Source organism: Prosopis cineraria, unplaced genomic scaffold, assembly GCF_029017545.1.
Source record: "Prosopis cineraria cultivar Desert tree isolate PC_DT_omini unplaced genomic scaffold, ASM2901754v1 PC3, whole genome shotgun sequence".
Lineage (NCBI taxonomy): Eukaryota > Viridiplantae > Streptophyta > Magnoliopsida > Fabales > Fabaceae > Prosopis > Prosopis cineraria.
Genome location: NW_026555334.1, coordinates 4,177,030 through 4,249,118, shown reverse-complemented (window position 1 = coordinate 4,249,118; position 72,089 = coordinate 4,177,030). Strand labels below are relative to the sequence as shown.

Below are 72,089 nucleotides of genomic sequence, written 5' to 3'. Positions count from 1 at the left end.
CATCTCTCCCTCAACCACAACAAATGCAAGGGGTATAACATTTTTGTCACCATCTTGTGATATAGCCATAAGAAGTGTACCCTTATATTTTTCATATAGAAAGGTACCATCAACTTGAATAATGGGCTTTACGTGTTCAAATGCATCACTACATGGCTTGAATGCCCAAAAAACATGCACAAACATTTTCATAGGCTAACCTTCATAATTAACTTCTAAGCATAGCTTACTTTTAAATCTCATGCAGATCTAGGCATGAAATGTTAGACTGCTGCTAATCACCTTAGTAATAACAAGTATGAGCTCTCCCAATTACTAAAAGCCATAGTAATTGCTAACTGTTTAGCCTTCCATACTTTCTTATATGACGCTATATACCTAAACATGGATTGCATGCACTCAATTATTTGGGATACTTTCACATCTAGTCAATTAGTTACCATTGCCACAATAGAGGATGAGATGACATCAGCATCTAGCTTAGGGTGGTCTTGACTTAATAAGGTTGCCAAATAAGTATGAGGCCTTGCATATTTTGTAATGTTCCATGATGTTTTATTTCCTTTTTTACAAGCCTTTAATCTCCAATTATAACTACTTTTATAATTTATACATCAATATTCTTCGTACTTATCACTTGAATGAAACACCTTGAACGTGTGATGAACTCGAATAGAGTATAATTTGGTTGCACGTCTTAGCATGTGAGTATTATTAAAGATTTTACTAATGAAAAGCTCTTGCCTATCATTGGGAGGTAAAAGATCTCCCATTCCACTAAACTTAGAAGTTTTTGTTGACTCTACATTAATTCATGAGAAGAAAGTTAAGGCAGCCTCTTCATTGTTCTCTTCAAAGGCCTCGTCATTATCATGGTTACCACCACCATTTATATTAAAATCATACTCATCTTCATCTTCAAAATCATCCATAATATCTTCAGATAGAGCTTGTGAAGAAGATGGTACACTATTATTACTAACATCAAGGCAAGGAGGATCAAATGGATGAAAATTTTCTAAGTGCAAGCTAAGCCTTCTTCCTTCTTCCATTAGATTTATGTGATTGCTATTTGATGGAAATGAAGATCTAACAAAGTCTTCTAGTGGTTGCGATTTAGGGATGTCATCAACTTCTACATTTGAAATGTGTGCATATAGCTCTAGTCCTGTCATTTGATTTGAATATCACAAATTTATATGCCACATTTATTCTATGTTAGAATCATTCTACAACATACATGCCCAGTATCTTGGCTGATTTATAGCTATTGGATATCTATATACTAGATTAGACACAATTTGATTGAAAGGAAGCTCTAGTATTTGTCTAACATCTTGTTTTAGTCAGGCCAGAGTAATATTTACATCAATCCTCATCATTCTCATATTATCATATTCAAATGTCACACTATCTGAACTATTAAAAATTTGACCATTTGTATATATGCACACTAGCTCTTTTTTATTGTTCATTTTCCCTATATGTTAAGCAAATTTTTTATTAATCAAATTGATATCAAGGTACTAAAAAATAATCTAATCCCTACACAATAAATCAAGCATCAAAGCATTTTTTAGTAACATCCAAGCATTCACGTTTTAACACATGACTAATTTATTTATAACATTATAACAATAATTTATTTCATTCCCCTCTAAAATTATGTTTATATTTTTTTACCTTAATAATGATTAAAGGCTAAATCATCATTAAACAATTAAAATGCTTTTGAAAAATAATTTTTTAAAATATTATTTCATAATTAATTAGATAAGTTTCTTATATATTTAAACTAATAATCATCTCAAATTTTTTAAAAGAAATCACTTTTAAAAACGTAGCTACTTGTTGAAGATGTTTATAATTTTTTACCAAAAAATTATGTGTATATAAAATGCCAGGTGATTTTTTCCCCATATTTACTAAACATACATAAAATTATGTGTATATATATTTTTATTGGTAAATATAATTATTAATTGTTTTAAAAAGTATCATTTATATCTCATAATTAATTGTAAATGTTTTATTGTTGATGAAGTTTAATTAGCTTCATTAACCATAGATATGATCCACTTATGAGAAGAGAACATGTACGTCACTAATTATATCTAATATATTTATTTATTTTAAATAAAATTAAATGTGGGTTAGCAGCATATAATAATTAATTAACACACTAACATTCATCTTCCTAAGCTTTAAATCTTTCATTGAGTGTTTAATCAGAGAGAAGCAAAATGGTCAAGAGTGAGAGGAAAAAGAAAAAAAATGTGACTTTAGTTTTATAATTTTATTTTTTAAATGTAAGGGCATATATTTTAAATGATTAAATTGAAATTAATTGTATCAAACCAAAATTTAAAGATTAATTTTCTATCAAGTAAAAATTATAATCATTGAGACACAACAAATGAAAATTTAAAAACTAAATTTGTAATCAAATCAAAACTACAGTCATAACATCATCAGATAACAATGTAAGGTTATAATAGGATAAATATTTACATGCATAAACAAATTCTAAACATACATAAAAAAAAATAAAACACTTTTTATCATAATCAAAATATTAAATCATATGATAGATGTACTTACCTTCTTCAATCTGGTATCAAAATGAGTAAGATCGTTGAGAGCTAAGGAAAAATAAATGCAACACTTGCCAAAAGAAAAAAGGAGCAAAGGAGAAAGAAGATGCAAATGCTCGAAGATGAAGAAAAGGAGAAGGAGAATTCATGTAACAATTGCACAACTTATATTTATTTTCAAAACTTTTCAACTATGAACGTGCATGATCTGAAATAAGGGAAGAAAAAGATGCACATGCTGATAAACAATACAACACAAAAATTATTTTCACGAATCTGTTTAATTTAAAACTTGACACTGCATATATTTTCATACATGTCTTGCAACGTAATGTCATATCTCAATAGTAATATTAAAAAAAAAGTAAAATTGGCAGAGCGTGCAAAAAGAGCAACTTTTTTCTACTTACAACTCGGTATTGTAGATGCTGAGTAACGTAATTGCTTGAACATGCATTTTCTTCTATATTTTCTGTTATTGTATTATTTTATTTTTCTGACACAAAATTGACAAAAGAAGTACTACCACGTGAAGCCCTTATCTTTCCTTACCTTGTCTTCAATCCATCCTTCATTATATGTACTTTTATGAGTTATAATAATAGGATCACATGAAGGAGAGAGGGGAGAAAAAGTAAAAAAGAATTTAACATATAAATTCAATGAGATAGAAACTAACTTTTTTAAATAAAGAATGAAAGAAAACATTTGAAACTCATGTGTCTATCAAACTAAGTTTTTAACTTATAATATCTTGATAAATAATTTTTAAATTATAATATTTTAAAAATAATTTTTTTTTTGCAATATGATGGTCAATTTACCGTCAATTCTATAATTGAAAAACAAAACACTTAAAATAATAATACGAATAGCAAGGATTGAGAAAATAAAATAAAATAAGGGAAAGAAATGCGGTGTCCACAGTAGCTTTAAAAGCCACATTTTCTGTGCAGTCCTACTATCTAAAACAGCACACACTTGCGGACTTGCCCTCTAGCCCTCTACCCTCTACCCCTCTACCCCGTTCGTATCTTGGCCACCTCTCTCTCCGCAGCCTTATCCTCACAGGCAAAGTTAAGGTACGGGTTCTAGCCCTTGAAAAAAAAAAGAGGTTATTGATTATCATTAACATACCACTTCTGGGTTGTTTTCTTCGGGATGAGGGTGTCTCCGTTTCTCTTTTCTCCATTTTTTTATTTTTCTTTTATTATCTTTAAATTAAACCTTTTCAATAATTTAGTTTTTTAAAAAATTATTATTTTAATTTTGTATAAAATATTATAGTTTTAAATAATTTAGATTAAACTTTAATAATTTAAATTTATTTATATACCTTTTTAAAAAATAAAATAATAATTTTATTAAAACCTCAATTTGAATCATTAGGCCTCGTTTGATATGATAAAAAAGTTTTTGATGAAATCGAAATTAGAATTGAAATTAAAATTAGAATTAGAATTAAAATAAAATTTAATTTTAAAAGTGTGTTTGGTATGTAAAAAAAAATAGATGGAATCCTTACACTATTTTTATTTGGCATATAAGATATGGAAATAGAATTATACATAAAAGATAAAAATACCCCTAAAAATTAAAATTAAAATAAATATATATTAAAAGCTTGATTGTGTTTTAATTTCCTCATATATTTAGTATATAAATAAAATATTATATATAATAGTAAATATATATAATTCATATATATATTATAAATATACAATATATATACACTAGAATAAAGAACACAAAAAAAAAAATAGCTACAAAAGAAAAAAGCTAACGAAACGAACTCAGCTGTTATCATTTTTTTTTTTTTTTTGCCAAAGTCAGCCACCACATTTTGAAACCAGAAGCTTCTGATGCACACAAGCTTCATGCTCATGATTTATAAGGCCAAATTGTGAATTTAATTTTTTATGAGGATAAAATTGTCATGAAAATAAAATTTTATAAAATTGGTCCAGATTTATAGTTTTAAGTAAGGAATTTAATTCAAGCTTTTTTATGAAATTAGGATTTATGGGATTTTAATTTATATATATTAAATATTTATTTATTAAGATTCCTACCTTAATTTTATTTTCATTTTTAAAATTTAAGTCTACTAAACAGGGTTTAAATTTTTAATTCAAAATTGATGGGAGAAAAATAAAAAAAAAAGAAGAGAGAGAAAATAGAGACACCTCTTCCCGTTTTCTTCCTTCCTCTCCCCCCTTTTTTCTTCCTTACATTTTCCCCCAATTTCGCTCCTTTCTCATCGTTATTATCATCTCTGAAAGTGAAAAACAGTTCAACCATGGCGGAAATCCAAGCAATCTCCACAACTTTGGTGCAAGCCAGAAGCCACAATAACAGCGACGTCGTTCCAAGAATGGACTTAACTCCATGGGATCTCCAACTTCTTGAAGTCGAAACCATCCAAAAAGGACTTCTCTTCCACAACCCTGAGTCTCAAGACACTTACATCCAACACCTTAAAGACTCTCTTTCTTCAACACTAGATTTTTTCGTTCCACTTGCTGGACGTCTCGCCATTTCTGAACATGACGATGGTACGATATCTGTTTCCATTTCTTGTAACAATGCTGGTGCTCTGTTTGTCCATGCCTTAGCTAGAAGCATTGCACTTTCAGATATTCTCGACTCCATCTACGTTCCTCGTGTTGTCCATTCCTTGTTTCCGCTGAACGGAGTGAAAAATATCGAAGGCACTTCTAAGCCATTGTTAGCTGTGCAAGTTACAGAGCTAGAAGACGGAATCTTCATCGGTTGTTCGATTAATCATTCTGTTGTTGACGGTAGGTCGTTTTGGCATTTCTTCAATTCTTGGGCTGAAATTTCTCGAGGTTTGGGCAGAATATCCAAGCTTCCTGCTCTTGAACGCTGGTTTCTTGAGGGGATCGAGCAACCTATTCGGTTTCTTTTCACAAAGGAAAATCAAAACTCCGATGGATTAATTCAGCCGCTGGCGCCACCGCCAGAGAGAGTGTTTCACTTTACAAAGGGAAAGATTTCTCAACTGAAATCAAAAGCCAACGCAGAGGTTAATTACACCAACAAAATATCATCTCTGCAAGCACTTTTAACTCATGTTTGGCGGTCTGCGATACGTAACCAACGTCTTGATCCAAAGGAAGATGTCAGTTTTTTCGTAATAATAGGTGCTAGACCCAGAATATTGAACCCACCATTACCGGAGAGTTATTTTGGAAATGCTGTGCATATCGGTAAAATGACCAAGAAGGTAGGGGAATTCCTTGAGGAAGGGCTTGGCAATACTGCTCTGGAAATGAACAAGATGATTTCTTTACACACAGAAGAGAAGATTAAGGATTTCTTGAAGTCTTGGATAAAAAAACCAGAGTTTTTAAGAGTTAGTGGGGTTAGAAGTGACAATAGATTGGTCACGAGCAGTTCTCCGAGGTTTGATATTTACGGAAATGACTTTGGTTGGGGCAAGCCTGTGGCGGTTCGAAGTGGTTCTGCAAATAAAGCTCGCGGAAAGCTGACTGTTTATCCTGGGGTAGAAGAAGGTAGTATTGACATTGAACTTTGCTTACGTTTCGAGGTTTTAGAGGCCTTGGCAAATGATCCTGATTTCATGAATTTTGCTTCTATCTAGTGGATGTCTTCAAGGCTAAGATTAAGTTCAGTTTAAAATATATATTTGTGAGTCGGAACACAATAATCCTGTATGATAAAGGCTTTAATAAGGTTGTTTGTGTAGTGTGAGTGCAATTGATCCTTTGTTGTTGATTAATGTTTGCTCTATTTTCAATTAGAGTTACGAGAAAAGCATTGAACTCGATGACTCGTGATTCGCCTAAGCTGGGATTTTCTACATTTTTGGCCTCGCTAAATACCCGCGTAGCTGGAGCTAAAATATTTTTGTTTCACATAAATTATTCATTCAGCCCTCAATTCATCAAATCCGAAACCATTCCATGCATTAGAGTCTATATAATTCTAGTTCGACCAAGTATGACGGATCAGTCCAGATAAGCTCAAAAATTTATACAACCAAGCTTTGGAAATTGATTTTTTGTTTTTTTTTCTTTCAATCAAGCTTTTAAACAAAGCCAGCTATGCAGGGACGTACCCACGTTCATCATAATAGGGGCAATTGCCCCCACATACAGAAGGACAAAGTTACCTTAAATAATTATTTCCTCCTTCACTTTAATAAATTTCACTTGTCCCGTTATAAAATTTTACTTATCCCATTACTTATCCCACTTTAATAACCTTAAATAATAATAGTTTTAGAATGAAAAAGTAATAATTTTTATGAAAATTAAAAAAATGTGGTTTTAATAGATATGAAAAATTGTTTATGTAAAGATAGTCTTTTATGTTATTATAAATTATAACTCTAACGGTATGTTATATTAGTTGTTTTTTGTATTTAATTTTATTAACTTATACCCTTTATATAATTTAATAGAAATTTTAATTTTTTTAATAAAAATATTAATATTTAGATCATGTACAAATTATGCCCTCATTGATTTATTGTTCTAGGTCCATCGCTGCAGCTATGCATGAAGAAATTTAATGAAGCCCAAATATCCTCAATCGTTGTATGGTATGGTGTAAAGCCTGCAATGGCACGTTTGAATTTTAGTTGAATATAATTAATTATAAAACAATTGATTGATATGATTAATTTTAATAATAATTAATTATGTTATAACGTGATCATGTTTAGATATTGTTTCTATGAATTTGATTTTAAAAAAATTAAAGATATTTAAATAATTTAATCAAAATCAATTTTAAATATACAAATTACTATAAAGGACATGAGTTTTATGATGTAAATATTAAAAAAGTTACATATAATATTATTAAATTCTTTTTGATATATTTAACAAATAAATATAAAATAATGATTCATTTAATATTTAATCTGCATTATATTATAATGTTGATAATTAATCACCAATGGTTGGTTGGCATTAAAATAGTAGTAAACAAAAAATATAATATACTAGGAAAAACTTTAAGAGGGGAAACATATAAAAACGAATCACAAGCCACACGCGGGGGTATATTTGGATTGATCAAATTTCTTGTGTACAATTATTCCAGCAAAAGTTACAATTGATACCCAGAAGCTAGGTGCAGCCAGCTTAAAACGGAATTCAGAGCCCAAAATCGATTAATGAAAAAAAAAAGAGTGTTTGGGTATGTTATATAAAACCATGGTTTGGTTGGTTTAGAATCGATTATTTAATCAATCCAAACTGGCACTAATTCTGGCAAGTTGGACGATGGAAATATCTCAATAAATAATATAAAATGATCAAAGTTGGGCGTACTTGATCCAAGAAAAAAAAATATGTCAATAATAAAATTAGACTTGACCTATTAAGCTTCTATAGTTTACAAAGAGTACAAAGATAGCGAAAAAAATATAAAAAGTCATGTGTGGTGGGTTATTAACTGATCATATTATATGGATCATATTATCTCAATAACAACCTCAACAACTAATTAATTAATAGAGAATTACATATATGTCCTATACAAAAGAATTAATTATTATAATGTCCATTAACAATTGAATTAAGGTCATTGATAACATAATGTGTTGTTATTGTTCTTAGTTTAGTTGTTAATAAACTTTGTAGCAATTAATTTTCTTGTATGGGACTTCAATGTTCTTTCATTAATAAATCATTATCTTTGACTCAGTCAATTAAGACAATGCAGAGAGAAGAAAGAAAAGGGCTACTAGGGTATGGATTTTTAAGGTCAAGGAAGAAGTTTTCAATTGGTAACTTATCGAGTAAGTTTTGTACCAACTTGAGCTTTGATTGTACTATAATTTCTCTTAGAACAAGTTATAAAAGAATTAAATCGAGAAATTTTTTAAGGGGTTTGTTTCTTACTCTTTTGGTTTGAGGTTGAACGATAAAGCTTTGAAGGTTTAAGTTGAAATTTACCCTGAACCTAGGAAATTAAGAGTAAAGTGGTGAAAGAAGTGGAATAGGATTAATAGAAGTAATAAAGAGTGGTGAATGAGTGGTGATGGGCCTAAATTGATTAAGTAGAAGTAAATGAACAGTTAGATATAGCTTAGGGTAATAATTAGTATTTTTAGTCAACATAGTTAATTGACTAATGGTGTCAATTATGTGTAGATTGTTGTGATACGTGAGTATCTTGAGGAAGAGAGCTAGTGTGGTGACCATAGACATATAAGAAATTCATGGGTAACATTTATAGTGACAGAAAGGTTGAGATAATAAAATAACTTACTTTATGTGACTGTTTATTGTACCTGTGTATAAGTATTATAACTAATGCATGAAATCATTTTTAAATTAAGCATGGTTTAAGACAATGCATATTCGCTGCATGAAATGGATTTCTAGTTATTTCAAACAATGGAAATGTTCTATAATATAATCTGTATATATATGTGTGTGTGTGTGTGGTTTTAAAAGTAAACCCATTTAGTATGAAAGCATGATCATATGAGTGGGAATTCACCTATTGGGAGATATAGTGAAAGTCCATATGACATATTCTCTTTAGTACCCGACGAGGTACGATATTGGAGAATTTCCATTTCTTTAATGCCTATTAAGGTACAATATTGGAGATTATCTCCTTAATGCCCATAAGGGATGCAGTGTTAGAGATTTGAGCTCCTTAACATCAATATGATGCAGTATAGGCGTAAGGACACCCTAATCAGTGTGTGATGGGGGAAACTATAGTCTGGAGATGGGATAGAACACCTTTAGCTAGGTAATTCTACTATTGAAGGTATGCTCAAAGACATGAGTGTGTGTATTGGCCTAATGCGAGCCTATAGTTTCAATCAGAGTGATTTAGAGGTTCAAATGGTAGTGATCATACTAATGAAAGTAGTGATATGTGATGAAATATGATTTTATGAAGTGAATCTTATGTTATATGTTACGTTCATTTATATATTATGTGATACTTGCTTCTAGTTATTTATAATAGTTAATAGTAGTGAGTTATTTTATTACTGAGATTATTATCTCATCTATGGTTACATTTTTACAGGTCAAAGTAGTGAGTTAGGTAAAAGGAAAGACTCAGCGTGGGCTCAATGTTGATAAAGCCGTGCAACCCTGAGTGTTATGTAATGAACTCAAATTATTGTTAATATTGTAAATAAAAGTTTTCATAAGACTTGCACGTATGTTTTGAGTTATGATTTATAGTGATTTTAGAAATCTTAGCCCATTATGTGTTGATTGTGATGAATTATGTGGCAAAAGGCTAAGATTTGGTTGTGAATATGTAATGACTATAGTAATAGTGAATATTTTATACCATATAAAGATGTGATTTTGTGTAAATTTCATTATTGTGTGTTTTGACAATTGAATGGCCAAAGTTTGATTTATATATATATATATATATATATATGTTGTGATGGTTGGTCAATTAAGTGTGAATGGTCCTTTTGGACTTAGTTTTAAGCTTAAAACGGCTTAATGAGATTAAATGTGTGATTTGAACACTTTAGTGCATAAAATTTTGATAAAAGTGACTTTTAACACCTGAATATCTAAATTTAGATTGGACTGTTAGATCATATCTAAATTGGTCTTATAGGCTAGTTCATGAACTAAGCTTCATGTAGGTGTTTGAATTATTCTAATCAGACGTCATATGTTTAAACAGTACATGCCAAAAGTTAACTTTTGTGAATTGATTTTTGACAGAAAAATTTTATCATGTGTGCTACAGTGAATAGCACAAAAAAGGCTAAGCTCGTGGCTCTATACCACAAGCCACTGTACATGAGGTACATGAGGTGCATGTTTCTTTGGTTCCTAGTAATGACTTGAGAGTATGAATGCACGATTTTTTTTCCTTTCGTTGTGCATGTTTAATGTATATTTGTTTTGAGATGATTTCTATAAAATAAAGTCTTAGGTTCAAGCTTTTCAAAATTATTTTCTCTGACTACAGTTGGGTATGATGATTAAGTTAACCACTTCTTATTCCATATTAGTGTAAGAGACACAGTTTGGTATAGGGAGATGTTACAGAGCCTATGCCTATTAGGTTCATTTGTGTGGTCCACCTATCATGATTCACACAAGATCATAAAGACTAATCTGTTCTAAGTTTAATATCTAATTAATGCAAATCCCCTAATATATATAAATATTTTACCAATATTCCAACAATCTCCCACTTGGATTATATTAATTAAAGAACAATGACCCATTAAAAAATTCAAAAAATTAAACTTTACATATCACTAGATCCTATAGGAATCAAGTGATAATTAGATACAAAAGTAGTGTTTCATAATCTAAGTAGAACAAAATACAAAATTTTTATTCCAAATACAATTCATTAAGATAACAACAAAAAATCATTGATTTCTATAAAGAAACGACATGTATAATATACTACAATAGAATCATTAAATCTTATACGGATACAAATAATATGAACACATCTAATTAAACTAAATATAGAGTAGGTCTTTTGACCACAACTTAGTAAAGAGACAATACAAAGTCACTAAATCTTATAGGGAAACAAGTGACATAAGGTGCACTAACACAAAATCATTTACTCTTATGTGAAAACAAATAATATAAAGCATTGTAATATCTTTGAACAAAACTAAAACTCAGCAGAGAAACAAATATCATTGAATCCTAAAAGAAAACAAGTGATGCAAGATGCATGAGTGCAAATCATTGAATCTTAGGGAAACAAATGATATAAAGCATCTCAATGTTTCTTAAACAAAACTAAGCATAACAGCAAAATGTTCTCAAACCATCAAATGTCCTTAAAAAGGACACAACTCAAAATCCCACTAAACTAGGACTATCTCAAAAGATAAATAAAACCCTTAAAGGTAAGTCTTTGATCATACACATGCCCAAGCATGTATTTACTATAAATGTGAACTAAATAAGTCTAAGTTTACAAGATCACTAAATCCCAGAAGGAAACTAATAATGCAAGGTGCATAAACACAATTATTGAATCCCGTGGTGAAACAAATGATATAGAGCACCACAATTTTTTTTAACTGAAAAAAAAACTAAGTGAAATAGAAAAATGGTCTTAAGCCATCAAATATTCTTAAGAGAACACAACTCAGACTCCCACTAAACTAAGGCTATCACAAAATACAAATAAAACTTATATACGTAAGTCTTTAGTCATACAAATGCATAAGCATGAATTCATCACAAATGTGAATCAAATAAGTTTGAGTGTCTATAATCTTTTTTATCAAAATATTTGAGAAAAGCTCAAGATGAATAAAATATCACATTACTATTTAGAGAAATAAAAAATACATGTTGAATAATAATTTCCTAACCTATATAACCTAATGAAAGGCATTATAACGAGCGATATATATTTCACCTCCTAAATTGATGTGGTTATGAATGTCTATAATACACTCCTTTTATAAGGTAGCTCCTCTAATTACCATGAAACACATGGGATACTTCTTCTAAATCCTCATAACCACAATGTTAAAAGAGGATTAAATTTTCCACAACTAGTATTAAAGTGTCACGTACCTTTCAATATACGACAATTTTCAAAATGATTATTTGGCAATTTCTTGTGAGGATTTCACAAGTATTTAACAATGGGTACTTGAAGCAAAATTTAAAGTGCATATTTTAACATCCTCAAAGTGATTTATGGCATAAGTATATAAAATTCTTTATATGCAAAATAGTCCTTTCCAACATTTATTTGAGGATGTTGAAACTTAAGCAACCTTACACCCCTTAACACATGTATGAAACTAGAAGTATGAACTAAATTTTTAAACACTCTGATTAAAATCAAGTTGCCTAAGACAAATCAAGGATGTTAATAGACATATTAAAATGGATGTTAATTCTCAAACAAAATACGTCTAACATAATATTTTATATCAAGGTAACATAATCATGAGTACTTTATCTCATTTTCTTAGTCACTAGCTAGTAACTAGCTATTAACATGAAGCATAAGAGGAAAAAGACTACTAGTCTCAGACATTTACTTTTATACATAGATATGAAGTATTTCAAGTAAAATTAAAGAGAGCTAATAACCTCATCAAATTTAAATACCACCCTAGAGCTTTGTATGTGCCCAAAGATGATTTTAGATAGTTACACATTAAATATTCTTAACTAAAATCTACAAAACTATCTTATTAAGGTATATCAATTTCCTTCCCTCAAGTCTCTATTCATGCGAGATAATTTAATGACAAATATTATGATATCATGAGTAGTAAGATATATAATGTCCTCCTCATATACAACAAGAAAGGTCTATACCTTGCAACTTTTACTATTATTCACTTAGTTAATCATAAATGATCACTTCCAACTAGGTATTGCAAGTATAACAAGTTCGTGAGAATGTTTTAATAAAATAACTCATTGGTATATTTCATAGATTGCTTTATTTAACATGTGGATTCCCAATAACCTTATCCTTGTTAAATGAAGTTGATGAACAAACATGCTTAAGTAAAGGTAATGCTCTTAACAAGTAGGTTAATGGTCTAGGCCTATAACTCTCACTATTTATTTAAAAGTAAGATTCAAATTTGATTAACTTGATAGTGAGCAATAAACTTGGCACCTTCTTAATCCTATGCAACAATAAACGATAAATCCCTTAATAAATTTTGAAATTAAGCTTCTTCAATGAAAGATTTCACTTATGATTCCTAGTTCAATACAAATAATTTGTCTTACATTATTTCAAATACTAGATTATTAGGCATCTATTTCAAATATAGATTAAGGACTTTATCAAAAGGGTTACAATAAAATGTATTTAACGTACCTTACTTGTAGGGTCTAAGAAACATTAGGACAAAATGTTACCATTAATATTAATGATCTATCAATCTCTCTCCCTTTCTTATGTGAAGTAAGAACACATTAAGAATTTATGCTTAGGTTGTAGCAATTTTATAGACTAAGAAATACTCTTTGTCAACCCCATACAAATTCAAGATATGCCCCTTAACACCAAATGTTTGATTATAACTAAGTGATATCAAGCATAAAATAATATATCTTACCAAAGTGTTGTCCCTAATTCCTTTCCTTAATGGTGAATTCAATTCAATCATTGTCAAACGAATCTGGTTGGACTTATAAAACTATTTATGTTAGGCCTTGTCAAAACCACGTCGAGAGAGATCCTCTAGTTTGAGTTCTCTTAAAGCTAAATAATTCTCAAAATGGTAAGGTATATAGTCAAGGATTCTCACAAATGATCATAACGAGTCCCATAAAGAGCCTTTACAAAAAATAGTTGCTCAAAAAATCAAAAACTGAAAATAGAATATGGGAAATAATAATTATGTGTGCACAACATAATCGTAATATATAATTTTCAATAAGAAAATTTTAGTTATGCAACTATCATCATGCAACTAGAAGGCTCTTATACAATATAAATTTGGTTCACACAGAAAATTCATACCAAAAATATATTAAATATTTCTATACCTATAGAATAATAAATATCTAACACATCATAAGTGTTGTATGCCTATCCATAAAATCCAAATGCCAAGATTACATTAACAACATCATACTTATAGGGTATGTCTATTATCAATGCGATAAGATCCAAATCATGATAAATTATAAGGCTTTTATGACTATTAGGACAAACTAAAGTAATTTCATAAATCCTTTGGGTTTATTAGAAATTAGGGATCAATTGGGGACATTAATAAAAATTTCACATTAATAAAAAAATTTAGAAGTGTTCAAGTTCAAACAATAATTGGAAGAGAATTAGGATAAAAATGCTATTCTAAAAGTTTAGGGGTGAAATTGTAATTTATAAAACTTTCTCAAGGCTAAAGAGTAATATTTGGAAATTATGGGCTTAACAATGAATAAAACTAGGGCATTCTCTACAATTTACACAAACTAATTTTTTTTTAATTGTTTAACAACTTCTGGGCCCAAAGGTTTTATGGCCCAGAACACTAGGCCTCTTCTTCCTCGATTATCTCGACCTTTGAAACCCGATCTAGGTGAGTAATGCAACTTAGTTTCCTAGGTGAACGGTGTTGTGGACTAGAGGCAACCAGATGCTTGAAGGAGCAAATGACAGCAACTTTCGATGATGCAATAATGACCACTTCTTATGAGACTGATAGTAGTGATCTTAATCATCCAACACCAATGGCCATAATGATGATGCTACAATTATTTTGCAATAGCTTGATAATAAAGAACATGGCTTCTGTATGATTTCTAGCTTATGACTGCTTGATGTTAACTTGACTTTCTTAACGACAAGCACCTTTTTTGCTTCTCGACCTCCAATGACCTTTGTGCTTTTTTTTTGTGCATTTCACATAGACAAAGAATCATGACGGTGGTGAGAAAGAAAGAAAAAAGATATGGTGAACTCCAAGGCAACTCTAACGATAATGGTGATGTAGAAGTTGTTTTTACCCCCGAGTAAAGACTTGTTTCATGGTAGTGTAAATGACAGAATCATTAAAGTTTCAAGTGTCTAACACGTTTTACTGACTTCTTCGACAGCATTTTTAACTCAATCAATTGTGATACGAATAATAACATGTAAAGAATGAGTAAACAGGTCATATGAAATCCATAAAGAATTATCTTCATGTGCTATCATACATGATTAAGCGTATTAGAGGGAAATAGAAACAAAATCATATAGATAATAAATTATAACTCGTTCAAAACTCCAATTCATTTTCCTTGTAATATTGAATACCCAACCAAAAAAATATTGAGACATTACAGACAAAATAATTCAAACATGGCTTTGATACCACATATTGAAAATATCTTAATAAATAGTATAAAATAATTAGAGTAGAATTAAGTGGGTGTGCCTGATCCAAAAAAATAAAAGTTAATAGTAAAACCTCAATTACCTCGAGTTTAGGAAAACTCATAATTTATAAGCAAACTTATAACCTACTAAGATCTTGTAGTTTATAAAGAGTACAAAGATAGTGGAGAGAATAGAAAAGAGTCATATGTAGTAATTATTGATTGATCGCATTATATAGGTCATATTATCTTAGGAACCACCTTAACAACTAATTCATATCATCTTATTGATTATGGTTATAGATTCAGTCTCTGCCCATTGAGCTCACTTGTATGATCCACCTATCATGGTCCATGTAAAATCATAATGACCAATCTTTTGAGCCCAATATCTAATTAATGCAAATCCACAATATACATAAATATCTTATAAATATTCCAACAAGACTTATTTGGATTAGCTATAACAAACCTGAACTTATGGAAAATCTCAAATAGCCAAGCTTGGCTATAACTTCTTTTGGTCTATTCAGATTAGCCCAAATATTCAAATTGCCAAATTTTTTTAAAAATAAAATTAATTTTTTAATTTAAAATTAATTATTTTTATATTATAAAAAATTTAAAATATATTTTTGGGATACTTCAAAAATATAAATGGCTTAATTCTTTCAGAAAAAATATGTGGGTCTTAGAATTTAAAAATCAAGATTACAATATATTTTAAATATTTTTATGAGATATTTATATATTAAAAATAATAAAATTATAACACTGTGAACATTTTTTAAATTTTTTTCGAAAGCATATATAATAATGTACTCAAATATATATTCTCCTCGTATAAAATAAACTAAAATTTCAATGATTAATTAATATTTAATATATATTGTATATAATTTTTTAAAAGGTTATTTTTTATTTTAGTTGGCTAAATATTAAAAATAATTTTACAAAGCCTGATCTTAAATTTTTTTCCAAGCTTATTTGGGTTGACCCATCGGGTTTGACTAAAACTCCCAACTCTAGTATGAGGGAATGCTTTTTAAAGTATAAGAATGAGAGTAAGAATGAAAATGTAACTAAAAACAAGAATAAAAATGGGCTTGAAAAGTATGTTTAGTATGACTAAAAATTTTAGAGAGAATTATTAGGAAGTCCTACCATAGAAGGCTAAATGCACTATAGTCCCATAAAATCTACAAATGATATTGAAGTCCCAAGTCTTTAAATTGTAAATAAATTTATATGAAATTACATAAATACCCTTATGCTTTAAGAGGAAAAAGAGCTAAACCAAAGGTCTTAGCTTCTTCAACCTTCTTCTTTTTCCCTGAGGCCCTATTTGGTACATAGCATTGAAGGGTTGGATTTGGAATTGAGATTAGAAAAGCCCAACTTTTCATGTTTCGTATGGATCATTAAGAAAACCAATACCAATCTCAATCCCATCTTTATAAGATTATCCAATACTACTACCCCCATGCTATTGGCAAATCAATCCTAGAATTAATAATATTCAGATAAAATTGCCCTTTACTCATTTCTCTTTCTACCATTCCTTTTATCGCCTTCTGATGGTGTGTTGTCTTCCACTTTTACTCCCTTCTCCCTCTATAGTTGTCTTTCCTTCCTCTAGCATCTTTCACCATGAGAGTAATGTCATTGGTATTAGTTCAAGTTCAACTTTGCCATCAACAGTGATTTAGTTCTAGTTCAAGCAACCTTGCTAACGTTGTGGAAGACCACTATAACTAAAATCAACCAAAAATTAAAGACCTAAACTTTAGGAGACTGGCGAGTAGATTTGCGTTGTTCTTCTTTCATTAACCTTAATTTGGGTGATTTCTCTATGATTTCCTTATATTGATCTTCCTTTAATCCTAGAAGATAAAATACTTGATGAACAAATGCTTCTAAACTACACTAAAATAACATTAATCCATATTTAATTAACAACAACTTCTTCAAAAAGTAGCAAATGAGTATGAGAAGTTGGGAAGTTTGGTTACTAGGGGTGTTTCAGATTTGTTCATACTCGTTTTTTGCTTTTTTAAGAAGTTGTTGTTAATTAAATATGGATTAATGTTATTTTAGTATAGTTTAGAAGCATTGTTCATTAGGTATCTCATCTATCAGAACTAATTTTGACTTACATCATAATGACACAAATGAGGGCAATTATGTCTTTTATATCATTTTTATTTAATTGAAGTTATTTTTTTAATCCCATAACATACTAAACATAATTTTTAAAGTTATTATCATTCCTTACCCTATGCCCAATCCCATTCCCAATCATTTAAAATTTAGTACTTCATACTAAATAAGTCTTAAATTCTTCTTCTTTAACCCACTATTCTTTTTCTATAATAAAGAATTCAACTTTAGTTACTGAGCTATATACCTTATAACCTTAGCTCGTTTCACTTGTGGTATCCAACTATATTGTGTTAGGTTGAAGAATGAAGACATAAAGAGATGTTAGATTATGAATGGGGTAGCCCTTTACTGTAATGCTTACTGGAAATGGAGAAGCTACAATAGCCACCACCGCTGCAGACTCTAAACAAGTATGCACTTATAAATCTTCGACCACTACAATCTCACCTACCTCAAGCTCTATTGCCAAGACATACAACAACCACTATAAGCACGAACATCTCATACCATGCTCTCCCTTGACTATCTCCCTTTAGTTAATGCTAGAAACTATGGCTTGATGGTGGGCTTTTGGTTGTGCATGAGTTAAAGGATGAGGTCATTGGCTTATGGAATTCTAAATGTCTTGAATCAAACTCAACCTGGGCAATCGAACATAATTCTCCAACACTGAGGATGACTTTACGAGCTGGCTCTACCACTAATCTATTCTTGTAAATTTAAGGAAGAAGAAGAAGAAGAAGGATGAAGAAGATGAAGGTATTTTGATAAGCACTTTTTCCTATGAGTGCAATTAAGTAATTACATAGAAAAATTTATTTACAATTTAATGATTTAGGACTTATTATTTGTAGATTTCATAGGACTATAGTGTACTTAACTTTCTAGGGTGAGTCTTCCCATTAAATCTTCTAAAATTTTAATAAAATCATACCTTTTGCTCCTTTGGTGTGTGAGTTTTTATCAGAGAAACAATGCTATAAATTTCAAACCCAAATTGCCCCTGACCTAAATAAAAAAAAGAGAAATAAAAATTAAAGAGCTCATAAGAATATTAATTACAATTAGGGATCTTGAATTATTAAAATCTCAACAATGAACTTTGATCCTTATTTAGAGTTAAAAACCTATGAGTATACAAAATTGCTCTTAAATAAATATGGAAAACAATTGATTAAGTCTCACTTAAAAAATCAAGAAAATACACTATTGAAATTATTATTATAGGTTGGGTATAACATCCCAAAATCTATTTCAAGGATTAATTAAATTAATTTAGAGGTTTAACTAGTCAATTAAGGTAATTGAGGGTTAATTAGAGAGTTGGGATGGCCATTTGGGTTTATTGGACCCTACATGGAACTTAAATTAGGGCCTTAGTATTATATCTCCCTTACTAAATAAAATTAATACTTAAATCTAAGGTAATCAAGGGAATAATCCAAATAAGATTACTAAGTTTTGTAATTTATAAAAATGAGATCCCAAGTTTTCATAGTTTAAAATAAGTCATGATCGTCTATTAAACTTTTAATCAGAGTACAAAAATGTTTCAGAAGTATAGGATACCTCAGAAGAGTGAAATAACTTGAAAACAGTTGAAAAATATCAAAAACTGAAAAATAAAGCAGTGTGCCATGGCTTAGTGCACATACATCGTGGCTGTTCTTCTCTATGCCATGCGTTGTGACGTGTTGCACAATATCAAATAGCATTTTTGCTGTCATTTGATAGAAATTCCAAGCAACTACTGGTGTGCTCCATTTCTCCATCTAACATCTAAATGAAATGATCTAGATGTCCACGAAAAGCTCTTTTCATAAACTAGCTAGTGGCAAGACAAGTCACACAAGGAAGTTAGACACCCGAACACATTTTCACAACTTTTCTCATCTTTCACAACTAAAGGGGTGTCTAAAATTTTATACATGTGTCAAATGTCATTCCTAACACCCAGCCATACTCGTTGGACCTAGGACTATTTGTACAACATACCATATACACATAAATCCAATTACATTAAAATTTCACTCCTCAACCTCTTAATACCAAAAACAAAATGAGGAGATTTTAGCATTGCATTTCATAATAAATCTTCAATATCATGGTTAAATCAATCTTACTACACTTGCACTAGTATTTTGGCCATATTAACATTTACAATTTATCATAAATAACATCTCAAGGCCTAAAATATATTTCAGACATTATAAACAATAATATAATGTAAATGTAAGCAAAATACACCCTAATTGGCAATATACTTATCCATTACACAAAATAATTAAAGATGAGAGGCTTTATAGTAAGAACCCTAGATTTTTAAGCCTTCAGAAGCTTTTCTCTTTCCACACCAAAACTAGAGCCTATAAAATATTGAAATATAGGGGTAAGTCTAGCCACTCAATAACTAAGGTATACCTACTTTATATAGTTGTATATCAATTGAAACAACACTTATAAATATGAGTTAGTTATTCAAAGGTATCAATTACATATGACACAACTTATATTTTCACAATTTGATATATATAATCAAATTCCTCATTTCAATCACAGAGTGTATTGTCACAAGATACACAAATGTATGACAATGACTTAACTCATCACCTCAATTCACTTGCCAATACAATGGCGCAACCTTTATCACAAATTGCTATAAACTTAGTAACCATGTAACACGTCAGATAAATACTCATACATGATCAAACCATCCTTATACCCTCCTTAGTTCCTCTGACTGGAATTGTGGGCTATAATATCAAATAGAGCTTCATCTATGTAACTGATTACTTAAACTCATCAATTATGAGGTATGGCCTAGCCAAAGATCACAAAACTCACTCTTGAATTGCGGTTTCTCATACTCTTAAATCTCTGGAATGTTATATACCCTAAGCTAGTCTCCTTGATAAATAAGTAGAGTTATTTAGGTTTTAGTCCCTCAACAAATAGTAAGATAAGGCTTAGCCCTTGTGCACCAAAAGGCAACCATAAGTACCATATATATTTTATTTACTCCTCTCCCTAAATGAACTCTCAGTAACTGATCATGTAATGTATGATGCTCCCTTATTTCATAATTTCACTAATTTAGTATTAATACATTGGGCTTACAATTATATGCTACTCAAGTGAGCATTAATATTATTTTCTCAAAACCCTTTCAACTCAACTCTCAATCACAAAACACATTCCCAACCCTCATCTAGCAACAATATAGTATTCACATTTCAATGCACCCATACAATCATAACATCAAATATCACATTTCTCATTTCAATTATATATCAACATTTTAACATTATTTTGAGTTTAACTCTACATTATGGGCAAATCAAAGTCAATACACTTACAACAAGCTTATAGCATGTTTCTACATTTACACACTTCAATTATATATGCAAACAAATCTATTTTCACATAAAAATTCAATTAATAGACAACTACCTAATGTAAGGCTCCCTCAGTTACCTCAAACCTTTGAGAAATCAAAGGTTTAGCCCTTAATATAAGATTTCAAACTTGTTTTCCTAAGCCAAATTGGTGCTTGAATGATTAATCTACAATTAATCATGTCTAACTCATCAATATTATCAAATACACGCTTCCAAACTCTCATCTTACATTTCTAAAATACCCAATACTCTTATTTCTTACATATAGGTTTATCTATTAGGTTTATTAACTCTCTTTAGTCCTAATAGTTTCATTAAACTCCTACATTTTCATTAATGGCTACCTAACCAAGTCTATCTACCATAATAAATGGCATTTTTAGCTATTAATGAGCTCATAACTATTAAAATATGTAAACTTATTATCCTCAAGTTTAAATACCTTAAACAACTTCTATTAACTCTATTTGAGTTAAGAGATTTAGACCCATAACCTAAATGGACCAAAAATTATCTCTCATTATCAAACCCTAAACCAAATCTTTAAGAAAATGGAAGAGAAAGGAGGAAGGGGTTTATAAATCTTATCTTAGGTGATTTAGAGCTTTAAACCCTCTAAAATTTGTCCCAAAATTGTGCCCTAGCAAAGCCCTCTTCATCCTCTTTGTTTCTTTCCCAACCCTTCTTTCTTTCCTTTGTTTTTTTGTATCAGAATAACGACTAAATTGTGCAAAAATTGTACAATACGCTATGGTGCCTATCCCCACACACCACAGCATGCAATACAAAGGAGATTTCTTCTGTGTTTTGGCTTTATGCGCCACGACATACCATGTATATACCATGGTATATGACACAGAGGCTTTCTTCCTTTGTTTTTCACCTCTTTTAATGCCTAAGTGGCCCCATTTTACTTTAGACCTAACTTTATGACTAAAATCAAACCAAAAACTTAGTCCCCTCTAACCATATATCACATAATTTTCACTTATTTATGCTTACTTATTTAATTGTCAAGAGTTAAATTTTTGAGATGTTATGCTTAAGAGCTATTGGGTTGTCTTGGGCCCAATTTAATTGTCTTAAGTAAGAGTTTACATTTTTGGTGATTCACTATAATGAATGGCATAACTCATCGCAGCAAGCGAGATGAATTTTAAAATCTACAAAATGCATATCGGATAAAAAATAGTAGAGAGTTTGAGAGAGAAAACCAACGAAAGATGTGCGGCTCTATTAGGGATTGAGTTTTAGAGGTGCTTGAAGGTGATTTTAGGCTATTTACACCTAAGGTAAGTGTTCTTCCTCCTTCTTCCCTTTTTTTTACACTTTTTCATAGAGGTTTTTGGGCTTGGGAAGGGCTATCTGAAGATGAAAGCTATGTTCCTCCACTCTAATGACCCTAATGGAGTTTAAGAGTGTTGTTCTTAGTTGCCAATCATTGGTTTTAATTAATGGCATGGATTATTAGTGTTAATGACAGATTTAGGAATAACCCTAATACTACTTAGCCTAGATAAAGCTAATGGTAAAGTTTAACAATGTTAATTAAGTTTAATAGAGGTTAAATAAGCTAATGCAAGTTTAAAATGAGATTGTTTATTCTCAAAAATTCTAATTAAGGTCTTAGGCCTTAATCACAATTAAGAGCTAATTAATGACAATTAGTCATTAATAAAGTTTGTTAATCCTAAATTTGTAGATTAACTCCTCTTGGAGTCCGTGGAATGTTTGTGAGCTTTCTCAAAATCTAAATTTATACTCTTGTTGTAGTAAACCAAGAGTTAAGGTAACTGATAGTCAAATTCTAGTATATATTTATATATACAAGTATGAGCTTGATTGATCATGGTATGTGAATGAATGGCTTTATGGTATGCTATTGAAAATAGATATGTGAACAAGGCTTGGGGTTTATGATATGACTTATAAATGGATGAGTATGTATCACTTGATTGAATGAGTTCAATATTGGTTGTTTAAGCATGAATTGTTAATAATGATGTGATTGGATGTAATTTATTTAATATGACCAAGCATAAGGATGATTAAAATATGAGTTAAGTATGGCTTTGGCTATAACATGTCATTGTGCATGAATGTTGATCATGATTGCATAGCATATTATGATAATGAAAATGTGGTTAAAGGAGATTTATTAAACGTGACTATGGATTTATAATCTATAAACAAGAAAATTATTATCTAGATTTATGAGCATGATTACAACTATGAAAATTGTCATTGCATGGATTTTCATGATTATGGATGATTGGGAGCTTACTTGAGAGAGTAGGGTGTTATGAAAATTCACGTGGTACTCATTAGCACTACGAGGCCTTGTGTTTTGGTTCTTGATTATTACTTTAGATTAGGTATTACCTTGGACTGGGCAAAATGACACCCATGAGTTCAGAATGGGGAACTCTATGGTTTGAGAGTAAGTATAAGGCCTTGGCTGGGTCACTCCTCACAATTAGAGAGTAAAGCTAATTCAGTTATATAGGTTAGTCTTATATGATTTAATAGCTCATAGATTTAGTCAGAAAATATAAGGAGAATAATAATAGTGAAACATGATCATACATAATTATCATCATTTATTGCACATGTTTTGTGATCTTGAACTTATATTTTTATATCATTAAGATATATGTTGAATAACTATGAAATTTTTAAATGTGATTGTATGCTTAAACAACTTTTATGTGTCACATGTTCATGTGCTTGATTACTAAGATTATATAATCTCACTCCTATGGTTTAATACTTTCTAAGTGACATTTAAATTCAAGTGAGAAGCAAAGGGGAAGCAGGAAGCTAGAGACAATTAGCATGTTGTAATGTTTATAGATAATTTTCTTAATTGTAATTTAATAGTTTATTGCCAACATTAGGGGTCATTTGTATAGATTTAATTGTCACTTGCATATAAGCCTATTTTGTAGACTTAGCAATTGTTGTTGTTAGTCTTACAATGCTTTAAAATGGGCCAATGGTACAAGTGTGGGTTATTGTGGCTTGAATATGGGTAGACTAGTCTATTCTCCTAGTTGATGGTAAGCCGTAGGAAGTGAAACAAAAATGCTTAGGCTTATGGATGCGAGTTTAATGTTAATCATATGTAGTTATGCATATTATGAGATAGTGTATATGTTTAATTATTCATGCATAAACAATTGTATTGTTATGGCTAATGGCTTAATGTTTGGGTTAAAGACACTTAGGGATTTAGAGTAGTAAGACATATCTTCTTTTCTATCATCATGGGTGTCTAGATTTCCCATTTACTACTGGATGATGGATAGGCTAGTGTTATTAGCTAGTTTACTTCTTTATCTGCGTGTTGATGCTTGGATCACCTCAATTGAAGGTTTGAGATGAAAGTTAGACGCCCCAAAAGTTGGATTTTACATGCTGTCTTTTCTACACTGTCATGATCTATTAGTCGGGGTGGACGCCTTTGTTAGCTATGGCAAATGATACCTTAAGTGTCAGCCATGACAGATGGTGAGTTTGGTTTTAGCAAGTAGCCTCTATACTACAAGCTATGACAAATGTGACTTTGGATATGGCGGATAGTTTAGTTTTATGAAAAAGACTTTTTAAACCCTATTTTAAATGGTTTTTAACACTCAACTACTTTTCCAAGTTTTTGTAACTTTATGTACTCTAATCTTCATTGTCTTCAAGAGCCTTATATTATTATCTTCAAATTTAAAATATTTTTATTTTGGCATCTCATTTGCTCAAAAGTATCTCTTTATTAATTTTTGAAGTTTTCAAATAATCAAGGTTAATCCTATCCTCCCTTGGTATCTTCTTTAATTAAATTATTGACTTTTGGGATTGTGGTTCTTTGTGATTAATGTTGAAGGACATTACATTAGGACTATTGTTAATCTCATTGGAAAAACCAGAATTCACACTTAGGAATGAGATTAATAATAGGCTCAACCTATAATAGTTATTTCAGTAGTTTTAATCCATAACACTTGGAATTTTGGTTTTCTCAATTAAGGTTAACAATAGTCCCAATTCATGATACTAATTTTGATAATGTCATTTCTTAATTTTTCAAGTGGTTTACATATACCTTGACAAGTATAAAAATTCACAGGTGATTGATTTCATATTCAGAAGTAACTTTGATAAATTTCTAAGTGACTATTGATATTTACAAGTGTCTTTCAAAAGTTTTACAATTGAATTTTAGTTTTATATTGAGAAACAATTTATTCATGCAAATTTTAGTTTTTCCAACTAAGATTAAGAATAATCTCAACCTATAATAGTAATTTTAGCATTATCTTTTCTTGATTTTTCAAACAAGACTCAAGGGTAATTTGTAAACCCATGCATGCATGTTTTTAATTCTAAGTAAGGACCATGATCCATTAGTGAAATTTCAATAATTCAATTCTCTAATTATAATTATTGGTCTTGTAGAGTTCTTAATTGTCATTTTTAAAAAAGATAAAGAAAAAACCCCACACTACTACAGCAACCCTTTGGCTCACTCCATTTCTTCCCACAATCAGCCGAAGGCATCGAGTAAGCTCAATCTCATCATCATCCTATATGAGGCATACCCAGGAAGGTACAAAACTTTCGAACCCTTTCTCTACTTCGTCGATCCAGTGTCCTGCTTTCTTCGTTGACATCGTTTCTTCTCCAGCATCATTTTTTTTTTTTTGGTTCGACTACTCCCACTCTAATTGATACTTAATGATGAAAAGAATATAGAAAGTTGAGAGGAGCTCCACAAAGCTATTTCTTGTTGTTTGTGCTTTTAAGTCCTATCAAAGAGATGAACAGCAATTTGGTTAATGCTGATTAAAATGCAATGTTTTGGTATTTTATTGTCCTCATAACCTCATTCCTCAGTTTGTCTTCATTTTCGCACCTAGATCTCACTCACGCTGGTCATTTTTTTTCTCCTCCTCCTTCGTGCTTGTTTTCTCACTCTGAATCTTGAAGCAATTCTCACTCACGGCATCACTGAAACTACGGTTAGGTTGACTTGTTATTAATTTATATAAAAAAAATTCAATTTAGGTCAACTAAAATAAACTCAAAAGTCTTAAGTATTATTGTATTAGGACCAAGTTAAATTATATGAGCTTATTTTTATGTTCACGTACATTCTGTCTGAATGGCATTATGATTTGAGGTTTTTTTTAAAACAACTCAAAACCTAAGGTTCATTAGCCCCTAGCATGCTTCCTGGGTCTATTATCCCTTCCGAGCATGACTCTAAGCGCAAGTCTCTGAATAGATTGTGTTTTCCAGACGAAAGGAATTTCCAAATGTTTCCAAATAGAGAAATGGAGAACATTTCAACTTACCGGCTGACCATGACTTTTATTTATAAACTTAAATTTACGATATTTATAATTTAACCCCTCAACATATTATAAATATTACTTGATTCGCTACATATTAATTCCATAACAATTACACCAAAGTTTTAAATATTTAATTTAAATAAATCAGTTTATTTCAGTTTAATTAAATAATGGCCACACATTTTTAATATTTATATGTCTGGCCCCCCACATGTTGAATTTTATTTCTGACAGCTTCTTGCTCTTCCTAAATTCATAAGTCATGCTGCATAGTTACAACACTACCGGTAACACTTTCTAGTTTTTACGCTAGTTGCTTTTGAACCTGTGTAAAAAGAAATTTCTATGAGAAACATTTTCCAAATTGAGTTAGGAGCCTCCTGGTTGTCGGAGAAATTTTTCTTTTCGTTGTCCCATATGGCCCAATTGGGTGACAAAGAAATCTGATCTTTTTTTTAACTGATGGGCCTATAGTTTGAGCCCAAATTTCTGATGCTTCCTTTGACAAGTTGGTGTGATCTCCTCTTGGGCTTTGTGATTATCATTTTGGGCTGATTGTTTTTTGTTTTTGCATTTTCTGAGTTAAATGACCCTCGAAGCTTTTGCTTCGTGAATCGTGATTTTCTTCTCGCGCGCTCAGCTCTATCCTTTCTCCTACACTTCCGAGATTTTTCAGGATGAACGTGTTGTTGTCGAGTCTGGTTAGGAAGCTTCTGTAATCCACTGTTCGTATGATTCTAGCGGCCATATCTGCCGCAAGAAGGTCAGGGATTTTATCCGTTGGAAGTGGCCTCGGATTGCGCGCGCGTTGTGGCCGGTGGACAAGCATCCATTCTCCAAATTCTTCCGCCGGTGAATTACCGTGGGATTTTTCCGGTGACGTATTTGATGGCTTGAACTGGTTTTTGTTTATTTTCTGTGGTGGGTTTCGATTTTTAGTTTTCATTCGATGGTGGTTAAATATTTTCGTCTCTGTGGCTTTGGGCTTCCCTATCTTCATATTTCCGCAGATTTTTTGGGTCATAGGGGCAATTGGTTTTGTTATGCCCGTAATATCCGCAGCCACAGAACATTAAGTTGAGGCTCTCATACTCAACATTATAGTAGATGATCACCAATCAATAGCCTGGGGACAAGCTTCTTTTTGAGATCCACCTTTCCTCCAATACGAGCTTATGCCACTCATTCGGTCTTTCCTGCTTCTTTTTCGGATTCATTGAGGTTGTGGGTGTCCATTTTTAGTGTTCTCTTTTTGAACGAGGATATAATGATCTAGATAACTCATGGTCCTCTATTAAAAATTCTTTTGCAGTGTTGTGGGTCATCAGCTCTAACAATGTAATAATTGTGAATCAGTTCGACATCTTAGTTAACATGGGTTTAAGAGATTTTGGGTTGAGTTTAATTCCTGGAGTGGTAATGACCAAAGCCTCTTTCCATGGTTGACATATCTGTTTCCATTCTTCATTAGTTATAGGAGCCATAGGACACTAGTCCATCAGGTTTTTGGTTTCTTCTGATGGGGACCATTCCCTTTTCAATTTCTTCGACAAGCAATTTACCCACATGGGTAGTATTATGAGTTTCACTAATCCCAAAGCATCCGTTGTATCCAATCAGTCAGTCTTTGTAAGAGATTGAAGCTTCGATTGCTTTCATTTCATTGTTCAGATTATTGTTGCTGGTTTTTTATGTTTCTGCTTATGATATTTCTGCTTAAAATTCCGAAGGGTTGATCTGCTGTGCTAGTATTGAGGTTGTTGCCATTTGCTCTTGTTGTTTCCGTTTGAATATCCATGTGCTGATCTGTCGTGGGAGCTTTCAGTTTGAGTGCTTTTTTTTTTTTTTTGGTGGCTAATGAGATCCTCTTCCTCCTTTGAAGCAGGAAAGTTCTTGTTGGCTGGTGTATTGTTGGTGGTTGTGAAGATCATTGTGCAAAGAACAGGGGAAGAGCCTGGGAAACCCGAGGACCAGAAGCCGAAGCTTCTCTCTAAAGGAGCTGGAGAGAAGATAGAGTTTCTCACTCTAAGCTTCTATGATTGGATGTGTCAAAACGTTTTTTTTTTTTTCCTTAAAAAAAACAAACAGATAAAAAAGTTTATCTAACCATAGTCAACCCTAATACAAACTAGTTTAAATATTTAAATTATTAAATATTATTTTTATTTTGTCTTTTCTTTTTAGTCAATTTCAATTTTTATTTTGAAAAATTAATATTTTAAAATTTTATCTTATTTTAATTTTATTTTATTATTAATAAAATAGAATTTGAGTATGTGAGCTTAGTTCGGATTTCTTCAAATTTGTTTAGCTAGCCTGAATAATTTTGAAGTAATTTTTTTTTTTTAAACCTCAAGTTTGAGTCTAAGATTTTTCGAATTTATTCCGTCATAAGAGTTACCAGCGCTCTACTGAAAACCAAATCTCTGGGCAGTGCACTGTTTTTTTTTTTTTAATGCGAACGGAAAACATGCTCTGGGCAGTGCACTCTGCACTCTAATTAGTCCAAAACATGCAAAAGCCACCAACATTGTATTTTTCCACTTGGGTTCATTCGTAAGCTTTACCTACGAAGAAAAACCCCTTGCAAGTTTCAAATCCGCGAAGCCGAATGTATCTATATCAGTATTTGTATATGATGAAGTCCATGCACAACTTGGAATTTGCAGTATTATTTTCTCATCTCCCTAAACTCAAAACCGCTGCTTTCAATTCGTGGGCTCCTGATTCTCTCTTCTGCAATAATCCAGTTCGCATTCTAAATCATCCCCAACTAACTTCGGTTCCTCTTTCACTATGTAGCTTCATTTGTTCATTTCAATATCGATACTTGCAAATGGAGGCGTCTGCTTCTCCGTCGGGTGAGATTCACGCGATAGTTGGTCCGATGCTCTCCGTCAAAGGAATTCAGATAAAGGATAATAACGGCAGGTAAACATATGCTTCAATTATCTTCATATTTTATTTTATGATTGTGTTCTCTTGCTTGAATTCTCTTTGCACATCTTGGGTAATGCTTATATACACACAAATGGGAGGTTTGCGGTAAGTAGGCTTTTTTTTTTTTTTTTTTTGGGAAGTTTAGGATTACTATTTAACAAATGGTTTTTCTAATGTAACTTGCCGTAAATAGATGCCTTGTTTTCGTAAAGGCAAAATTATTGAAAGTTCAAAAATGTGATATTCAAATCCATCTTGTAATTGTGGCCCTTTTTAAATATATATATCATGTAATTTACTTGTCTGAGTGGGAAAACTTCTGCTTTGGCCATGTTTGCGATCGTCACTGGGCAGATATTACCAGTTTACAGGTCAAGCCTCACAAAAACGGCCCCAACTTAGATAAAGTTTTAAAAGGTCTGTGTATATCTGGAAGGTTGGCAGAAGCCATTGGCCTTTTGTGTCGCACAGGATTAGCAGTGCACTCAAGAACCTATTCCCTTCTGCTGCAGGAAGGCATATCAAGGAAAGAATACAAAAAAGCCAGAAGAATCCATGCACAAATGATTGTAGTTGGATATGTTCCAAATGAATACTTAAAGATCAAATTGTTGATATTATATGTCAAATCAGGATACCTAGAAACTGCCAGCATTTTGTTTAATAATTTGGCAGGGAAGAGCTTAGTTTCATGGAATGCAATCATTGCTGGATACATCCAAAAGGGCCTCGTAGAAGTGGGATTGGAATTTTTCTATTCGATGAGACAGTCTGGCATGAGACCAGATCAGTATACCTTTGCATCAGTTTTTAGAGCCTGTGCAACCTTGGCTGCACTAGAACCTGGGAAGCAAGCCCATGCTGTGATGATCAAGTGTCAAATTAGGGACAATGTAGTTGTCAACAGTGCCCTTATTGACATGTATTTCAAATGCAGTTGTATCTGTGATGGGCAGCTTCTTTTTAATAAGTGTTTAAGCAGAAATACCATTACTTGGACTGCTCTAATATCTGGTTTTGGTCTGCATGGAAGGGTTTTAGAAGTTATAGAAGCTTTTCATAAAATGATATCAGAAGGTTTTAGACCAAACTATGTTACTTTCCTTGCTGTTTTGTCTGCTTGTAGTCATGGTGGTTTGATTGATGAGGGATGGAAATATTTTCTATCAATGACAAGAGAGTATGAAATTCTGCCACGAGGGCAGCATTATGCAACAATGGTTGACCTTTTAGGGCGTGCTGGGAAGTTAAAAGAAGCTTACGAATTTGTCCTGAATTCACCTTTTAAAGAACACGCTGCAGTATGGGGTGCTTTGATTGGGGCTTGTAAGATTCATGGAGACATGGACTTGTTAAAGGTCGCGTCAAAGAAATTCTTTGAATTAGAACCTGTAAATGCTGGAAAACATGTTCTCATGGCTAATGCATATGCGCACTCGGGGCTGTGGGACAATGTAGAGGAGGTTAGGGCTATAATGAGGAAATCAGGGATGGCAAAGGAGCCTGGTTACAGCAGGATAGAGGTTCAGCGAGAGGTTTTCTTCTTCTATATGGGTGATACATATCATCATCAATCGCATGAGATTTATAAGGTTATTAAAGAGATGACATGCATCCTAATGGATGCAGACTATTTGCCTGATATAAGCGGAACCTAGTACAAATATGCGTTATTAAAGAATCAGGGGGAGGAAAAACTTGCTGGTTCAAGTTTATCTTGTTTCGATATATGTAATTCAGCTTGCCCGTAAAAGTTCAGGTATGATATTTTAGGAATTTAAACAAAGTCTTGCATGCAAAGAAAGTTCCTTAACTCAGATTGAAAATTCCCAGTGAAACAGACAAAACCGAAACATTTAGGATCTTCACTATTGTCGTGTATAATATAGTTTTTGGCGTAGGAATACTTTGCTTTTTTTTTGTTGGGGGGTAACTGTAAGTTATTTGGAGGTTGGGTGCCAGGGGTAGCTAATATGTGACGTTTTGTAAACCAGTATAAAGTATTGATGAGAAGACCAAAAGCACAGTTTATTTATTTATGTTTGTCTTGTGAAAATACACTTATATGTTATTGTTAATAGTTGAATCTTAACTTATTAAATTTTGAAGGAAATTATAATAAAAAAATAAAAGTTAAGGCTCAACTTTTAACAATATATATGTGTTTTTCACAACAATATTTGATACTTTATTGTGATAAATTCTTTTGAGAGGATCTTAAATGTCATTCTCCCAAAAAACTATTTTGAATTAAGATTAGTGGGGAGAAAATGTTTATACTTTGAAGTGAAAGAGTAAACTACTGTGCTAATGGTCAAAAGCGAGAGGTTACTTCTTCTCTGCGATTCCATTGCTGTGATGAATGGCAATGAGATCTAAGGATTCCATGCCCCACTTAAATGAAAAGGGGAGCACTTAAGGAGCAATGTAGAGGATCCTTCAATCTTTCAGCCTACATCTCATGTGCTTACACAACTGAAAAATGTAGAGGTAGAACAATTACAAGCTCGAGGAATCTTTTTCTTAGGCGATAATTTTTCCATCTTTGTTGAGATTAACTTTTCTAACATTCCACTTTAGATGATGAGGCAAGTGATGACGCATATGATGATGTAGATGAAAGAACTATTATTGAATTTCCTTGCACGACCAGGATAGAGGAAAAAGAGGGAACAAATATGTATAGCATGACTGGGATGAGAAAGAGGAGGGAGATTTTAAAGTGAAGAAGCATGAAGTACACACGTATGAGAAAGAATAAGCCGAATCGAAAGCCATGAAGCCGTTACTATTCATAAAATGAGCTTGGAGTCGATGTTATTCATGGTTGTAAGTCATTATCTTTCAGTATATATTAATATATTGATGAAACAATTTGTTGATTACACACACACACGCGTGCATATATAGAATTAACACACTTGTGTGCGCGCATGTACATGTATGTGCCTCCCAAAATTTTAAAAATTGACATCCTACGTATCACGTCCATCCGATCCAAGTATTCATATTAGTGTCACGGACAAAATAACATACACATCTCATGAACAACAAAAACTTCATTACCCTAAATTATAAATAGAAAAATTATTTATAAATATTGTAATTATTGTCATACTATCATTATGGCTATATAAGCAAAGCCACCAAACTACATCTTTTCTCTTATAAATTTCAATAATTTTTAAAACCTAAATTTAAACCATATAACTCAAATTACATGATCCACATTCGCATTATCCAGTCTTGATTTTTTGTTTAAAAAAAAATCCTCAAGCCTTGTGAAGCATCTTAAAGCAAAAATTTTGATCCTTTTTACAACCACACCGAATGGACTATTTCTTACCCATATTTTTTTATTTTGTACTTATTTAGTATATTTGTTCCATTTTTTTTAATGTGGTTAATCGGTTTCTCACTTTTGCATTCAATATTGGTAAACTTGAAAAAACAATGGGAAACTATGTATACGTCCTGCGGAGCAAATTTATTTACCAATAAGTTCACAAAATTTGAAAACTACAGTCAAGTTTCTTAGGACCTGAGTGTAATTTGAAATTAGGCTATAAAAATAATAATACTCCTATTAAAATATTATATCAATCAAATAATTAATTTACAACTACTTCATCAGCAATTTATAATTTTAATTTTAATTTTTTTAACTGTAACTTTACATATCTAATAGTTAGACAATCATATGTTATTAACAAAGTTTAATATTAATTATTCTGCAATTATTTTATTAATATCTTACAATTATAACTTCAATTTTTCACAACCATAACTTTACATGTTCAATAGTTAAACTGATCAATTTAATTATTAGATATGTAAAGTCACAATTGTAAAAAGTAAAAGTTGTTGTTGTAAAATCTTGATGAAGTAGTTATAAATTATTTGACTAATCTAATGTATATATGTTTAATAGAGTCATTATTATTTTTTTATCTTAATTTAAATTACACTTAGGTCCAAGGGACCTAGTTGTGGTTTCTGAACTTCATGAGATTTATTTGTAAATAAGTTTACTTCATGAACTTATATGTAATTTTTTTTCAAAAAATTGTTAATTTTCATACAGAATTAGTGTATTTTCAGTCCTCTTTAATTCTTATGAAAAGGTGAAAATGTCTTAAAAATAGACCCGCACAGTGGAAGTTCAAATTAGTCGGCAGGTGATAATATTCTCAGTTTTCCAAAATAGCAAGCGATAGGGTCAAAAAAGGTAGGGACAAAGAATATGCTGTGAAAACAAATATTATATCAAATTAAATCGTTTAATGCATTTTGAAATAATATTTGATGAGAATGTCGAGTTATAAAAATGTTGACAAACTATATGTAGCATCAATTCTAGAATTTGAACCTGTGTCCTACCAACTACTTAGCATCGTGACCAACTTTCGTTAGCATCAATTTAGCAACTTTTAAACAATACATTTTCAAATTAAATGGCAATTGGATAGAAGAAACAAAAATAAAATAATAAATAATCAACTGAAAAATAAAATAATGAAAAGTACATAAGGGGGCAAAACGGTGCTGTACTGAGTAATAAAAGTAGATAAAAGGGTCATAATTGGTTTTGATTTGCACATGATAATAGATCCATCAAAATTCTCAGCTAAGAAATTATCAATTGAGTAATGTGAGTTTTCAATGGGATAATACTAGAATTTAGGTATATCGTGCATTTGATTTACAAATTAAAGGCACTAAAATTTTGCAAAAAGTAAATTAAATTTTAGTCATTGATTGAGTACTGTGAGTGTTCATTGGCGCAAAAAAAAATTGTTTTACCCAGTAATGAAAACTATATAGTATAAGTGTATAAAAATAAAATTTCTATTAAATTGTGATAGTAAAATATTTGAAATTAATATTTATATACATAATAAATGATCACCCAATAAATGGATTGCAATGTTATTGAAGTACAAAGCCTAATTTGAATTTAGGATTTCAAAACTAGCATAGTCAGAACAATGTTTTTTAACCAACAAAGGTTGGTATAATTAGTAAAAATTTGGTTCACAATTCATAAGATTATAAGTTTGGCAATGTGAGCACTTCATTGTTAAGCAATATATAAATACCTTTATAACAGCTCTTTCATCCTGAAGATATGACCTAGCACCCGTAAATCCCTAAAACCTAACAGAATTAATTAAACCTGAACCCGTAAATCACTTCATTGTTGAGGTTTAATTTTTACTACCAAATTTTTTTGTGAAATATCATAACAGAATTAATTAGGTGAGAATTTGATTTGAACAAGTAACTATAAAGTTTGAGCACGTTCTTTTTAATTACAGTCAACTAGCAGTAGACGGGAAAATATTGCAGCTCAGCTCCATAAATGCAAAATAATATCAATAATAAATTAAACCTCAACATTAAATCTTTTCAAAGTGCAAAATTAACTAATTAATTTAATTAACATCAACTTCAAATGAAAAAAATCAAATCAACACCCTATTAAAGGTCAGTGAGAGACCAGAAATTAAAATTAAGATCATGAGTCAACCTAGCTGGCCAATTAATATATTCATGCATCAAATATTCTTATGCAATAGTTCCACCATCCACTTGCACACATTAAGCACAACTACTAACGACATGGGTGTAAAATGTAAATTTAAATTGCCTGTTTCTTCAGAGCACTATAATATTAATATAAAGTACCTTTACAAATCACATGGTGTAACGGATTCATCAGGTTCGACTATGTATTATCATTCTGATACTCCAATACTGTTACATGAATAGTAAACGTCCTATAAAAGATATTCACATCAAAAAACAACTAATGACTAGCAAACACAATTTAAAATAATATTTTCAGATGCACCCCAAGGTCCCTTCGTCATGCAAACAAGAGGTCATAATATCTGATCGTCTTATTTCGTTAAAAGAATTCAGGGGGCAAAAAAAAAAAAAAAACGAGCCTAAAGCAAGAATAGTTGTCTCCTGCAGGTTAGAGAATCAGCAATTCGATCTTGTGTTCAGGGAAAAGCATATGCTACTTATTAGTCTGGGTTAAACATCTTCTAGACTTCGCCCTTTCTCTTTTTCCCCTCGCCATGTCTAGACCTTCGAGGCGCCTCATCTTCACTTTCACTCTCCTCATTTCTGAGGTGGTTTCCAACAGCATACTGATCCTCCTGGGCTGAGTTGAATCCTTGCTGATATTGCATGTCGTCTTCAAGTCCACCTGATTGACTCATCATGTCTGGACCCTTGCTCTCTAGCCCTGGACCATACCTATCATTCCGATCATTTGTTCTTTGGTCTCTCCTAGCAACTCGGTTAGTGTTCTGATGTTGTGGTGGTGGCATGAACATTGGAGGCATGCCACCTGGTCTACCGGTCCTTGGTGGATTTGCACCTGCAGCCCCCATTCCGCCCATAAATGGAGCACGTGCTGGATTCATCATCATCCCAAACCCACCACCTGGAAACATCCCGGGTTGTGAGGGTCGCCCACGAAACATCATTGCTGCTGGGGGGCCTGCAAAATCATTAGAGAACCTAGGACCATAGGGACCAAAACCACGAGGGCCCATACCAAATAGATCTGGCATACCAAAGCCATCAGGGGTAACTGGCCCATAGGATAATCCATCTCCCATCATTACTGGGGGAAAACCCTGCATTCCTGGTAGAGGCCTGGCTCCACGCCCCATAGGCATGTGGGGAGGCCACATCATACCTCGGCCCCTACCTCGGCCTTGAGAAGCTGGCCCAACACCTGGGCCAAAGCTTTCCTCCTCTTCATCACTTTCCTCCTCTTCCTCCTCTTCATTGTCCTCAAATGGAACGATATCTGGATTTTCTCCTCCATTATCTGGATTCACTCCCTTTGCCTTCTCTTCCTCTCTCTTAGACTCTGCTGCAAGTGAGGCAGCCTGTACTCAAAAATGAAGAGCCAGGATTTATCCCTTAGAAAATTGGAATGTAATACCGGATACTTGTTTGAAAGCAATGCAAACATTTCTGTTTTTTTTTCTTTCTTCATCTGTCGTTCTTTTACTGGTTTGCCCCTATCGTGCTTCCATTCAACTTATTCATTCTATGCTTGTGGGTGGGTTTTGTGATTGGTTAATATCTGGCTGGCTAATTAGAATTGAAAGGAAATCCATCAATCTGATATCACTCAACTTATCAAACCATAACAATGAGAACACAATTAATTTCACCCCCTTTTTTTCCTCGCAAGTTATCTTTCTTCTTTCCCTTGTACTTAACTATTTATTTTGAAATTTTAGCTTCTCACCTTAGTCCTCGAACACTATTGTAGTTTAATCTTTTTACTTTTACATATAGAATTTGTTTTGCTTTAAAAAAAGAAACACTTTCTTTTCTGAAGACCAAGATGAAAACTAAAACGCAAGCATACCATAAGTTCACTATCTGGCTCAAGATAAAGCAAGGATGCCAACTGCTCACCAATAGAAGGCTCCAGTTCTTGACAATCTCTACTTATCTGCAATTAAATTAACAAACAGAAGTGTAAATACTCCAATATGATTGTAACCTAACTACGCGAATTATCATTAATCAAGCTGCGAATTGAAAAAGTGGATTATTGATTCTAGAGCATCTGATCTCATGACCGATAATATTGACATATTCACTACCCATACTCCTTGTGATTGCGCTCTCAGTCAAAATTGCTGATGCCTCTAAATCCCTCTGGTTGGAATTGGTGATACTAAGATTTCTGACAACCTTATTCTCCACTCTGTACTATATGTTTCCAATTTGAAGTGCAATTTCTTGTCTGTTCATAAGTTGACACGGATTGAACAATGCCATGCTAACTTTTATCAGTTTATGACACTTATTGCTTGTTTCAGGACCTGTTCATGTGGATGATTATTGGCGGTGCTAAGGAGATTGATGGTCTCTCTACATTGATGAAGCTTCAATGAAGCATAGTAGTGTTTGCAATAAAGTTTCTCTTCCTAAGGATAGTGGTATTTTGTTATGGTATAACCATTTTGGTCATCAAAACTCTCAGTATTTTTGTCAAATGTTCCCTTCAAAATGTTCAAACAAAGATGTCTCCAAATTTTATTGCAATGTCTGTGAACTGTGAGCTGGCAAAGCATCAAAGAACTACCTTTCCTAGAAATGTTTATCAACCTTCAAAAACTTTCTCAACTATCCAAGTGACCTTTAAGGACCTAGCTGTGTTCAAAATTGAATTCACCAACGATTTATTACATTTATTGATCATCACACTCATGCTTGTTGGACCTATCTTTTGAAAGATTAAATTGAGGTTTCGTGTGTATTTGTCAACTTCTATCATATGATAAAAACCCAGTTTCATATTACAACTCAAATCCTCCATATCAATAATGGCATTGAATATTTTAATAGGACTTTGGGCAATTTCCTCCAACAAAATGACATTTGTCCATAAAAGCACCTGCACCTATAGTCCACAACATAATGGTATTATTAAATGGAAAAATCATATCCTAGATGTTGCCCAAGCTCTCTTGTTTACTCACAATGTGCCACATTATTACTGGGGGGACACTACTCTTTTTTCTTCCTATCGATACCAAAAACCCCTTGAGGTCTATCAACATATAATTTGTTAGTTGTGATGTTACTTCTCATGAAGATGCACCTTTCTACCCAAAGCATCAATTCAAGGGGTAATGTGAGTGAAATTGCAGCCGATGAAAGATACCCACACCACATCCTCTACTCCTATCTATTCCAGAAAAATACTTTGGGGTATGTTCTGATCTTGTAGAGTCACCTGCATCTAATTTATTTATGCCTAGAACAAGAGAGAATCCTATTGAGGGGGAGAAACATACTCAAAAGAGCAGAGACCCTACTAAATTCTTCACGAGAAGGAAGAAATCAAGGAGTGGGCCACAAATTCCTGACACACATAAATCTAAACTGGTGACAGATCCTGAACTGGAGGTGGAAATTGCTGGTGCCAAGATTGACCAGTCTAGTGAGGCAAGCTGTCATGGAGGAAACAGAAGCTCTCAGAAGGAATGGCACGTGGATTGAAGTACAAGGCTTAAACACGTGTAGGGTGTTACTGGGTGTTCACTATGAAGTATAAGGCAGATGGCATAATTGATAGGTACAAGGTTAGACTTGCTACAAAAGGATTCTCATATCTACGTAAACTATACAGAGACAATTGCACCAGTGGTTGAGCTCAACATGGTGAGAATTTTAATCTCTTTAGCAGCAAATCTTGATTGGCCCTTCCATCAGTTAGATGTAAAAAATTCCTTCTTGAATGGAGATTCAAAAGAAATGTATATGTCACCTCCACATGGTTTTCCTACAGAGAAGTGAAACCAAGTATGCAAACTACAAAAATCCTTATATGCTTTTGAAATAGTCTCCCCGTGCATGGTTCAAGAGGTTTACACAGGTAATAAAAATTGAAGGATATACTCAAGGTCGAATAGACCATACCATGTTCTTCAAGTACAAGGGAACCAATATTGTGTATGTAGATGATATAGTTCTCACAAGGGATAACAATGAAGAAATTGAGATCTGGGAATTCCAAGTCAGAGATCTGGGAGAAATGAAATACTTCTTAGGAAAGGAAGTGGCTTGATCAAAAGGGGGGATTTATAAATCCCAAAGGAAATATGTGCTTCATCCCCTCACATAAGCAGGCTATTTGGTATGTAAACCAAGTGCAACTCCTATTGAAGTTAAATCCAACAAGAAGAAGGATGGTACAAAGGGAACAGAAGAAAGTGAGGATGAAGAGGAAGAGGAAAAAGAAGGCAAGGATGTTGATAAAGATAGATATCTCAATGACTTGTCACGAAACTTGCATACCTTTCTCACACCAGACCCAACATTGCATTTGCAATTGGTGTAGCAAGTCAACATTCTCATTAACCCAAGGAAAAACTTCTTAAGGCTGTCTACAAGATCCTATGGTGGTAGAAAGGAACTCCAGGTAAAGGTATCTTGTATAAGAATATAAAAAGAATTGTGTGGAGATCTATATTAATGCGGATTTGGCTGGTGCTCATGGTGATAGGAGGTCTAATTCAGGATACGGCACTTGTGTCTGAGGCAACTTAGTTACTGGGAGAAGCAAAAAAACGAAATGTTGTTGCTAGAAGTAACTCTGAGGCTGAGCACAAAGCTACTGCCCATGGTCTGTGTGAAGAAATTTGTGTAAAAAGGGTACTAAAAGAACTAAAGATGAAGATAGAATTACCTACGAAATTGTAAACTGGCAATAAGGCTACTATATGTATCACTCATAATCCAGTTCAACATGATAAAACCAGACATGTTGAAGTAGATAAACACTTTATCATAGAGAAGATAGAAGGGGGGCTTATATCTCTTGTCTATGTGCCAACTTAGAGACAAACTGCAAACATCTTTACAAAGGGCTTATTCAAAGAAGTTCAAAGAATTTGTGGGCAAGTTGGATATGATTGACATAACTTGAGGGCGAGTGAGGAAATATTCTTATCTATTCCTCATTAATGTACTAACAATTTATTTCCTTTTGTAAATAGTCAAAATAGGATTAATTTATTAGATCATATTTAGCTTTATTAGATCCTATTATTTAGGAGAGATTGTTACTGTCTACCTGTACATGCTGTATCGCAATTGTTCAATGGAAATTAAGAACATTTGTGCTCTCTGCTCGCAAGCATATATAGTTTTCTTTATTTATGCTTTTACACGACAATGGACCCCACTCTCCTCCTTCAGTTGGAAGGAAGAGAATTACAGCAGAAATAAGCTCACACTTAACTGGAAATAAGATGCTGGAAATGAAAGAAATACACTCCTCCACTCAGAACTCACCAACAACAAAACACACTGAAAACGGAATTGAAAAAAAATGATGAAGAATCCTTCCTCCATCCCCAACCAAGCGTTGGAGACCAGAACTCTTCCTAACAAAACCATAATCTGCCAGCGTCCCAAGAAACCTCCAAACCCACTTAATAAACTTATTCAATTCTCACCACACTCAAGGCCCAAATGACACTCATGGTATCCAACTCCCTTTCTCTCTCCAATGGCCAGCCCCTCGTAGTCTCTTCTTGTTTTTGTTCTCTTGCCACAGCCCTTTAGCAACCTAAGCCCAATAGCCATGGGTCCATAAGTATATGTTATTGAGTGTCATCATTAAGGAACAGGAATCAAGTATTTAAATCATGTAGACACCTTGTCGCATTCTATATTGAAGTACTGGAGTCATGTAGACACCTTGTAGCATTATATATTGAGTTTAGTTAGTAACTAACTCTACCTATATACGTTACTGCTCAAATACACAGATCATCTCACTGAATGCTTTAGTCTCAAAATCTTACTCTTGTTCTCTTAGAATTATTTATTTCTATCATTGCATGAAAACTCGGACCGGACCGGCCAGTTTACCCCGTGAACTGGTAACTTAGTCTCTTTCCCAATTTAGGTTTCCAGTGTGACCCAACTGACCTGGGATAACCCAGCCAAGTTGCTGGGTCATCCGGGTCACTTTTTTTCTTGTTTTATTTTAAAAAAAATTGTAAAAAATAAATAAAAAGTAAAAAATTCATCTTGAAAATTAAAAAAGCGAGACAATGGAAGGCAAGGCAAGGCAATTAAACCAGATTCCACTATTTGTGGTTCGAACTTCAAATAGAAGGCCTTACTTTTAAGTTCGAACTTAGAAGATTCAATATTCTCCAAAGTTAATTGTGCCTTAATTGTTTTAATCTTCCATTATTTGCTATTGTTCATTTGCCTGATTGTTCCTTAACATTTATGACTTATAATTGTCATTGTTGATGATTTTAGTGTTAGTGATTATTAGTTTTAGACTTTTTAATGATTGAAGGATTGTAAATTGTAATTGTAAGAATGAATATTTAGAAAGTTGTATGTTATTGTTGTTAGACTTTTGGGTGGTTGTAATTCTATATTTATTGTTGTATTTGTTTCTTGTATTAGAGATTAATCTTGGATTGAGTTGAATGTTTTCATGATTAATGTCTTTTTATTTAAATTGTATTATTTTAATCATAACTAGTTTGCCCTCCGAGTTGACTTCCTGTTAAACCACAAACCCGTAACCCATTGGCTTGACCGGTCCAATTTTCAATACCTTAATTTCTATATACATTAAAACTACTAATTTTTATGTCTTCCATTCATTGAGCAGCAGCAAAAATCAGAAGTCAGGTACCCTGGAAACAGATTTTTCGTTGTCTAGTTATCAACAATATCACTTTCCAGTAATTTGAAAGCAATAAGGACCTAAGCTAAAAAGATTAATGATTGAACTTAGTGTCTTCAGCCCAAAACCCTACACCATGCATGAGCAGAAATCAACATTGTCTTACCATAGAGGAACCTAATTGAATAAGCCAAAGGATAACTCTCCAGTACTCCAGTTATATATCAACTCTGAAGTGTTGAGATGCAAAGCAGTTAAATGATATCCTCTCAATAGTGGGCCTTCTAACAAGAGAAGTAAGCTAAGCCTCCTTACAATATTAAACTCAAGCTCGGATAAAAAATTCTCCAGGAGTTCCACTTCAATAGGGGTTTTCAAAATTAAACCCAAACATGGAAATAAAATAAAATTTATAAAGATTCCTCTAAAGTAAATTCACTATAGGGCGAAAGGATGGCTCTCCAGTACTCCAGTTACATATCAACTCTGGAGTGTTGAGATGCCAAAATGTTAAATCAATACCCTCTCAACAGTCAAAATCAACTTAAGGCTTCTACCAATAGAAGTGAAGGATAGCTAAGACTCATTACAAAAGTAAACTCAAACTCAGATGAAAACTCCTCCAGGAGTTTCACTTCAATAGGGGTTGTTAACATTAAACCCAAAAATGGAAATAAAATAAAATTTATAAAAACTCCTCTTAAGTAAATTCACTATAGGGCGGAAGGATGGCTCTCCAGTACTCCAGTTATCTATCAACTCCGAAGTGTTGAGATGCCAAACTGTTAAATCAATATCCTCTCAATAGTCAAAATCAACTTAGGGCTTCTAACAATAGAAGTGAAGGATAGCTAAGACTCCTAACAAAAGTAAACTCAAACTCAGATAAAAACTCCTCCAGGAGTTTCACTTCAATAGGGGTTGTTAACATTAAACCCAAATATGGAAATAAAATAAAATTTATAAAGATTCCTCTGAACTAACAAATATTGAAAAGATAACATTAGATCATAGAACTGGCAAAGATAATACCTTTACTGGTAAGTTCTCATTGTATGGATTCCTTAAATGGCGAGTCTTGTGAAATGACAATTCACACAACTGCAGACAAGAAATTGCAATTATACAGATCATTTACTTGACATGAGATTTAAAGATATGATTGGGCAGCTTCAACACTAGTTCCTAAACAAATTTCAACCACACTTCAAAAGTTAAAGAACCCAAGTTGTCCGCTACCAAACTCTTAGCATATAAGAAAAGGATTCATTAATAATAAGTTTTTTTTTTTAAATGTCATTTCAACGCAATACATATTCCAAGAGAAAGAACTTCAAAATAACCAACTAAATATCTAAACAAAGCTTACAGAATCATGCACATAATGAAAAGCACATTAATCCCATTATGACTAATATGTACAACCCCCCACCACAAAAAAAAAAAAAAGGTTCAAAACAAATAGTGAAACTACAACAAAAGCTCCGATTTTCATTCATATCCCATAAGCCAAAGAAAACACATACAGGAAAGGAAGCTCAGTGGCTCAATGCCAGAAATTATGAGATGAAGAAATCAAACAAATCAGGATACAAATCAACAGGAAAAACCAAGATTAAACCAACAACATCCCTCGGGAAGCCAGAGCATCATGGCATTGAAACAGGGGGATTTATTTGGACCTCTGAAAAATACAATATTAGGCCTGGTTTGGGCTAAATACTTGCAAAGCTTCACTCTCAAGTTGAGGCATGTGTGTTGATCATTCCCAGCTCGCTATTCAGCTCTTCAAATTACACTCTTAAGAGTTCTTTACTCACCAAACTTGCAGCTTAGAGCTTGAGGATACAAAATCCAAATTAATAATGCCTTAACCTATCTTTTGTTTCATAAAGTGACTATTAATTATAAAATGCTTAGGCATATTATGGTGTATTGAATGTTTTACGATTCCAATGGTGTCCATATCATCACACCACACCTTCATTGATCGAGACCTTACCATCAACTCCTTTAGTAACCTTTTTAATCCACATTCCTGCACAAGTTCCTAGAACCAATGCTTTATATTCAACCTCCACATAGGTGCAATACTTACTAGTGGATCTCCTATTAATGATTGATCCAACCTATTCAGCATCTGTATATAATTCGACATTCCTATCATCCTTTGGCAAACAATCCTTTTCCAAGTGTCATCTTCAAGTACCTTAGAATTTTATGAACCACCTCCATGTGCTCTTCTTGTGGTTTTCTCATAGACTAGCTTACCACACTAATTAAAAAGTATACCAATTGTCCTACAAATCTCTGATATCTCTTACATTGTCAAGCTTACAAGTAGTTTCCGTAGGTGTTTTTTGCAAGCTTTGCTCCAGGCATACCTATTTCCTTCAACAAGTATAATGTGTACTTATGTTGCGACAAACTGACTCCCTTACATGATCTAGCAACTTCTACAACTAGAAAATATCTCTAGTTACCCAAGTCCTTCGCCTCAAATTCTACAGCTAGGCATATACAATTAGTATAAGATTTTCCCATTACAATGCTTAAAAAAATAAAGTGTGGTTTTCCTGGCATTAATAGTAACCCAACTGGTTCACAACTCGTACAAACCTTTCAAACCATGCCATGACTGATGTTATCAAATCATACAACGATTTGTACAATCTACACACCTTTGTTGAGATCCCTACATTTCAAAATCCCAATGGTACTTCACATCCTTTTGACACAAGGACAATATTTGATTGCAAGACATAGAGAATGAATGAATCCTATGACAACTAATCTTGCCTTGTATCTACTCACATTACCATCTGGATTGTATTTACTTCTAAGCACCCACTCATGCCTAGCTATAGACTTCCCTTTTGGCAACTCAATTATCTTCCAATTATGGTTCCTCTCTTAAAGCCTTGAGGTCTTCATTAATGGCCCCTCTCCACACGGAATCAAAAATCACCTCCTAGACAGGTTCAGATAATTCCTCATTATTTACATTAGCAGTAATCGTTTGCAGATGTGGACACATTTTCATAAGTAACAAATTGATAGGGTGTTTGTACAAGGTCGTTCGTCTATCCTTAATGCTATGTATACAGAAATTGGATCCAAATTGGAATCTTGGCCTTGCTCAAGAATGGTTGGGACTTCCACCTCTACACGTATTGATTAGCCTCTTCATTCCTTCTAGAGTACACTTACAACCCTTTGTTCTTTAGGTTGCTCCACCCTAGTCTCAGTTACACTAACATTTTCAGGGTTGCTCTCAAGGACAGTTTCAGGGCTGTGTGGGGTAGAATCAGATCGGTCACAGGTATTGGAACTGTTCATAGTATCATTTTCAATCTTACCAGGTCCAAAAGTAGTTTGGGTGCAACATGATCATTATTCAAATGGATCCACCATAGCTCAAAATCATTCATCTACCTTGTTCTCCCTCCAAATGGGTAAATAGTGTAATATCCATAATTGCATACACCTTGCATGTGTTAGAACAATAGCACTCATATACCTTCTTAGTTAGGTGAGTACCCAGGGAATATGCATTCCATTGATCAAGGGTCCAATTTCCCACCTCCCTCATAATGAACAAGCACAACTCCCCCAAAAACCCTTTGGGGCATAGTAGAAAGAGGAAAGGCTTCAAAGAGTTTTGCAAATGAGTATATTTTAAGGTTTTTGAAGACATTATATGTATCAAGTAAGCTACAATGAGAACTGCATCTCCTCAATATATCGAAATGTTATTGGTTAACAAAACAACCATTGCAACTTCTAGAAGATGCTTATTTTTCCACTCAACCATACCATTTTATTGTGGTGTATTTACCCAAGACGTTTGATGACGAATCCCATAATCCTCAACATATTTTTGAAAGAATAAGCTCAAATATTCTTTTGCATTGTCACTTATAAAGATATTTATGGAAGTCTGAAATTGGTCTTGTATGAAGGAATAAAAGTTTTTTAATATTTGCAACACACAGCTCCTTCATCAAGAAGACTCAAGTTAGTGATCATCTATAAAAGTCACAAACCATGTTTTCTTTGATAAGGTCAGTTATTCTAGATGGACCTCAAATATCAATACAAATGACTGCAAATGGTTAAGTTGGTTTGGATGGCTATGGATGGTAGGAGCTCCCTACCTGTTTGGCCATTTGATACGCATCACATTGAAAAGAAGAGTTACTTTTATTGATAATATTTGAGAACAAGAATTGCATGTACCTGATACTAGGGTTCGCTAAACTATAGTGCAACCACATAACATCTTTATTTGCAGAAACAAAAAAAAATCAATATTCTCGTTTTCTTCCTTTAGGCCTAGAACCTTCTAGGTAGAAGTGACACTCCTGTTCACTAGTACTATCGATCCTCCTCCATCAAGCCATTTCCTCTATCTTTATTTCTGGATTGCCAAAATCACAGCACGATGACACCATTTGAGTGGTGGTGGATAGGCTCACTAAAGTTGCCCACTTTTTACCTCTTCACCACCCTTACCATGCTACAGATGTGGCTGCCTTATTTGTCAATAGCAGTATATGAAGTCTCATGCTGACAGAGCCATGTGATGTTCAGTTTGCTGTTAGTGACAAAGTATTTCTGAAGCTACAGCCTTACAGGCAACTCTCTTTGGCCAAATGGCCCAATGACAGGGATCAGTTGCATACAAACTCCAGTTGCCCCCTGATGCTAAGATTCACAATTATTTTCATGTCTGCCAATTAAAGTCATCCTCTCCTGCTATTTCTGTGCATCAGTCCCTTCCTTGTTAGACTACTACTACAGAGTTGCAGGTTCAACCTAAAGCTGTCTTGAAACACTGACGCCTTACTAATGGTCAGGTTGAATTACTCATTAAATGGTCACAACCCCCAACTCATGACAGCACTTCAGAGGAATATGATATCCGGCAGCAGTTTACCTCTTTTCTCCTCAAGGATGGTTTCATGTATTATAGGAGGCCCTGAAATTGGGAAGAGGGTCCAGCAGATTAAAAAGGGTATTTGGGGTAATTTGCAAAGGTCTGTTAAAGGGGAGAGGAGGGAAGGTTGCTATTCGGAGGGCTATGCAGTTGGGAAAGGGGTAAGAAAATTCCAGTTGTTGTGGAGAGTCCGTGTCCCTCGAATGTGCAGGGATTGTGGTTGTTCTTTTTCACTGTAATCAGGAACTTCCTCCATTAGACTTATACCATGTGGAGGGTTTTGCGTTGAATAACACTTTACTTGAGGCTGAGTCCTTCACTCCCTTCCATCATTTTAAAAGCAAGCAGCTATTGAAGAGAAATAAATAAACAGTCCTACTAAATAATAGGAAAAGATGAAAATACATAGATGAAGACAATAAAGCCCCTTAATAGCATATTCCTCAAAGAAACCTTTCCGAAAAAGAAAAAACGTCACTGATTTCCTCCTCTGTAACTGTATATTCCCCAAAAGAAGAGAAAGATAAAGAAAATATTTGAACACCCCAGTAGCTTTAAGAATCATATAAATGCAAGAATAACAGTGCCCACAAAAAAAAAAAAAAGGTTTAACTTCAGCTTTACAAGTCCTTAAATTTCACTTGAGATGACATCACTGCACAAACTTTTATATCTGGAAAAGTTATGTAAGAAACAGTTAGTAATAAAAGACAAACCGATTGTTTCAAGTAGTCCAAGCTGCAATGTAGTTTGGCCAAAAAAAAAAAAGGTAAAGTGGCAAATTTGACCACAAACTATTTTTCAAGGAGCATCTGGTAGCCTAAACTATCAAATGATGCAAAATAAATCACGAACTTTTAAAAAGAGAGCATCCAGTAGCCCACTGTTAACTTCAACCAACGGACATTATGTGGGGCCGCAATGACACGTGGCACAACACATCAGCACAGTAAAAGTGTAAATTTAGCCACGAACTATTTTTCTGGGAGCGCTGGGTAGCCTCTACCATAAAAAAAAGACCATCCAACACCTTTCCCTCAATTTTGACCAAACATCATTTATTTTCATACTTATGAGGCCCACAAAGCATTAATATTTTCAATCTTCTTATCTTCGTTCTCAATATAAGCTCCAGAAAAAGAGGTTCAATGAGTTCTTATCTAAAAACCTTCACAAGGACGATGTCAATGAAGCAGAAACTTGATTTTGCTATGCATGAGAAGAAGCTTGATTCTAGCTTAATTTAGTCACGAATTATTTCTTTCACTTCGTTAGCGTTGTTTTGCTGAATGTCTTCAAATAAGAACTCATTGAACCTCTTCTTCTGGAGCTTATATTGAGAACGAAAGCAAGAAGACTGGAGATATTAATGCTTTGTGGGCCTCATAAGTACAAAAATAAATTATGTTTGGTCAAAATTAAGGGGAAGGTGTTGGATGGTCTTTTTTTTTATAATAGAGGTTACCTAGCGCTCCCAGAAAAATAGTTTGTGGCTAAATTTGCACTTTTACCATGCTGATGTGTCGTGTCTGTGTCATGCCACATGTCATTGCGAGCCCCACATAACGTCCATCAGTTGAAGTTAACGGAAGACTATTGGATGCTCCCTTTTGGAAAGTTCATGATTTATTTTGCACGATTTGATAGTTTAGGCTACCAGATGCTCCTCGAAAAATAGTTTGTAGCCAAATTTGCTACTTTATCCACACACAAATAAAAAAAAGGTTATCATTGGAAGGCTTCTCCAACACTATAATTTCTAGTTTTAGTTTCCCATTTGCTCCTTGAAAATTGCTTTAGGTATACTAGAGGATGCTTGCCTCTATATTTTTGTGCACTGCCATCAATCGGAAAAAAAATTCATTTATGTTGCCAAAAGAGGACTCAAACCTTTAACCATTTGACGGAGAAGTTACGTCCATAATGTGCAGTTCCATGTGCATATTTCCAGTTTCCCCCAGTAGCAGAGCCCCCTATTCTGGATGTCATCTTTGCACAACCCTGCAAACCAAAAAAAAAAATCCAGATAACTTCAGGTTTGTTTTGTAAGCCATAGCCATGTAAAAACAGAAAAAGTGATGTTAGGGTTCAGCTTCCTTAAAGAATAGATGCTCTATAGCCCATTAATAATGTTAAAATGAGAGGTGATGATTGTCACCATATAATTATCTTAGGAAGAAATCACATGTCAATTAACAATCAAAGTAATCTTTTAGGTACGTTAAAAAGATTTCCATTTTCAAGTGCGAAATTAAATTAGCAAGAGACAATAATTACATAAGACGTCAGTGAAAGTAATAATTATCTGAAATCATATTTATTATTTCAAACCTCCTGAAACATCAAACTTAAAGATCATAATATCTATCATGTGGAAGCTATGAGGTAAGGCATACACTAGGAAGGGGAAGCAGTCCCAATGAGATGCTAATTGCTAAGGCGGCCAAGTAAAAAAGAATAGACATACCCAAAGAAGTGGGAGATGTGAGCTGGCAGAGAAGTGATAGAACAGGGGATGACCCAGCATTACTACCTTTGTCAGGTAGTGCGGAAGCTATGAGATGCTAGAGAATAGGAGGAAAGAGAGAGAAGCTGAGGGAATATAAATGTGAGGAAGGTTGTAAGAGGCAGGGGGATTCTGAGGAAGCTAGAGAATAGGAGAGTGCCAGGTCTCTCAAATGCCAGAGAATGTTTTCCCTTTTCATCTTTTCCCTTTACCGGTGTTTTTTTAATTCTATCATTGTTATAGAAGCAAGCTTTTGCTGAAGAGGAAAGAGCAGAAATACAGTTTATAAATAATATTGAGTTAGAGAACCCCATCACTCTCTCACAATGTCATGGTGTAGTTATCTTAAGCAATCGAAGGCTAATTTATCAAGTCACATATTGATATTGTTAACCTTAATAGAAATAGTTACCTGCAATGCTTCTATATAAACACAGCAGCGTGAACAAAATTTGGTTATTAAACACCAATAGAAACCACTAAATGGATCGATATGTTAAATATTTTCAACATTCAAAAAAAAAAAACATAGGTTTTTACTTTAAAGACTAAAATTAAGGCATGTCTGACACTGACACTTCAAAACAAATTTAACTTATCAGCTTAGGCACAAAGACATGGCTGGGACAGAGTTAAAACCTAAAGGGAGATGAAAACAAAAGAACCCATCTTGATGAGAAAATAAAACATCCTTCCAACTTTAGTTATACATTAAATTGAAAATATGTTCCAAAATCATCGATTTAGAACATTATTTTTGAAGGGGGGGGAAATCATAGTGCAAGGCGATCAGAAGCATGGTCATGCCAATGGTCTTTTTCTTTGGCAGAAGTATAAACAACTAGAATTCAAGTTCGACATGTGGCATTTTTCTAGAATTATCCAGATAAAAACAGCATTTTTTGGAAACGAAATGTTTATAGTCTCGGCAGATATGTTCCATTGACAAGAGAGAGAGAGCGCCAGACAGACAGACAGATAGAGACAGAGACAGAAACACAGACGGTGAAAATATCATACACACACCATAATGAAGATCATCCATAGGAATTCTAATCCACAGTTGCACCTTAGCGCTCTGCCATAAATTTGATGTAAAACAATTGAACAATGCTAGAAGGGCAAAACACACTACTCATGGAATTCAAAGGTAATAGTTATGATTTATGAAGTGTTGGAGGGGGGAATCTATCAATGCTCATGCTGGAGATGGCTTTCTTAGTCCAGAACCATTCACAGCATGGTATACCCCAGTACTTTAGATCTATCTACTAGTTTCCCATCTTGCTAATCAACAAAAGGAATCACAAGACATGCTACATCATAAAGCTGCTCAAGATGGATACAACATGATGAAGTCAAGTGGGAACAGGCAACTTTTGAAACTCACCTGAAAATGTCGAGTTCTGTTGACTGAGAAAATCAATATCACATTTTCCACCGAGTCAAAGGCTTCATTCAGTTTAGCCTCATTGCTCCTTTGAGTTGCCCATACTCCTTGTTGAACAGATAGCTCCAAATTTTCACGGTTGCAACTTTTAACAATAAAATACCTAAGATTTTGGTTGAAAGTACTTTAGTGAACCCGTTTAAGTAAAAGAACAGTCTTCAACTGAAGCAATATTTTTATAAGTTTATTATTTACAATCTGAACATAATCCCTTCTTGAAAACATGACCTTGCACTCAATTTCCAGTCCCGAACATGATGGCCAGAGTCATTGCAGATGACACTAACTGAAATTCTAATCACAAAGGATTATGATGCAATAATTTGATATTGATATTAATAGAGGATGATGTGATAGGAAGTAAAGTTTAAGAGAACAAAATATATTAACCTCAAGAGCAAACATTAAACTGTGGAGTTGGACATTGGGCTTCAATTACCCAGTTCATTTGTTTTCCTAGTGCGCCATTTTCGACATTTTTTTCCATTTAAACTTGTTAAGTATAGTCTATATATACATATATACACACCCCTCCTACTAACTTTAAAAGCATGTCAACTTTTTACAACGTTCCTTCACACTTTAAAAGTGTGTCAACTTTTTACTATGTTTAAAGATGATTATCATTTGTTTATATTAGGGACTGCAAGTAATATCTTGACAATAGTACCCATCATAGGGCTATAATGGAGAACTTCATATGTATCTTGTTTGGCAAGCACTTTATCTCAATCCTTACCCTAAGCATTCTAGGCTAACTGAGACCTTAATAACAAGGGGAGATTAGTGGTAGGTGTTGATGATAACAAAACTTGAGTAAGGTCTTGTTTTGTGCAAATTATATAATTAAGTACAACAAAACTAACTCTAGAGAGTAGAAGATCAAGAACATGAGAAGCTTAGTTTAATTGTTAAAAACCTTAAAATATGAGAGCTTGTATTTGCATAACATGGTAAAACATTTTAAGAGACAAGTCTTAGGCCAACACACACGCTCATGGATTTTGAACTAAGAAAATACCTTTGTGCACTTCATGATCTTAACCTCATCCTCGCAAGGGACTTATTTGCCCACGCGAGTTTCAATAGAATGCCTTATATTGTTATTTAAGTGTTGCATCTCATACTCACAAGCTTCTAAGTATTCTCGCACAAGTTTTAGAGTTCCAGAACACCTTTTAGTTTTGTGATGCTCAACCGCACAAGTTTCAATCTAAAACACCTAAGGTTTAGAACTCCAAAGAAGGAACTTCTAAAGTACTTGAACTCACAAGGTCATGGTTTAATGCCCGCGCAAGTTTTGGTGCATTGGAAGGGAACTTGGTTCTGAACACTCAAAACATGCAAGGTCTAGTCTAGTAATGACCCACACAAATTTTAGTGCATCAATGTTAACCAAGGTTCAGAACTTCTCATCGTCGTGAGCTTAAAGTTCACACTCTCACAAGTATTGAGTTCTTGTTTGCAACTTGAGTTCCTAAAGCCTCTTATCCTCACAAGTGCTAGGCTGCTAATTCAAGATCTAGTCTTACTCAAGTCTACCAATATTTGAGCCTTCAACATCTGAGCTATTTCAAGTTATCATGAGTGTTCAAAACTTGTCTTAACCACACTCACGAGGTTTGAATGTAAACACGTTTTTAACATGTTAACATTTCTTGAATATATTCCTCACAAGGATCCAAATTGTATCCGCACAAGTTTTGGAGTTCTAGAGAAGCTTGTGCTTCTACTTGACTCATCCTCACATTGTTTGGATAACTTCCATGCTTGTTCTAGTCTAAACTTTCCTTAAGCCTTTATGAGCTACTCATTCTCGCAAGGGAATACCAAATCCACACAAGTCTCTAGGTCCTAACAAGCATTTAATGCATTCCATAAAAAAAGTACTTTTACTCAGTTTCGATGCTTATGCACACAATGCAACAACTCCAAACGGCTAATTGAGATCTCTAATGATTTTAATCATCCTCACACTATATATAAAACCTCATTTAAGTAGGTGGATAAGAGATTGACTAATTGCATTCATTATTTTACCTACTACATTCATTATTTGCAAAAAGCTCTTTTTTACTGGTTTATAAATTTTCATTGTATTTGTGGTGATATTGTAATAATTGTGAATATTATTTTCTATTTAGTAGGAGCTAATAGGCATTATTAGAATTTATTAGTCTTTATTACTTCGTCTCCTAGTTTGACATATAAATACCCTTGTGTAGCACCATATAGTAAATATGAGAATATACATTTCCCCTCTCAAATTGTCCACGTGGTATCAGAGCCCTAATCCTAGGATTTCCTATTTTTTTCAAAATGCTTGAGATGCCTCCTCGGCATCATACTGTGATGTGCGTGAGTGTGCAAAAGGGTGAGCACTGGGTCTCACTACTGATACAAGGAGCTTTGTCAAACGCCAATCGGCTCATTCCTGAAGCTCTATTGTACATGTTCATAATATCATTCTCACAAGAGACTACCTTGAGGAAATAACAAGAATAAAGATTACTCTAGGAAAAGAATTCAAGGTAAAGGACCTCGGTAATTTAAAATACTTTCTAGGCATGGAAGTGGCAAGGTCAAAGAACATCTATGTATCTTAGAGAAAGAATGTACTTGATCTCTTGAAGGAAATAGGTATGTTAGGTTGTAGGCCTGTTGAAACTCCTATTGTGGCCCCAAAGAAGAAGAAACCTATTCTAATGATGAAGTCGAAGAAGAAGACAATGAGAAAGAAAAGGATTTGTCTCTCCCATACAAGACCGGATATTGCTTTTGCTATAGGTGTGGCTAGCCAATACATATCTCAACCAAAGAAGAAGTACATGGAAGTAGCTTACAAGATTTTGAAGTATCGAAAAGGTACTCCTAATAGAGGGTTATTCTTCCAAAAACAAGAGCAGAGAACCATAAAGTGGATGCAAGTTGGGAAGGAACTCATCCTAATAGAAGATCAACTGCCAGTTATTGTTCCTTTGTGTGGGAAAACCTAGTTACCTAGAAGAATCAAAAGCAAAGAGTTGTTTCTAAAAGTAGTGCTAAGTCTGAATTAAGAGCATTGGCTCAAGGGTAATGGAAGAGTTGTGGCCAAAACAAGTTCTAGAAGAGATATATGTCAAAGTAGACCTTCCATTAAAACTCTATTTTGACAATAAGGCAGCTATAAACATGTGGAAGTGGATAGACATTTCATAAAAGAGAAAGTGGAAGAAGGAATCATTAGTTTGATTTATTTGCCTACCAATCTTCAAGCTACAGATGTTTTGACGAAGGGGTTACATAAGCCTAAATTTGAAAGTTGTATAAACAAGTTAGATGTGATTAGCATATATCATCCAACTTAAGGGAGAGTGTGGTGATATTGTAATTGTTGTGAATATTATTTTCTATTTATTAGGAGTTAATAGGCATTATTAGAGTTTATTGGTCTTTATTATTTTGTCTCCTAGTTTCACGTATAAATACCCTTGTGTAACACTATTCAATAAGTATAAGAATATACATTTCCCCTTTCAAATTGTCCACAGTATTTTTATCTACTCTTTTGAGAGTTTACGTTTTAGAAAGCTTATTCTTTATTCTAAAATCTTAGAAAAGATTTTTCTCTAAGTGTTTGATAGTTTATAAGGTTTGTAAGTGTTTGTAAACTAAAACCAAGACTGGTGCAATCTTGTGTCTGTACTTTGGTAGCAAGCATTCTTTGAAACTTGTGATCTTAGTGAAAACTCTCAAGTGTGATGTTGAGGATTAGACACAGGCTAAGTGGTTGGGCTAAACCAATATAAATCTCTCGTGTCAAGCTTCTTTTTCTCCAAACTTCATTTCCAATTCACCCCCTCTTGGGTGACTAGCTTAGTCAACAATAGAAGTCATCACAAAGTTGCAAAGTTCATTGATAGGAGACTTTCACTACAGCCCAATAGGCAGGCATTTGATGGTGGCTTCTCCATGCAAAAGGCTGGCAACAATTTTCTATTGGAAGGGTTTGGAGAAAGATACAAGGAATTATGCTCAAGGATGCCAAGTTTGCCAATAATTTAAGGGGAAATAGTAGCACAACCTGAACTGTCACATCCACCATCTATTCCAGCCACAATTTGGACAGATTTGGCAATTGATTACATTGAAGGACTTCCCAAATCCTTTAAGAAGTAATTTTAGTGGTTGCAGACCACTTGATGAAAGCTTGCACATTTTAGTGGGTTATAACACCCTTTCTCAACTTCAGATGTTGGGGGAGTTTTCATAGATAATGTCGTGAAACTAAAACATTTGTTACCTTGCACAATCACCACTAACTAAGACCCCATCTTTTGTAGTAAGTTCTTGTGTAAATTGATCAAATTGCATAAGGTATACCTACATTATTCCTTCAATTATCACCTGCAAGCGAATGACCACACAGAAAACTTGAACCAGCACATGGCGTGTCACCATAGGTGCATGATGGGGAATTAACCAAAGCAATGGTTTATGCGGTTGACTATAATTAAGGTATAACTTGACCTATCAATCCTCCATGGGGAGAGTTTTTCCAAAGGCAATGTGTAGAAGGCCACCACCAATGCTTCTACCGTACGTAGAAAGGGATTCTTCTGAAGACAGAAACTTGAAAGAGCACTAAGTTGTGATTCAGCTTGTTAAATTTCACCTCTAGAAGGCCCAGATTAGAATTTTATAACAAGCCAAGAAGAGGAGATTCAAAGAGTGTTTTTGTTATTTTTTTAAATGGAAATTGAAATCTATCATTCACCAACAAAAAATACAAAAAATACAACAAAGAGAAAAACAAAAAAAGAATGTGGGGGCAGACCAACCAGCAGCAAAAGAGCTTGACAGTAATGGGCTCTTTTTGGTGGAATCAGAGAAAATACTAGCTTGGAAAATTTTGAAGGGGTTTATACCCCTGACTCAAGTAGTAGTCCATTGGAGAAATGCAGCACCAGATGATGTCATTTGGCAACCATTCCAGGCCATTTCTGAGTGATTCCCAGATTTTGACACTAGTGCTTCATCAACAACTCCTTGAGGACGAGAAGAATTTGGTGAGCTGTTAGTTATGAGGATAGCTTCTAAGGAAATAACAGAAAGGGGAAGATGATAGTTAGAGGCAGTTGGAATTATACCAGCATAACTAAGTTGTATCTATGGTGGTCTCTTTGCTTATGGTTCATTAGATAAAAGAAATTCGAATTTGATATCTGCATTTTTAATGGGGGCATTTTAGAGATACTAATAAAACCAATCAAAAGCTTTCAACGATTCAGTTGATAACTTTAAACTTTTGGGTTGAAAAATGATCCTTTGCAATAGTAAAAATGAAAGAGTTGCTTAGTCAATCTGAAATAATGGCTCAAAATCATCTACTATGGCAGAAAAAGATGCAATTTCATTCAATATAATGCTACCACATAGTGTTTCATGCCTACTGAGACAAAGGCCACAACTCATTTATAACAGACTCCCTTGCATCTTTGAATAATAGGCCTTTGTTTCAAATTTTAACATTCAACGGAGAAGGTCAACAAGACACAAACAGGTATAGCAAGGGAGGACAATAATAACTTTTGCATAGCCTAACTCACACACACACACACACATTTATATATGTGTGATTGTATGTAATTATGTCTGTGTATGCACGCACATATATTATCTCGTTGCTTCTAAGACCAACAAAAGCACCCACATGAGATCTTATGCCCAATGCACGGATTACATATGCGCAATAGAGTCTTGTTTAATAAAACTCCAAAGCCTATTTAAAGAAACAACTGGAGACATTTAAATAAGACCTTAATATGTACCAGTAAATATATGCCAAAAATAAAAATGAAAAGATACAAAATACCTGCTAATATTTACAAACCGAAAATAACTTATTGTCCAGAGAATGGACAATTAACTGAGGCTGGAAATTCTCAAAGGAAATCCAAAGGATGTAACTTCTGCTTTTACCATTAAAATTAAAACTATAGTGTGTGGCAAACCAAACCAATTGTGTCCAAGGTTGTTAAAGGCAAATGGCACACTTAAGGTGCAAGGCCTGTAAAACGCTAAGGTGCAAGGCACTAGAAATGCGCATGCCCAAGAAAAGCAAGGCTCTACCATGTGAAAATGCATAATGTACAAACAACAAATCATAGATAAATGTAGCAGTCATCTAAATCATAAGCTATTACAACACAATAAATAAATAAAACAAAAACTCACACCATAAGTACATGTATAGAGAGCCAAGTGGGCAACAGTACTTTTATGAGCAAACTATCAACAACTGATTAGTGACATTATTCTTCCAAGCAAATAATCTTTAACAAGAACTTTGAATAAATTATTGGCATGAGCAGACTGATAACCAATTTATACAGCCCATTTGAAAGCTACAGGTCTCTGAACACACCTAGATATTCCTTGAGGTAAAGGTGTTGCTGTTCTGTTTGCCTGACTGGGCTGGCCATTAGTAGTGTTTTGTATTTGACTCTGGCCACCCTGCTGCTGAGACTGTTGTATTGGCTGTTGCTGCTGCTGCTGGGCATTGCCTGACTCTGCTGCTAATGGTTTTCCAGGTACAGCTTGGTTTGCAGAATTAGGACCTTGTGGAAACTGAGATTTTTCAGCTTGTTGAGAATAGCCAGAACCTCTTTGTTGGAAAAATTTGTTAGAGGTTGCATAATTGTAAGAATATAAATGCTGAATCTTTTGAAGCACTTCCTCAACAGGAGGGGGAGGTCCAGGAACTTTAGCATGCCTATACCGGCAGTCAGGACCATTGGGGCAAAATCCCCACTTGTACCTGCGGAGACAGTAACAGTAAAATCATTGACATACAAGTTCATGGTCCAATCCAAAGCAAAGAACATTCAATCAGGCATATTGAATGCAATTTTTTCTTCTTTGAGTAAATAAAAAATTCTTTATTGAAGAGATAAAAACAACAATGTAAAACCAGATCAGCAGAATAAGACATCTTCCACGATACCATTGAAAAGAGAAAGGAGAGAAGCACATCAAAAATATAAATCCTTCCTGCTATAACTTTATTAGCAGAGATTTGTCAAGAAATAATGCAGTATCAATATTGCATAAAAACAGAAACCTTTTCAAGAACTTAAACTTGTCCCTCCAACCAAGTGCACCAAAAGTCAAAACCATCACATACATTTGCTCAACTCCACGGAATCCTTCCCACCATTCTTCTCCCAAATCCCTAAAGTAAAGCAACAGCTCAGAGAAAGACACCTAAGGGAACATCCCAAGCAGTCTGAACAGCAAGAGCGCAATGATTGTGGAAAGAAGACTTATCATATTGACAGCAGCCACTAACCTAGCTTTGAACTTTTGCTGACCCATCAGAATTTAAACTCACAATCATGAACAAATTGCACAAAACATATAACCCCGCAATCCTATCCCGGGGCCAAGAAAATTACATCGAGTTTACGCAGGGTATTAGGTTAACAGAAACTGGGTAGTCATACATACATGTTACACTCCTTGATATCTTCGTTTGTGTGCTTATACACGCAGTCCTGCTCCCGACACTCCCCATATAATCTAAAAAACCGGCAAACGGGCATCCGCGCTTTGTCATACTGGTGTAAGAAGCCGCAGGCATCGCCCTTCATGCAGAGTCCACGAAGCCAGTGCCGGCACACCGTCTGCCGGAAGCTCCGGCGGCCAGGAATATTGTTTGTAGCAGGGTCGGCAGCACCGGGGGTAACACCATTAGCTGCGGCGGTGGCAACAGCGGGAGAATCGGATGGGGCAAGAGGTCCGGATGGCGCAGCTGGGTTGGCGGGAGCAGTGTCGAGACCGCCTTCAAAATCAAAGCTGAGGACTCCTTCAGCATCCTCCATTTGAGGGACGGAGCAAGTGGTGTCGTTGGCTCTATGCTATTGAAGGAATTTTGAGGGAAGAACCAAAAAGACAGTTGGCCCAAAAAAAGGTCAAGCGCAGTGACCCTGCAGGCTAAGTCAAGATGAATGAACGCGGTAAATTCACGTACAGAAACAACAAAGGCATTGTGCCATTCAACTCTCTACTGATTTAATGATTTATTTTTCATTTTATATTTATTAAATTATAAAAAATTATTAAAAAAATTAATAAATTTGATCATAAATTTATACAATTCAAATTTAATATATATAATCCAACTTAATATTAAAAATTATAAAAAATTTAATATTAAATTTACATTGTTTAAAATATATTTAAATAATTAATTTATTAAAATTAGAAAAACTTTTAATAAATTTTATCATCATTCCAAACAGTACAAATATAATATGAATATTCAAAATTTAATATTAAATATTCACTATTTAAAATATATTTAAATAATTAATTTATAAAATTTTTAATATTAAATTTAGACCATTTATATTGAATATGAACTGTTCAAATTAATAATTAAATTTATTAAAAATTTAAAATATTAAATTTAAATTATTTAAATTTTCACTGTTTCTCAACGAAGAGACAGTGGAGGATTCCCTCAAAGGAGGGAATCTAATATCATTTAACTCATTCAATATTTTATATCTTACCATATCATTTCATATTGATATAATTTAATTTTAAAAAATAATTCTTTCACATTTCATTTTAGGGAGGATAACAATTAAACATAAAAAATAGTAAAAATTAAATATCAATTGTCAATATTTATCTAAATAATTGTAAATAATTAGTTTGCAATTTAGATTTATATTTATAACTTTTTGAATTAATATTTATAATTATTTTATAAAAAATTTATTGAAAACTTAATTGTTATTAATTCATCATTTTGGAACTTTATTAACAATTCTCCCTTTATTTTACTAAATTAAAATGTTTTTATAATAACGATTTAAACTAATTTTTTTCATATTTTTATTTTCAAAACTTCTTGTAAAAAACTACTCAACAGATATTCTTTAAATGGATTTTTTTCCATTGCCTCTTACTTCTCAAGAGAATGAATTAGCTCGGATTGAATCAAATGATCGCAGTTGCTCTGTAAAGCTGGCTTAAGGAAGATTGTTAACTCTTGCCTGAGATTTTATTTTTCAAATAATCTAACTCCCTACCCTATTTGGAGAATTTTTTTTTTTTTTTGTATGGAAGGTAAAGCTTCCTATGAAGCTTTTTAATATTTATATGGAAGCTATTGCATGAGGCCCTACCTATTGGAGAAATCCTAAGAAAAACATCATTTAAACAACTCTCAAATTTGCCGATTGGTATGGCAAAGCACTTGCAATTGCTAGACATTAGGTAGTGATAATAATGGTTTTCATTAGAAACATTTGATGTTAGATTATCTATATTTTAATAATAAAATAATAATACTCTTTCCGTCTCAAATTATAAAATATTTTAAAAAAATTTAACGTCCTACAATATAGGACACTTTAATAAAATTAAAATTTCGTTAATGATAATTTTTCAATAATACCCTTTACATATGTTTTCTCTCTTTAATGTTCTTTTATCAATAAAATATTAAATAAAAAATATTTTTAAAAATTTATATTTTTATTTTAAAAAAATAAAATTACAAAATATATTTAATAAACTTTGTAAATCTTATTTAAAAATATCTCATAATTTGAGACAGAGAAAGAGAAAGGGGAGGGGGGGGAAGAGGGAGTGTGTGTGTGAGAAAGAGAGAGATGACAAAATAATTTTCTTTGACTTACATGCTCATTAAAGAAAACTTGATTCTTTGTTTCATTCTGATGTGAATCTTCTATATTTACGGTCACACAGATATAAAGGCATAGAAATGATATAGATATATAATCTTAAAAAAAAAATTAAAAAGAGAGATGAATGATAAGCGCAAACATGAAGAAAGATGACACAGGAGAGTCATATCATAACTCGGCCATCATACATTTCATATTATTGAACATGTCGTAGATACATATAACAAATCGACTAATACTCCCTAAAACCATACTAACCCAATAACAACTCAGTAAATAAGAAAAATAGGGGGGATATTCTACTCTACCCACTTCCACTAGCATGAGAAAGATGACTGACTTCAACAGTGGAACTATGCTCTATAAGTATTAATCATCCATGGTCATGCCTTTATTGGTCCAAAGCTAAAATTCATTTTCCAGAATGCCTCACGTTTAACAAAAAGAGATGGATGTAAATGCTTCAGGTTCTGTTGGATCTGAATCTTCTAATACTGAAAACCTGTGAAGCTAGTGAAGTTGAATAGAAAGCACCAACACCACATGTACAGTACTAATGCTTCCCTTCAAACTTCACGAACGCTTCGATTTCAGATGATCTGTTCTCTATTAGTGTTAAGCGTGCAAAGCAGCTCTGAGAGTTTCAGAGAACTGCAGATGAAGTTCCATAACCATCACGGTGAGCTTTCTGCCATCTCCATGCAATCCCCAAACTCTCTTGAAGATTGGTGTAACGCGCAGTCCAATTCAGTTCGCGCAATATCTTTGATGGGTCACTGTACACTTCAGCGTAATCGCCGGGACGACGGGAAAGATATTCAACTTTAATGTCCACCCCGGTAGCCTTTTTACAAGCTTCCACGAACTCTTTAACAGATCTACCTGGTTTACAGAACCCCATAATAAATGTAAGACAAATGTATGAATGAGATACGATAAAGAATCTTAAGACCTGGCTATAAAGGGTAAGTAGACAATGGACAGGGCTGACATATGACAAGATTGAGCAAATTCTGGAATGGATTGTAATGGGCTTGTCAAACTTGAACTACCCCTTTAAAATATAATAAAATAATTTTAGTTTAATCCAAATCCATCCAAGAACTATGTTAATGGATTGGTCCATGCATTTGTGAACACATTCAGTCCATCCAATTGATCTATTACTTAAATTTTACATTAAATTATACTTAAACAATATATTAACTTTAATTTAATAATAACAACAACGACTACAACAACTAATAACTTTGGTATTCTTTCCGAACTTCAAAACAAAAAAAAAGGAATTCAAAAATATGTCACTCTCTTTTCGAATGTATGAATGGAAATAATCAAATTTGGATTCTTAAGAACATCTTGACTCAGTTTTCATCGCATGCTGAGGAATTAATCATAGAAGGAAACTGTTCTTATCAGCGACCAAGATGATCAACTACTAAGAACACTTTAAAACACTAAAAGATTTACATTCAAAAAGTCACAACCTACCTCTTCCGGTGCCAACGTTGTAGATCCCGACTTTACCAGATTGAGCCTTTTCAAGAGCTTTCACATGAGCATCAACCAGGTCAGTTACATCAATATAATCTCGAACGCAAGTTCCGTCAGGTGTCTTATAATCCGTTCCTCTAACCTGCAAGCCGCCAACAAATGCAATGACAACACATGAAAGCATTCAATCATTATATATTTGACCTCAATCAAATCCTTTGGGTAGGTTTTCAAATAGCTTTGCAAATGTCAGAGAGGAAGAAAAATGCATTCCCTTCTAGGGAAATTGACGATTAAGGATCCCCTAATGTCAGTAATTTCAATTAAGGATCATAAAATATAAAATTTCAATTAAGGGCCACGGGACTTACTTGGAATAAAAAACATACATAAATTTAAAAAATCGCCCTCTATTAAACATTAAAATATATACAACACTGCTGAAATCACTATGGTGATTGTTAATGTCAGTTAGAAAAACAAGGAACCACATTTAGGAATAAGTTGTTTCCCAATATAAAAAAAAAAAACTCATGAAACATTCCAAGGTACTAATGAATATATAAAAGCGACTTGGAAAATTACTAGCTTACTTAAGAATATGAACTCAACGACTTCTCAAATTTCATACTTATTTATCTATAGTTTAAGCTTAAAAAACAAGGAGATGACACTGCTAAAATCACTATCATAATATGAGAATATTGTTAATGTCAATTGAAAAACAAGGAATCACACTTGGGAATAGATTGTTTTCTAGTGCGAAAGAAACTCACCTTTGAAACATTCTAAGGTCACGTAGGAATACACAAAAAGAATTTACTAACTTCACTTAGTGATTTTTTCCTAAGGAACATTTAAGACGATTCACTTTTTTTTTTCTTAAATTCTAAGTGAGGACCATGGTCATCAATTAGGATTTCAATATTTTATGGTCCTCAATTGAAATTAATGACCTTAAGGGGTCCTTAATTGTCATTTTCCCTTCTTTCTATATAGAAGACTTCTCCAAGTTCAATAGTTAGTAGATTTTAAAAAGAAAACCCCAAAGATTGCGATAAAAATTGTTACATTAGCAAAATAAAAGATGTTGTATTTAATGAGAACACATTTATTGAATTATATATCAATTATTAGGAATCTAGTAATATAGATGCCTCTATCAGTTCCTGGAAATGTACAAAATAGCATTACCTCAGTGCTAATGTTTTGAAAGGAAACATTCCATAGATTTTGAGTTTTTGACATTTATAAAGAAGGGAAAAAAAATAAACCAGTATACCTTTAAGCCAGGAATAATACCACGTGCTGCATCAAAGCAGGCACCTGAAATTCGACCTTGTTCTCGCAGTTCAGGTCTTGGAGCCTCTCCTAATCTGCCCTCAGGATCTGATCCAATCACATTGAAGTATCTGGATGTTCAAAGATGAGAAAGTCATCAAAGATGAACATAATATTCTGAATTCTGAAAATACTATACTTAGATCAAGCAGCACAGATTGGACATCTTCATTCATGGTGCTCAAACTATATACCAATGGTCCAAAAGACATAAAGTGATCAGTTTTATAGCTAAATACCATAAAAATGATAGAAAAAAGATTCTTCTCCACATTTTTAATTTTTCTACACTGCGAATCCAATATCTTGTCCTTATCTATAAAAAAAGACAGAGAAAATAATATCAACTTAATAGATTCGGCCCACCATTACATCCACTTCCTAGTTTCAAGCGACACTTTCTTTAAGATGACTATAAATTCAATAAAACTATAACAAGTCACTCAACACACAAATGAACAGTGTAACTCTTCAATTTCTATTTCAAACTCGAGAACAAAGAAAAAATCCCATGTGAAAGTAGCCACAAATCCATATTGAAATCCCATGCCTAAAAGATCATGTTACATCAGAATTCCTCAACACGAGAACCAATAAAGCTATCTATTGCTTCTCAAACACAACAAAATGACTTGAAAGGATTATCTACTTCCATGCATGCGCATCATGCGTGCCCCACTAGAGATCAACACATCCAAACTCACGTGGTGTTTTAGGGGAGGGGGAACAATGAAGAGGAGAATAGAGAAAAGCTGGCATTGCCAATACTTAACAAAAGAAAATGATCACTAAACACAACGAGCATGAATCAGAAAATGACTCTCGCAAGATTCCAAATATTGAAAATACATCAAAAATCAAGATTAAAAACTAACTTCAGAAACAATGAGGACATTCATAAATAAGAATTCAAAAAATGGAGGGAGATTTCTGTACGTATTGCACATACCTTAGGATCATCACAGCCATGTCCGAGGTTTTAGAAAAATCAAGGATGATATCTTCTGCCATCTTCTTGGCTTTTCCATATGGATTTATTGGGAACTGTAACATCACACATGAACGTTATAAGCAAACACCCTTGTGCTAGAACCACTGAAGGAACCAAATGTGAACATTACAACTAAAATGTTATAAAAAACACAAGACACAGTTTTCCTGCCTGGGGTGTTTCTTCTGTAATGGGCATCTTTTCAGGTTCCCCATATGTTGCACATGTACTAGAATATATCAATGTCGTCACACCATGTTTAGCCATAGACTCCAAAACCAACAATGTGTTTGATGTAATATTGTGGTAATACCTGAAACGTTTCCAGGAGGGTAAGCTCAATCAACTTTTACATTAACCTTTTATGTTAAACCTCAAAAATAAATCAGAAGAAATCCCAATTAATCAGTGAACAATAAAACAACGTTGAGCTACTTAAATCAGAAGTCTATTCTAGAACTTATAGCAGTCCAATGAGGCTCTCTGAATGAAATCTTAGGCACACTAATGAAGTAGGTAACATTGGTTTCATTCACCTAATCAAACATAGCCGAAGACTGAAACAGAAGATGGTTAGCATATAATGCATGGTAACAAGTTGGCAAATCATGCCAAAACTCACCCCAACAAATTCATTTGACCAAACATAGCCTAAGACCTCAACAGATAATAGTTACCATATAATGTATGGTAACGAGTTCACAAATTATGCAAAAATCAAATCATTACAAGACACAGCAAATTTTGTTACTCACACCAAGACAATTGTCCGTAAAGCAAAATGATAACTCAAGATGGTAGAAGGACATCACATAGCAAAAAAGTTTAACATAAGCAAGCATAAACAATATAACAAAACGCTGAAACAATCATATTATTTCAAACAACACAGACTTATTAAGCATCAACCTGAACATAAATTGAACAGGAAAACCGAATGATAGTCAGCAAAAACATGGGAATAGAAAATCCATCCCAATCAGTCCAGCCTCAATTTATATTTTCCAATAGACATATAAATTAAAAGCATGTATGAGAAATTAATAATATAAAAGAAACTTAGAACTTTGCAGTTTAAATTTACATTTTCTCTAACATTATATAAACATGTATACAAAAAATTTCATGTTTGAAAAATGCTCAGAAAGCTGGAAAATTTTAATTAGACAGAATTTAATTGTTCACAGTGAGGTTTAGACAAGTATCCCTCAATCTATCATACAATGCCCAAATAAACCCAATATGATATTGGACATCCCATACTACTCAATATGGAATTTAGTATTCTATCCTACCAAGTCTCCATCAAAAAAACTTTAATCTCAAATTATAATTCGAATTTCCAGTAAATGACTTTATTTTAAAAAATTAAAAAAAAAGCAAAAGGAGGGGGGAAGACCCCGACATCATAAAAGTTAAATTGTACTCCGAACAAGTATATTAAAATATAGCAAAGTCATATCCAACCATAAGCAAATAAACAGAATATGATATAATAGTAATTGAAACAAATGAATGAGTGCGTGAATTTATTTTAACAACCAGGCCCATAACCATGTCAAAGCAATTTGCAGTGAAAGCCCATTCTGGAATGAAAATATCAATTCATATTCAAGAAAACAATCTGCCAATCCACCAGATAGGTGAATAAACAAAATTAGAAACCGTACACAGATCCTCCTTTCCATAATTTGCTTGTCAAAGCTTAAATGATGCTTACTTAAGAGGATCAGCTGTGCTCTCCCCAACATAAGCAACAGCAGCAAAGTGCATTACAGCATCAAATTTATTCTCTGAAAATATTTTATCAACCTGATAACCAGTCAAGTAGACAATACCAACATCAAATTGTTTCAAATACAAGGTTTTCTTTCTTTTATATCCATTACTTTTCTTTTCTTTTCTTTCGTTTCTTGTTTTTTGCTGTCTAAATACAAGTTAATATTGAAGACCAAAATATTTCTATTTACAAATGCAAGATGGTCAGGATACAGATTTCTTATCTCCCAAATCAGCATATATAAATTGAAGCCTTCCAGGTTCTGGAAATAATTCTTGGAGAACCCTGATGGCACCTAAATTTCCTCGTGACAAGTTGTCCTGCCAGAAAGAAAAAAAAAATGTTAGTCTTGTGGTGCAGCAACGATGGAGAGAGTTTATGACTTTAACAGATATCATATTATGTACAGACATACCACTATGGTGACACGATAAGAATCCTTCAAAAGTCGTAGAGCAGCATGTGACCCAATATAGCCTGCTCCTCCTGTTACCAGGACATGTGTGACTCCAGGTTCATGGAAAGAAAACTGGAAACAGCCAAAACAGGAAAGAATTAATAACATGAATGAAAAGGCATACAAACCCTAGATTTTTGTATCATATCCTCAACAAATAACAAGAAAACTGAGTCAGGGAGAAGAAGGTTGTAACTGATAATATTATCTCCCTTCTTTCACTTACTGCCATTTTATATACTCCCTTCTTTTTCTTTCTGCTTAGGCTTTTTCCTTTTTATTTTTTATCTAACAACACTAGTGAACAGAAAAGAACAAATTAACCATACCCATTTATTAATTTCTATTTAATAGACCTAAACATGGCCCGTAATAACTCAACCACTTCATGGTTCTTTCTTTTGTAAGCATTAAAAATTAACAATCCAAACTCTCACATTTTAGTAAGATATTTATAGGAGTTACCGGACTAGGGGAGTTCATAGAAGGAGACTGCTTGATCATGATAATGCATAATGCTGTCAATGCCGCAGCAAGAAAAACTTTCCCAACAAAACTGCCCTTCCTCTTGGATCAGCATAGTCCATTCCTAGAAGACAGCAGAACATGAACAAAAAGGGGGGAAAGCCTTATCAAACCAAAATTAGATTATAAACATAATTGAGAAAAAATATTAACATCATGGAATACTTGGATATTTCCAGATTACCCAACTTCACAAACTCCCCAACCTATTCTACAATCATGCGTTACAATTTTTAGTAATTAGGCCTTTAGAGAGGGGGGGGAGATTGTGTGCGTGCCCTCACATGTATTTGAGCTGTTTATAACTCCATTCATGCCTATATCTGGCAATCAAAATCTTACCTCCCAATGACCCAGGTCTGCTAGCCCTTGGCTGACTTCTGGGCCTGCCAAATAGCATTTGCGAAATCTATACTACTAGGATTGAAGAAGTGAAGTCTTATTACTCCCCTCCTTGGACAGATCTGAGGTGATAATCTGCAGTTGAAACTCTAGGATTAAAACAAACCCATCAAAGTTCAGAAATCAGAATAAATAGATAACACTCAGAACAAAGAAAGGAAAGGAAGGACCAAGGCAAGAATACGATTGAAATTCCAGGCCTCGGTAAAGATTTTGAAAAGTACGATACTAAAGATCCTTAATCCTTTACAAATGTAGCAGAGACCCAGCAATTCACCAATAAATTTGGAGTCATAAAACCGGTTAGATTTAGCATTCATAGAAATTATATATCCTCATAAATCTGTGAAAGAAAACCCACCAAGGAAAAACTCCAAAAAAAAAAAAAAGCCTCCAAATTAAGCTCTACATATTTCACTCCAGTGATAAAGAGATATGCATATCCCTTGTCGTCAAATCTTTACATGAAATAATACCGGGGGGGGGGGGATCTTAGAGGACGATTTTGCCAACTTGCAACACAGACACCGTCATAAGATTGCACTTCCAATTTTTCCCCAAATGAGAACAGAACAAACTCCGATGAATCAGTTTCAAGATCCAACATGATCAACCAACAAAATCCCATCCACGATAACACTTGCTGTTCAATGTCTCTTCAAAATTAAAAAAAAAAAAAATTGAAAGCACCATTGAGAAACCGAGAAAGGAAACCCTAAGAAAACTACACAGAATCAACGGAGAAGCTCAAAGATCAGCACCGACCATCCAAATAAACAGACTTCAGCTAACAAACGCATTAGAAAGTTGATGAACCAGGGTTAATAAGCACAATACCGAACGAACAAAGGCAAAGAGGCATTAAAACCGCCTGAAACAGAAAATCACAGCAACGGTAGCTCATGTCATGTGGACGTGCAGGCCACAAGGACAGAAGATCTTAATGAGGGAAAGACGTGAAAAGAGAATAAAGCGTCCCAATTTAACAAATTCACGCAACAAAAGAAAAGGAAAATGAAAATACAAAAAAAAAAATGTTGTACCAGATTCCGGGTAGAATCCACGATCAGTTCCAAACGCATGAAAGAGAAATCGAAAGGAAATTCGGGAAAAACGCAAGAAAACGTGCAAGCTTCAACGAAGGCAGACCTGGTCCTGCAGGCGGAAAATTCGCAGCCTAATACGTCGTCTATAGACGTTGACACTAGAAGGAGATGAAGGTGAAAATAAGGAGGTTGGCACGAGAAACAGCGACATCCCTGATTTTTTTTTTTTGAATTTTTTTTTTCAAACTTTCAATGATATTTGAATTTTTTTTTTTTTTTTTTTTGGGTTTCAAGAGAAACGTTTGTTGGAACTACGGCATGAAGGAGTGATGACTAACCAATATTGTGCGACCATGTGTGCTTCACTTTACCGCCGAGGAATGCGGGACCATTCTATTTTCCGTGAAGCGTGTCAACTTTTGGCACTTTGGGGCCCATATGGTTTATATGGGTCCACATTCTATTTGTGGGCCCCTTTTGACTGACAAATGGAAAGCGAGCATTGACGGAAGAATTTTCAATTATTAATTTGCACATTTCTTTTGCCGCGTAAGCTTACTAAAACACAAACGGCCAAATATGGAAGGAATTTGGAGTGCGCCAAAATTTATTTATTCAATATGAAGCTTTCATGACATAATAACAACAATCATTTGATTTAATAAAACAATTATAAAAAATTTTATTATATAATATTTGAAAAAATTAAATTTTAAATTTTTTTAAGGAGACTACATACATGAGAAGTTTTTTTATCCTGAAAATTATTTTGAATTTTTAAAGATAAATATATATTTGTAATTTTAAATATTAATAAAATATAATAATTATAAATAAGACACTGATTCAGTGAGTGGATCTATATTACTGAAGTAATATATAAAAGTCACTAATGTCCAAGAGTTTTTTTTGTTTTACAATGCAATCAATATGATTATTAACAAAGCAATATGAAATATGAAATTTATTACTCCTTTTGTTATAAAATATAAAATATTTTTAATTAAATCTTATATTCAATAAAGTATTTACCTACTTTCAAACTAACATTATTTTTTTATATTTACTCCTATTAAATACCTTATAATAAATAAAAAATTATTCATTAATAGGAACACTTTTGCAACATCCAACTTACTAAAAATACCTTACATTTTTAACATCTAACTCCTCAAAAAATGCCTTACATTTAACTTACAAGTATTATTTATAAGTTATTGTCCAGCTCACTTTAAATTAAATTTTATTTAATGTATGAGGAAAGCAAGCATATCGAATTTTTTTTTCTCTTTTACAAAATATATTCTTTTTAGAACATGTAAGAACAAGTTATTCTTTTTAAACTAGTTCATAAGAGAATGTTCACCACTTGGTAGGCACAAATTATTCTAACATGTCTTGTTACCCACTTAGGCGAAATCAATGGAGAAGAAAAAAATTCTAGTTATGATGACAAGTCTTTAGGTATAGTGTTAAAGAAATAAAAGAAAAATACTCACTCCATTAAAAAATATATGACATTTTTTAAAGAGTTGGATGTTATAAAATGTAAGTCATTTTTAGTCTTTCAAGGTGCAATAATTATTTTTTTCAAAAGTATCCCTATTGATAATGACTTTATATTTATTGTAGAGTACTTAATAAGAATAAATATGAAAAAATAAAATTAGTTGAAAAGTAGGTAATTACTTTATTAGGAATAAAATTTAGTTAAAAATATCTTTTATTTTTAAACGGAGGGAGTAAGCTTTTTAATATGATTATTTTTTTAATTACTCACATGTGCCCCTATTAAAGATAATTATGTTCAATATATGGTCGAGTGCTAAATATGGGTACATCTCCCAACAGGTTATTCAAACTTTGATTTATCAAATTATAAAGGACTAACCTCTTTAACTTTTGTAAATTTTTTAATATGATTGTTTAATTTAATATATGATATTATCAAGTTAAATTTAAGTATTATCAGTTCCAAATAGAAATAACTCTTCCAAGTCCCAACATAATTTTTTTATCCTTAAAATTTGAGTCCTAATAATTTTTCCTTTCACAATATTCTAACCTGATAACTTATTCGTAAAAGATGGAGTTTCTTTTAGGGAGATCTATATGAAAATTTCACACAACATATTTATATATTACTAGATCTATTGACAACTTTGCAAAAAAAAAAATAATAATAATAATAACCACATAATTTAGTTGTCATTTTTTTTACCCAATTGTCAATTGATCTTATAACATTTAATTATATTTTGTGAGATTTTAAAGTAATTTTTCTTTTCTTTTATTCAACCCACTCAAAGTTTGTAAAGGAATATACTTTTTATTCATCAATTATATTTGAAATGAAATTTTATCTTTAGGTTTTAAATTGAACATATATAACTATGCCACAATAAAATATATATTAATATATAATTCCTATAATCTAACGGCATGCTATATTATAAGATGTTCCCATACCATCATTTTATCATTTTATATTTTATAATATTTAAAAAAGTATTAAAAAGTATTTTTGCCCTTCAACTATTTGTTTAAGAACATATGGTATCCTGAACTTTCATAAAATACAATTTTATCTTTTAAGATTTGAAAATGATATATTGAACACTTTTCTATTAAAAAAATTTATTTTGATTATTAATTAACTTAAACATGGAAGAAAATTACCTCAAAAATAATAAAAAATGACCCATAAAATTACACATAAGTAACTCATAAGAAAATCAATAGCAATTAAGTCTTCTTAATTACATATAAATAACTGAAAATAAATGTTATTTCTTGTTCATGTAAAAGACCAAAATATGATTTAATTTTGATCAACCATTACTTTAGAGGCTTAATAGATATTAATTTTCTTATGAAATACTTATTTGCAATTTTATGAGTCATTTCTTATAATATTTTAAATTATTTTTTATAATTTTTGGGTCAACTAACAATTAAAATTAATTTTTTTAACAACAAGATGCTTAGTACACCATTTTTAAATATTAAAAGACTAAATCACACTATATGAAAGTTTAAAAGATCATGTGCTCCTGAACAAATAATTAAGAAGTGAAACTATCATTTAATCATTCAAAAAGCACTGCTACACTATTATTGTTGTTAGTGAAGAATGAATCTATTATCATGATATTAATTATATTTTGTAGAAAGTTATACTATTCATATTTTCAATCCTATTTCTGAAATTGGATTTTGTGCATTTAGTTTATAACCAAATTGGATTTTTCTTTTTGCTTCGTAAGTTTTACAATTTCTTTCATTGTTTTTTTTTAAATAAAAGATCAAATGCATGTGAACAAAATAAGGGGGGGAGTATATAAGGACATAGTTAAAGATGAAACATTAAAAGATGAAATAACAGTAAAAATTTGGTTAGCAGAGCAATTAGTGCCACATCTTTGGATGGTAAATCTATGGAAAGATCCAAGGAGGAGGAAGATGTGGCAGCCAATAAAATCTTTACTGGGGTAGAGAAATTACATCACTTGTTGAAGCTAATGACTAAATTTCCAAAACCAATCTTTAATTATTTATAAAAGAAGGGAATGCAAAGGGAGCTGAGCTATTTTACTTTATGAAAAGGGATGGGATTGGCCTAGAGTTATAAATTAAGGGGACAATTGCTAGGAAAAAAGGAAGGAGGCCAAAAAAAAAAAAAATCTTACAATAAACTTAACAACAAGAGGCATTGATCCTAGTAAAAAAATTATAATCATATGAGGTTTCAAGTTCAAGTTTTAAAAAATAATAATAATAACATGACATCTTCATAAGCAGGGACGGTTTTACATGCTTACCCCCTCCCCACACCACAAATTTTTTAAAATGTTGTTTTATTTTTACTCGTAACAAATGTTAAAACTAACTTTTGCCTCCCCACTATTATCTAATTTTGAATTTTGGTCTTCTCATAGAGCTGTTCCTAATCCGTCCCTGCTCGTACGGTTAGAAGTCT

At 33.0% G+C, this 72,089-nt stretch overlaps 4 protein-coding genes across 11 annotated transcripts; 2 read left to right on the top strand and 2 right to left on the bottom strand.

Moving 5' to 3' along the window:
- The first annotated feature begins 4,852 nt into the window (after positions 1 to 4,852).
- LOC129304581 (uncharacterized acetyltransferase At3g50280-like) lies at positions 4,853 to 6,438 on the top strand. Of its 2 annotated transcripts, XM_054944291.1 has the most exons (2): positions 4,853 to 5,149; positions 5,231 to 6,438. In XM_054944291.1, the coding sequence occupies exons 1-2, from the start codon at positions 4,894 to 4,896 to the stop codon at positions 6,217 to 6,219; spliced, it is 1,245 nt and encodes a 414-aa protein (XP_054800266.1). In that variant the 5' UTR covers positions 4,853 to 4,893; the 3' UTR covers positions 6,220 to 6,438. The 2 variants fall into 2 exon arrangements, with proteins under 2 accessions (XP_054800266.1, XP_054800265.1); XM_054944290.1 differs by having other exon boundaries at positions 4,853 to 6,438.
- A 20,508-nt stretch (positions 6,439 to 26,946) lies between these two features.
- On the top strand, positions 26,947 to 32,261 carry LOC129306012 (pentatricopeptide repeat-containing protein At4g16470). Of its 7 annotated transcripts, none has more exons than XR_008592099.1 (4): positions 26,947 to 27,206; positions 28,216 to 29,261; positions 29,635 to 31,029; positions 31,924 to 32,261. XR_008592099.1 is itself a non-coding variant. In XM_054946305.1 (4 exons), the coding sequence occupies exons 2-4, from the start codon at positions 28,942 to 28,944 to the stop codon at positions 30,926 to 30,928; spliced, it is 1,527 nt and encodes a 508-aa protein (XP_054802280.1). In that variant the 5' UTR covers positions 26,947 to 27,206; positions 28,216 to 28,941; the 3' UTR covers positions 30,929 to 32,261. The 7 variants fall into 7 exon arrangements, 4 of the variants coding, with proteins under 4 accessions (XP_054802280.1, XP_054802277.1, XP_054802278.1 ...); XR_008592098.1 differs by having other exon boundaries at positions 31,851 to 32,261; XR_008592097.1 differs by having other exon boundaries at positions 29,635 to 31,760; positions 31,851 to 32,261.
- A 2,636-nt stretch (positions 32,262 to 34,897) lies between these two features.
- Positions 34,898 to 58,328, bottom strand: LOC129307423 (30-kDa cleavage and polyadenylation specificity factor 30). Its single transcript, XM_054948379.1, has 7 exons — positions 57,862 to 58,328; positions 56,780 to 57,172; positions 50,314 to 50,476; positions 48,308 to 48,418; positions 42,511 to 42,579; positions 36,673 to 36,759; positions 34,898 to 36,181 (listed from the first exon to the last, which is right to left on the bottom strand). Exons 1-7 carry the CDS (start codon positions 58,233 to 58,235, stop codon positions 35,324 to 35,326), a joined length of 2,055 nt encoding a protein of 684 aa, XP_054804354.1. The 5' UTR covers positions 58,236 to 58,328; the 3' UTR covers positions 34,898 to 35,323.
- Positions 58,329 to 60,214: 1,886 nt separating this feature from the next.
- Positions 60,215 to 68,267, bottom strand: LOC129306315 (UDP-arabinose 4-epimerase 1-like). The gene is given in 12 exon segments (XM_054946839.1): positions 60,215 to 60,956; positions 61,566 to 61,710; positions 62,851 to 62,980; positions 63,859 to 63,953; positions 64,072 to 64,213; positions 65,621 to 65,712; positions 65,893 to 66,000; positions 66,096 to 66,209; positions 66,603 to 66,706; positions 66,709 to 66,726; positions 67,005 to 67,139; positions 68,108 to 68,267. Coding segments are annotated over 11 exon segments (1,245 nt in total). The 5' UTR covers positions 67,063 to 67,139; positions 68,108 to 68,267; the 3' UTR covers positions 60,215 to 60,717.
- Positions 68,268 to 72,089: the final 3,822 nt, after the last annotated feature.

Excerpts from the sequence above, each read along its gene's own strand:
- LOC129306012 (XM_054946302.1), top strand. The coding sequence starts at position 28,942 with ATGTATCTATATCAGTATTTGTATATGATGAAGTCCATGCACAACTTG. Across the intron at positions 29,262-29,634 it reads ATAAAGGATAATAACGGCAG|TTTACAGGTCAAGCCTCACA; the intron begins GTAAACATATGC and ends AGATATTACCAG.
- LOC129307423 (XM_054948379.1), bottom strand. The coding sequence starts at position 58,235 with ATGGAGGATGCTGAAGGAGTCCTCAGCTTTGATTTTGAAGGCGGTCTC. Across the intron at positions 57,173-57,861 it reads GATATCAAGGAGTGTAACAT|GTACAAGTGGGGATTTTGCC; the intron begins GTATGTATGACT and ends CTGTCTCCGCAG. Across the intron at positions 42,580-48,307 it reads TCTCCGTCAAATGGTTAAAG|TTGTGTGAATTGTCATTTCA; the intron begins GTTTGAGTCCTC and ends TCTTGTCTGCAG.
- LOC129304581 (XM_054944290.1), top strand. The coding sequence starts at position 4,894 with ATGGCGGAAATCCAAGCAATCTCCACAACTTTGGTGCAAGCCAGAAGC.